Raw genomic sequence first — 72,089 nt, 5'->3', positions numbered from 1 at the left:
TCCTAAGGGCAACTATTATATGTTATTCAGTGTTCTGTCTCAGTTCTAATCCGGTGTTTGTCACATAGTAAGTACTCATTAATTTTTTCTCCCATGGATAAATGCATCTGAAACTCGATTTCTTCATCAGTAAAAGGGAAACTTTCAGGATTGGAAGGCTTAGGTAATTTTTGCATACTGTTTAGCACATGCTGGCAAATTACAGACTTCATTAAAAAGTAATTTAGATGGTATTGTTATTATTAGCCACCTAATCAACCTTACCGCAGTCCCACCATACCCTAGCCAGAGGACTGAAACGTCCCGTCCCAGAGACCATTGTGACTTCTGTTTCCCTCTCTAGGCTGCCTCTGACATTTGATGGCAGTTGGGTTAGCCGACACTTATTTGCTGAGATGAGAGGGAAAACATGCAAAGCTATGAGTCCCACAACTCCCTTAGGGTCATCAGTTCCTAGAAAATAAAGCAAACAAACCAAGTGGATGGGGGGAAGCCCTCGGTTTGGGAAGGTCCTGTAACATTGTTGGCTGCAGGAAGTGGCAATGGCAGTCAGGAGGGGCAGAGCAAATATGAAAAATGGGAAGAAAATTCCAAGAGCAACTTTCATCTGCTCTACAGTACTGCCCAGGACTAAAATGACAGCTACATTCCCTATTTAATCCTAGAAAGTGCTATGAGGAAGGGTATTATCACCCCATTTCCAGACAAGCACACTGAGATTGGGGGATGGTCAGATAACTTACCTAGGATTCAACAGTTGTTGAGAAGCAGAGCTGGTTTCACTCTACGTCTGCCTGGAGCCAAAGCTTATACATACTCTTCCTACTGTGCTGCTTCTCCATAGTGATCTTGGGACCAAGAAGGAAAGAAAGATCTGGGATGCAGTGACCTGATTTCTATTTACTACTAGGTCTGGCTCATGGTAGGCTCCTAGCAAACATCCAACTGAGTCAACTAAGTTCAGGTAGATTCTGGCCAGACCAGGCCCAAGGGTAGACAAGTACCCATACTGGAGGCATTAATTTATATCACCTGCTGACATTCCTTTTTTTTTCCTTCTATATGTCTTTTTTATTTCTTTATATATTTTTTATTTCTCTCCCCTTCCCCCACCCCAATTGTCTGTTCTCTGTGTCCATTTGCCACGTGTTCTTTTGTCTACTTCTGTTGTTGTCAGCGGCACCGGGAATCTGCATTTCTTTTTGCTGTGTCATCTTGCTGTGTCAGCTCTCCGTGTGTGTGGTGCCATTCCTGGGCAGACCGCACTTTCTTTTGCACTGGGCGGCTCTCCTTATAGGGCACACTCTTTGCATGTGGGGCTCCCCTACACAGGGGGTACCCCTGCGTGCATCAGCACTGTGCATGGGCCAGCTCCTCATGGGTCAAGGAGGCCCGGGGTTCAAACCACGGACCTCCCATGTGGTAGATGGACGCCCTATCCACTGGGCCAAGTCTGCTTCCCTGCAGATACTCTTTATTTTGCTTCTTCCATAGGATCTTGAATCAGGAACCCAGAGAGCAATGCAATTTATATGTTTTACTTGAGAACATTTACTTTTTTGGGGTACACTCCTTACATGTGGGGCTCCCCTACGTGGGGGACACCCCTGCATGGCACAGCACTCCTTGTGCGTGCATTGGCAAGCTCACCACACAGGCCAGGAGGCCTTGTTTGAACCCCGGACCTCCCATATGGTAGGTGGATACTCTATCAGTTGAGCCACGTCCGCTTCCCGAGAACATTTACTAATTTTATTTATCTATTTTAAATAGGAGGAAAAAAATAAGAGTGACCATTAGATGCATATAAAATTAGAGTTGGCCTGAATGAAGTACATATAATTTATAGTTTATGCTTAATGACTTACCTTTCATTCTAAGAAGCTTTAAAATTAGAACTTATACTTACAGGATTTATATTTAAAGTTAGAATTTATATTTATTATACTTAGGTATAATATTTTGAAGTTAGAAAGGATCTTGACATCCACCTGATCAAACACGCCTTTTTGCAGATGAGAAAGTTGAGACACAATAATATGACATGGCTTGCTGAAGGATGGACACTAGGGAGTGGCAATTAGAAGCTCAGTGTGCTCCCTTTAGGCTTGCAAGTGTTCAAACTGTGGCGAGTAAACCATTTATGGGTAGTAAAATTAATTTTAGTAGGTTATAGCCAACTTTCAAAAATACTATAAAGTAGAATTAAAATATTTGAGTGTATTTCTTATAATAAAGGTAGTATTTCATGAATTTTTGTTTCAACTGTACATACAAATATTTGCATTTAGGATAAAATGTAAAATATTTTTACTGGGGTTGGAGTCAAGAAAAAAAAAAGAAAAAAATTTGAGAAACACTCCTCTAAATTGTCAGAATTCTAGGGAATAAATCCAGATCATGAATACATAGATGTAACAAGTTATATATGAAACCAAAATGAGAAAAACTTAACCAAGAGATGTTGAGAAAATAGGCAAGCATACAAAAATTCTCTGAAGAGTGAGGATGAAGGGGTCAGAAAGTTAACTGTTTTTCCCCAAATCAACTTTGATTTTGGCTTCTTAGTTGGGACTACAAATCATTCAGAATAGAAGACTTCAAAGTTCTCAGAGTACAAGATATGGAAAGTTGGATAAGTGGAGGAACTATGATTTCACCCTTGCAATCTGTTAGAACGTCCCCAAAATTTTAGCTCTCATCAACAAAGAAAAATTTCTTTCCAGGATTTTTTGAGGTTGGTTTGGTTCTACAGCTTAGCATACTGTGGCTTAACATTTCTTATGTTCTCATCAGAAACATCAAGGAACTAACAGGGAAGCTGTTATAGTTTATCTCATGAGATATCAAGTACCTGATTTCTAAAAGATTAGAATTTATGCATAGGTTAGATTCCTCTTATATTATTATTATATTTTAATCTTCCTTCCATGTATGGCAATGCTGCATCTGTCCAAGACAGATGTGGAATCCAGGGTGACCAGAGTTCTCAAAAACATTCTGCTTTCACACATCGAATTGTGTGGCCCAATCATATGATAATTTCCACTTTCGTGCAGCAAAAAGATAATGGGTAGGCAAGGATTTGATCCCAGGTTCTACTACTGAGCACAGTGTAACCTTGGAAAGGGATTTTTCATATTCTTTTTCAAATTATATGTGAAAATTCCATGTTAGATGATACTAAGATTATATTAGGGGCTTCTTGTATGACCAATGCACCGCGCCAAGCCTTTGCATCTGTTTCTGATCCTATCAACAGCCCTCCAGCAGGTGGAGAAGATGCTGGATGTATATAGAATGTTTAATAAGGTCCAATGTAAATACGTAATGGTTGGACTTGATGGTAACACTTACAATGAATGTAATCAACACTGTTGATTTTTGGATGTGATGGAGGCTGAAATAGTAGTCTAGGAAGATAATGTTAATTGGAGGACAACTGGAGGATAATATTGGTAATGTATAACATTAATTTTGGAAGAAAAGGATGGTTGTGCTTAATATAAATACAGGAATGTTTTTCTGCTACAGAGTGTTAAAAATGAAATGATAGGTGGGAAAATGTAACTAATTTATGGACTGTAGTTAACAACAACATTGTAACATTTTGTAGCAAAAGCAAAATTGGTACTATACTAATTCTAAAGGTAAATAAAAGAATATGGGGTTTGGTTTTGTGAGATATGAACATAGTTAAGCATTTTTTTCCTCTTCTTTTTTTTTTTCACTAATAAGGAAAACTTGACTATATAACTTAACTAATCTGTGTTCTTCTGTGTATCTTTCTGAAGACTAGAGGAACAATTGAGTTAGAAGTTGGAATTAGGTGAGATGAAAGTGCCTGAAAAAGAACTTTTTAGGAGTAATGTTTCCATAACTTGTTTTTTTTAAATAAACTTTTTAAAAAAGATTTATTTATTTATTTCTCTCCCCTTCTCCCCCCTGCCCCAGTTGTCTGTTCTCTGTGTCTATTTGCTGCATGTTCTTTGTCTGCTTCTGTTGTTGTCAGTGGCATGGGAATCTGTGTTTCTTTTTGTTGTGTCATCTTGTTGTGTCAGCTTTCCGTGTGGGCGGCACCATTCCTGGGCAGGCTGCATTTTCTTTCGCACTGGGCGGCTCTCCTTACGGGGCGCAGTCCTTGCGCGTGGGGCTCCCCTGCGCAGGGACACCCTTGCATGGCAGGGCACTCCTTGCGCGCATCAGCACTGCATATCGGCCAGCTCTGCACGGGTCAAGGAGGCCCGGGGTTTGAACTGCGGACCTCCCGTGTGGGAGATGGACGCCCTAACCGCTGGGCCAAGTTCGCTTCCCTCCATAACTTGTTGAGCTGTCTTTTCTGTTCTTTTATTTTTGTGAATTTGAAATAACATTGTTAATAAAAAAAATAATATGTATATATTTTAAAAACAACCCTATGGCATAGAAATTATTGTCCTCAGTTAACAGTTAAATAAACTTAGGCTCTGAAAGCTTAGGAAGCACCCCCAAGTTCACCCAGCAAGATGGTGGCTGAGCTAGGACGGGAGCCCAGGTCAGAACAAACACAGGCCTATTCCTCTGTGTGCCCAGGGCCCAAAATGGTGCTCAGCAGGTGCTCAATAAATGTTTCCTGAAGGAATGACTGATGAAGAGCAAAGGCTTAGCAAAGACTCTGTGGTGGTTATAAGGACAAATAAGGTAATAATAAAAATACTTGCCATTTATCAAGCACTTCCTTTGTGCCCAGTTGGACGTTCAAGGTTTTATATGCATCATTTTACATATACAATGAATATAAAGGATTTAGAACAAGGTACGGCATATAACAGACTTCAGTGTCACTAGTATGATCAACATATATCACTATAATGGCAGCTATCATCATTATACTAAAAGAGCTTAGCATTATGACCTCTTCCAACCCACACACTCTGAGACTTATTGAACAGAACTGAGGGTCAGCCCTTTCAGCAGCGAACCAGCCCGAAATCCGGTTTCTTCTTCTATCACATAGGCACCAGTCCAGCATGCAGTGTTGCTTAATCCTAAATCACACATATAAGGAGGGCCCCCACCGGATGAGGGAGGAAGGGGATTGGGTTCTTGTGTTCTTACCTAGTTTGCATAAGGGAATTTCTCTTTGAGGGTGAATTGGGAAAGAAGCCCTGTGGCCTGGCAGAAGTGACCCCTGGAGAAAGACAGTGACTCAGCAGAACTCTGCATGGAACAGCGCAGGGCAGTGCTGGGGAACAGCAAGACCTTCCCGTCCCACCCCCTCGCCTTCCCCCACGCCCGGGGCCATGAGGGAGCTGCATGCTCTGAGCAGAATCAGTCCTGGCCAGGAAGAAGGAAAGCAGGAAAGCTGCCTGCCGTGGGACCTGGTCAGGCCACGTGTGGTGCTGGAGACACTGGGAAGAAGTTCTGGAACGCTGCACCGTGTGGTCCCAGCCCAGCTCCGAAAGTTCTTTGTGGTCTGAGCTAACAAACCTTAAAATGGTAAAGTACCAGATATTGCCTGTGAGTTTAGGTACAGTCTCGAGCCAAAAGCCATGAAATTAAACTTCCAGATGGTAAGTGGAATCTTTCATGATTCCGCTTAGGCAGGAGTGTGATGCATATTTTTAGAAGAAATACAGCACTTTATCACAACCACAGATCTTCAGCCCAATAGTCATACTATCAAACTCAAAATATTTTTTAAAGAGGACTCATAAAAATACCACATGAAAAACACTGTTACCTCTGATGTCTTGAGAGTTTTTGATCAAAAATTCTCAGGGAAGGAATCTTAGAGTTTATTTACATGTTTGTTTATCCATTCATTTAGTTAATCAACATGCAAATATTTCTTTTTTTTTTTTTATCATTTATACTCTTAGAGGTAGAATTGAGACCACCTGACTAGAGAGAAGTCAGAACACCAGTTTCACCAGTACTTGGTTATGAGTCTTGGGAAAGATTTTTGTTTGTAAAAAGTGGATAAGAATTCTTAGCCTGTATCCCAAGAAAAACAATTTAAAAAAAAAATTCATAGGAGAAAATGTATGAAAAGTGTTTGGTAAATGGTAAAGCACCATATGAAATTATGGTGTTTAACCTTCACAGAGTGGATGGAAGATTTGCCCAAAGTCCTAATTAGCTAGTATAAGTAAGGGTCAAAGATGAAATATAATTTCAGGTGACTGGAAATGTTCCAGGCTGGAGTTGATTCAGCAAAACAATTTGCTAGCCAGGCTGTATTGATTGCAAGACCCATTAGTCTGCTGAGGTAAAAAGGGGTGGTTATTGGAAGTATACAGAGAGCTCACAGAATCCAAGGACAGAAAACAAAGTGGACCACAGCATGGGGGGGGGGGAGGGGAGCCCCCAGGAACAGCCTGGCCCTTAAGTCTCTCCTGTCTCTGCTCCTAAGACCCCTTGTCCTCTCCCTCCTTTTGCCCACCATCTTCTGTTGCTTATCCTACATCTATACTATGACCACGAAGCTCCAGCACCTAGCACCCAGCACCCACCACCCATCAAATGGCAACACATATTGAAATTCTTGAGGGAAACATTGCCTGGCCCGGCACCCCTGGGAGGACCTGGGAGGACCTGGGCTGGGAGTCATTTCTGAGCAAATGATCGCTTCTGCCTGGGCCAAGTGTGCATTAGCTCTTGGTCCAATCAGCTATGAGCTTCCCTGCCATCACTGCTACCCCTGCTTAAAGTCACATTATCTCACGTGATGCTGACGGTAATGTGGGAGTTTAAATAGAATATGCTTTCTCTCTCCTTCATTCATTTAACTTAAAATATATATCGAAAACTTACTTTGGGCCAAGACTGTATCAGGCACTGCGAAAAGTATGCTGTAAATGCCAGAGATAGCCCCTTATCTCATGAGTTTACAGCCTGTGTACATGTATGTTCATATAATAGATGGCTTATATTTGCCTCTCTTACATATAACAGAAAATATATACATATACACAAACATGTACACACATATGCATATATAAACACAAACATAGTTTATTCTGTTCGTTCACAAATAGAGTATGACAACATTTTTGTTTTAAAAAATCTAAATGCATAGAAAATATAAGGAAATGTAACATTAAAAGTGATTCGTTAGCCAATGGGCACATGAAAAGATGCTCAAAATCATTAGTCATCAGGGAAATGCAAATTAAAACCACGTAAGAATAGCTAAAATTTAAAAGACTGACAAGAGTCAGTCACAAGGGTGTGGAGCACCTGGAACTCTTTCCTACACTGCAGGTGGTCCAACCAAGAGAAGTGACATGAGTTCACGTTTAGATGTGTGCACAAATGTTCAGAGCAACTTTATTCTAAAAGCCAAAAACTAGAAACAACTCAAACGTCTATTAACAGGTGAATGGATAAACAAATTGTGGCATGCCCATAAAAGAAATATTGTAATATTGCATAATGCAGCAATAAATAAAGGAATGAAATACTGATACTGACAACACCACAAATGAACCTCAAACACATTATGCTGAGTGAAAGAAGCCAGACACAATATAGCCTGTACTGTATGATTGCACTTTTATGAAATTCTAGAAAATGCAAATTTCCCTATATAGTGAAGCTAACAGATCCGTAGTTACCTGGGAGCTCTAGGTAGAGGAGGGATTGATGACAAAGGAGCATGATGGTGGCAGGGATTCCAGGAGTGATGGTGGTGGTGGATTCAAGAGCATCTACACTAAATCTAAACTCATCAAACTGTGTACTTTAAATGGGTGGAATGTAAGTTATACCTCATGAAAATTTATTTTTTAAAAGGGTTAAAAATATATATATAAATGATTCTATTTGGATGGTAAGATTATGGGTGATTTTTATTTTATTTTCCTGACATTTACTTTCCAAAATGAATATGTGTTACATATGCAATAAAAACCAGACAAAAAGAAAAAGTCAACTTTTTCCTTTTTTTGAAGTAATACAGGTAGTATAGTACTGTGTAAGATTCAGAAGAAATCAGTATTAGAGGTATTTAATACAAATTGTCCCATTGCCTGTATAGCTACTGTGATCATGTTTATGACGATCACTTGATTATTCTTTGTGGAAGAAGGTATAGTAAGCATTCCAACTCTGCTATTGCAGTTTTGCAGTTGCATGTTTGGATCACTGAGCTGAGATTTTGGCTCTCCAGTTAAAGAAAGTAATAATTTTTTTTTCTTTAAGTTGGGATGATACAATGAAAAAAGTTCAAATGATTAAGATGATTTAATTGAAGAAGAAACTTAAAAATAAACCAAACATTTAAAACTGGACAGGAGTACATGGCCAGGCTCCTCTCATTGAGACTAACAAGACAGTCTTGTCTCCAGGTAGCTATTTCCTAAACTGTGTACCACAGACTCAGGTAGAGGTTTCCACCTTGGCACTATTGGCATTTTGGTATGTATAATTCTTTGTTGGGGGGAGGGGAGGGTTGCTGACCTGTGCATAGTTAGATATTTAGCTGCATCCCTGGTGCTACCCATTAGATGCCAGTAGCCTCCCCTCACTTGTAAAAAACAAAATATGTCTCCATACATTGCCAAATGTCCTCTGGGCAGGGGGGAGCAAAATCGCCTCTGGATGAGAACCACTGGACTAGTGGGTGCTCCATGAATAAAGGTTCCTTGATCAAATAAATTTCAGAAATGCTGCATTCAGCACATTTAATTAGGTTTCTTTACTGCAGGACTTCTCAGAGCCTTAAATGTGCTATTATGTAATATGAATCACCAAGAGAGGGTTTTTAGTATGAAGTTCCCAAACATTTATTAGACCATGGCAGCAAGCCTATTAAAAACTTAAAAATTAACATTCCATAGAACATAGCTTGGGAAACACTGCTCTAGGCTATGGAAACCAATCTAGAATATTCTTTCCAAGTTCTGGAACTGGTGCAAAACCACTATGTCAACCACTCTCTTATGCATACACGCATGCACACACACACACACACACACACACACAGTGAGACAGAGAAACAGAGAACAAATCTGAAAGCCCAAGTTGCTGGGGCCTGGTTATAAACTCATGCTCTGGAAAGAGTTGTCAGTTTCTTTTAGGAGATTCTATATATATCCTGGAATTTTCTTAGACAGTAAAAACAGAGAGCCGAAACTTTGTCCTACTCTTGATTAAACAACTGTAACCGCAGCAACTAAAATCTGAGGAAAGTAGGTCTTTCTCTTCTCCTTCCTCTTAGGGAAATAACTAGATTAACAGGCTTCAGCAAACTGGCACCTTCTTGATGGCTATCTGCCAGATGCCCAGGATACTCTGCCCAAGACATGAGGTAACCGTCTTTTCAGTGCAACATTGAAAGAATAAGAGCCAGCATTTGTTGGAAACTTACAACGTGCCAAGGCATTGTTCTCAGTGCTTTACAGGCATGAACTCATTTGCTCTTCACAACGACTGCAAATGAAGTTGATGTTATTAGTCTCCAATCCCCTTTTAGAGACAAGGAACACGAGAGGCTGAATAACTCATCCGAGGCCGCAGAGCCAGTGAGCAGGAGTGCCAGGAGGTAACCCCGGGCAAGCTGGCTCCAGGGCACACATTCTCATCACTAGGTATACTGAAAACACAAGGTTAGCAGTGGAGCGATATGATTTATTGTTACATTACTTCATATTACAATTTTATGCTCTGGTCAACAGCTAAACTGTGCATTGGTTCTTTTTGGTTTGGTTTGGTTTGGTTTGGTTTGGAGGTACTGGGGCCAGGAATTGAAAACAGAACCTCATATGTAGGAAGTCAGTGCTCAACCCCTGAGCCACATCAGCTCCTCCATGGGTTTTTTCATTGATTTGCTTGTTTTTCTTTTAAGGAGGCACCGGGAACCAAACCTGGGACCTCCAGTGTGGGAGGCAGGAGCTCAACCACTTGAGCCACATTTGCTCCCCAGAACTGTGCACTGTAAGACTGGGAGAACATAGTAATTAAAAAATTGGGTGATCATAATGCAGGAGCAGGTATGGGGGAGCAAGAGAAGGCTTGAGGGGAAAGGAGATTGTGATCAGAGGGAAGAATGTTGGTATTTTAGGTGGCTAATATAAAATAGTCCTGGGAGATGACAGGATCCCAGACATAATCCTGGGCGTGGATATGTGACATTCAAGGAAGGTGAAGGTCTCTGGCATTGAACAGGGAAGAAAGCTGGGAAGCTAGGATGCTCAAAAGATAATCCACAAACACACTGAATGCACAGAGACTCCAGCCTGTGGTTTAGGAGGAATACAAGCCAGTGCTGGGGGTCACCAGAAAGAGCAGGCAGGGATAGGTTATAGGGAATTTTATTATCTATAGTACAGGTATCCATAATGTTTAACATATACTAGTGTAGCGTAGTACTTTTTAAGGAGAAAGAATCAAGGAGAACATGTTTTATTGCTTTTAAAGCTGAAATTTAGGGACTGTAATTAGGAGAGAAAGACTATGAACAGGCACTTTTTTTCCTTAATTATTCTGGGAGTGACAGGAAGGTACTAGATGATATGGGCCTGGACAGATAGGGGGTGGACAAGTCAACTGGCTTCATCTCTCTTATATTTATTCTCAGTGTAATGGACTGGCAGTAGCCAGTAGAGCTGGCAGAAGGCCAACCTTGCCTCTAAAGCCTGCAGGCTTCAAGAATTGGTAGAATAACCCCCCTCAATTCAAGGTGGTGACAAGGATAGCTGTCTTCGTGTAAGACAGCCAAGTTTCAGTTAAGGCAAGGAGTGGGAGTGAGGCTGGGGAGGTAGGATGATTCACTTACCGTGAAATGGAAGTTCCAGAGGGTTCATCAGAAGGGGGAGAGAAGGAAAGGGGTAGTGGGAGAATGAGTGGGAGAATGAACAGGATAAGATGGAGATGCTTATATCGTAGGCACTTATACTCGGTGGGAATGGGGGGCTTAGTGGGGTACGGTGGCCTTAAGGACCCAGAGAACCTTATGATGTCAAGTTCAGGATCAGCAGAACAGGCCAAGTGGGATCTAAGCAAGATATTGGACTTGGGCTGGGACACACTGGATGGTGGGTTTGGATAGACCAATGACAGAGTCCCAGGGACCAGCACAAGCATTGTCACCTCAGACCCATGAGCAAGCGAGACAGACTAAAGCTGAAAGTTTGTGTTTGGGGAGTAGAAAGAAGGCTGGCTCTTGAGGATGGGGCTGGGTTCTGGAGAGCCTTATAAAGCAGATGAGGAGTCAAGACGTGATTTGTAGGAAACAGGGGCTCCTTGCAGGTTTTTAGCAGTGGAGGGACTGCTAACAGCATTTAAGGAAGAGTAGTGTGAAAAATACCCAAGCAAAGTAGATCAAGGCAGGAAAACGTGGGCTCCCCTGCAGATTTTACAATGATCCAAACATGATGTGGTCCAGGCTTGAACTAGGTAAGAGAAGAAAAATATCATTGAAAAAAAAAAACAAGCCAAACTTGTTTTAAATATGGGGCAAGAAGTGAAAAAGAGGGGGTTAAAAAATTTTTTTTAAATTTGAAACTATGTTATAAGAAATTTATAATTATCAAAGACATGGTCAGGGAACCTGAAAAAGAGGATCCATTAAGGGGGAAAGGGTGGACAATTACGAATCTAGTTTGGCACCTAGATTTCTGGAATCTTAGAGTTAATTGACAATTGACAATGAGATTGTCTGGCCACATCAGGACAGCTATCACATTTTACAGAAGAAGTTTTGACTTTGAGATGACACAGGACATCCTAGTAGAGATGTCCTAGAGGCAGTTGACTGTTCACAGCTGCATTTAATGACAGAAAACAAAACAAAACAAAAATAACTAGTGATACCAATTTTGGAGTCACAGGGATAGTCATGTCAAATGAATCTAAAAGAATGGATGAGGGAAGTGGATTTGGCTCAACTGATAGAGCGTCTGCCTACCATATGGGAGATCCAGGGTTCAAACTCAGGGCCTCCTGACCCATGTGGTGAGCTGGCCCATGCACAGTGCTGATGTGTGTAAGGAGTGCTGTGCCATGCAGGGGTGTCCCCCACATAGGGGAGTGCCATGCACAAGAAGTGCGCCCCACAAGGAGAGCCGCCCCGCATAAAAAAAGCGCAACCCACACAGGAGTGGTGCCACACACACGGAAAGCTGATGCAGCAAGATGACGCAACAAAAAAGAGACACAGATTCCTGGTGCCACTGACAAGAATGCAAGTGGACACAGAAAGGAGACAATGGGGGACAGAAGGGAAATGGGAAAGAAATAAATTTTTTTAAAATCTTAAAAAAAAAGAATGGATGAATTATCTGGGGGAGAGAGACTATAGAGCAAGGGTTCTTAACCAGGGGTCCCTTGGGGTTGGGGGTTCATGGAAAGATTTCAGGGGGTCTGAGCTTGAATTTTAAAAAATCAACTTACCTTTATTTTCTCTGACCTCTAACTGAAATCTAGTATTTCCTTCACTTATGAATGTATGCAATAAATAAATTATAGTAGTATTCATTTTACCTGACTGGCAAAGGAGACTGTAGAACAAAAAAGGTTAAGAACCCCTGCTATAGAGTGAGAAGAGAAGACCAAAGACGTGGGAGCAACTGTAGCTCAAGTGGTTGAGCACTGGCTTCCCATGCAAGTGAGGCCCTGGGCTCAATCCCCAGTACCTCCGAAAAAAAAAAAAAAAAAAAAAAAAAAGACTAAAGACGAAGTGAACCGAAAAGCAGAAGGAAGACAGGAATTCTGCTATTTGGTAGCTACATGAACTTGACAATTCATTGACAATCAGGCTGCAGGCGGATCAAGGCTCCACTGAGGGATGATTCACTTCTAAACTCATTCACGTCACATGGCCTCTAGTCTCTGCTACTTTTTGGCTAGAGACATCAGTTGCTTGCCATGTAGGACCCTACAGGTTATTAACTTGGCAGCTGGTTTTTCTAAGAGCGAGTGATGAATCCCCAGGCTTTATGTAACTATCTCAAAGTGACATCCCATTGCATATGCCAAATATTATTTGTAATGAAAAAAACCTAGCCCACATTCAAGGAGAAGGAATTACACAAAGCTGCGATACTAGGAGGTAGGGTCATTTTAGAGGCTGCCTATCACAGTATCTAATGACTACATTCTTAGACGTGCATTCCTTTATTTTTGTACCTAGTTTACTGAAATAGGGCAGTTCAATAAATATTGAATATACTATGTTGGGCACAGGAACAGTTGGGGCACAAAGAAGGCAAAAAACAATTCTACTTAGAGGGAAGACAGAAATTTCTGGAGAGGGAAATTATGCTTTTACTGATTTTTTTTTTTTTCACTGAAAGGAAAAAACAGAAGTTTATCAAGGGACAAGAGGGGAAGTTAAAAGTTTATCCAATGATTATAATTTGCATGATGGAGTTCTTATGCACTGATTTTAAGGCTGAACGGAAATATATCAGGCATAAAGAAAATATTTCATAATCTGCAAAATCTCCAGTTTTAGTAACATGTGACATATTGAACAACTCATAGGATTTTATCATTTGATTTCAAATCTACCTTTAGAAATCCTAGTAGTTCAATAGAATAACAAATCTTGAGTCATTTTACTAAAGTAGCACTCAAGTTTCATCTGTTTTCTAGAAATATTTTTATAAGCAAGCTGATCAACTAAAGACTTGCATGAAATAGTTTTGAAATTTTAAGATTACAATTTAGAATGTACTTAGGAAAAACAAAGTATATTCTCCCATTTCCAAGGCTATTACTATGAAGTTTAAGGTCGTTTTATTTTTTGTTGATTTTACTAATTCTGTGAGCTTTGTAGCCCCAATATTTGTTCCTCATTCTTGTACTTCCCTGCCTTCTTCACCAATAGATTTGGTACTCTGGTACTTAGGATAAAGAGTTTGACTGAGCTTCAAATATTAGGCCTGGAAGTTTACCAAAGTGACAAAAGTGATAGAACATTAGGTAGATTTCCCAAGGGCTTCTTCTCCTTTCATGCCTAGTGCCATTGCTGTAGAATAAATATGCTGTCTTGTACTCTTCTCTGCAAATCTGGCCTACTCTGAGAGGTTGGTAGATCACCAAGGCTTTGTCTCAATCTAACAGACTCTCCAAGATCTACAACCAGCAGGCAGGAACAAGCAGCCATGGGGAGGCCCTCAGCACTGCCAGCTCATAATATTTGGAAGAATATAGATTTGGCTACCCTGATCATTGTTCTCCAGCAACTGAAAGGCTTGGTTCATCATGTTACTTTGTGTTAGCAACCATATGTTGGATTCTAGTGCTCTGCAGTTACATAAATGTGTCTGCCCGTGGACTAAGGTGCCTGGAAAGCAGGTGGCAAGCTGCATAACAGCCCATCTCTTGTCAAATCATCTCCCACTCAAGGGCTGCTACTGTCAGCTGGAAATTTGATTCAGGGGCCAATATAATGTAAAGCACCAGTGTCTTTGTGTATAAATAACAATAACTGACACTTTTTTAAATTTTAGCATTCTTGATGGTACACTTTTATAATGTCCCTCATTTTCTATCCATTCACTTTCTTTGAATGGCAAACACTCCTTTTCTAAATAATTAGTGATAAAAATAAACTTGAAACACCTCAGGTTTTGTTTGGCAGTTCATTCCCACTTTCAAAAAATTTAAAATTTATGAAAAATAATACTATTCACTCCTGTCAAATTAGATAGAGGCTTAAAAAAAAAATGTACTGCAAGCTATTTATTTCCCTATGAGGAAAATTAATAAATGGCCAATCACAGATAAGATCTTGATTTTAGGATGAATGAAAAAAGTAATATAAAGAGATATAACTTCTTCATACTAAATATGCAGTCATCATATTTAGAGTTAAAATGAATGCTAAATTCTGATTTTTAAATATGTGATGAAGAGTAATGAATATTCTTTACCTCTACATTGTTAAGGAAAGAAAGTACCTAATGGGTCCTTCTGATCGAACCTCACTCCATGTGGAAATTCACTCTGTATCTCTAATAAATCCAGTGACCAGATGGTTTTCTGCTCCCTAAGATATTCCATGGCATTGTCAGTTACTCCACTGTTAGGAAGCAATTTAGAGGTCTGTGTGCAGGACACTGTACTGAATGTTCTTATGAGATTAAAAAAAAAGAAAAAAAGAATCTAAGTCCTTGCCCTAAAGAAGCTAAATACCTTGTTTGTAAAGTTCAGGCAATAATTATAACTTAAAAGATTAAAAGTGCCATAAAAAGACATAAAGCAAACCTGTGGAAGCTAAGAGGGAGTTCTGATGAGATAGTACACATGGCCAAGGGAAACCACTGGTCCTAGTTCTGTCATCTGGACTAACACCATAATTTCTCTTGTCTTCCTGTCAGAGCTTTACATACTCAGTAGATGAACATTGTCCAAATAACTGAGTGGCCTGAAGTTTGGCCTTTAAATTTGAGTATGGACCCTCTCTTTTTAGCTGGGTGGCTTTGAGAAAGTTACTTTAAGTCATTGCACTTGTTTTCTCATTTGTAAAATGGATTAAATAATAATACAAAGTGCTTTAAGCACAATGCCTGGCAGTTGGGTGTTTAAAAATTGGTAGCTTTTATTTTCATTCATTTTCCCTCTCCTAAGCTTTTTCCTCCAATCTAATATTGCTAGCATTTAAAAAAAATTATTCCTAATACTACATTGTTTTCTAGGCCTCCATACCTTTATGACTATCCTCCAAACTATCCAGTTTTCATCCTCCTTTACAATGTGCTTTACAACCTACAACTGAAAAATGACCAAACCAGGTAACCAAACTGATATCTCTCTTCTGGCCTGCATCTTTTATTGATACAGCCCAAAATTGCTTTCAAGTGTTTATTTTAGCAGTTTTAAGCAGCTCATGGCAAGCTGGTGGTCAATTAACCTCTCTAATCCCTATTGAGACAGACTGTGAACATCAGGCCTTCCCTATCTTGTACTGTGCAGCTTTTTTTTTTTAGGAGGCACTGGAGCTTGAACCTGGGACCTTGTACATGGGAAGCAGGTTCTCAATCACTGAGCTACAACTGCTGCCCCAACTGACCTTTTTTTTTTAAGATATATTTTATTTATTTATTTCTCTCCACAACCCCTTGGTCTTGTTTTTCACTTGCTGAGTCTGTCTTCCTTGTTTCTTTAGGAGGCACCAGGAGCTGAACCCAGGACCTCCAATATGGGAAGGAGGTGTCTGATTGAGCCACCTTCACTCCCTGCTTTGTTGTGTCTCTCATTCTGTTTTACCTCCCCACATGTGTTGTTGTGTCAGCTTATCACACCTGCTCATCGTATCAGCTCACTGTTTTCTTTGGGAGGCACAGGGATCCGAACCAGTGATCTCCCATGTGGTAGGCAGGAGCCCAGTTTCCTGAGCCACATCCACTTCCCCCAACTGACTTTCTAAAACTAAATGAATGGGGTGATAGGAAAGTTTTGATAATGGATGGTGGTGATGGTAGCACAACATTGTAATTGTGAATGTAAATTAACACCACTGAAATAGATATCTGAATGTGGCTAAAGAGGGAAAGTTTATATTACTAAAATAAAATTTTTAAAAAATATATCTTCCAACCCAGGGAGGAAAAAGTCATTACTGGGACAAATGAAACAATTGGAATATAGACTGTATGCTTTATATCAATGTTAAATTTCTTAAGAAAACAAAAAAACAAATGGAGATCTTTTCATTTATCTCTCTTGTGTGGGCCTGGACTCTTGGTTGCAAGTGACAGAAAGCTAGCCAGAACTAAAACAAGAGGAATTCCTTGGTTGAGATAACTGAACACCAAGAATAATGGGACATCTGGAATACGCCCCCTCTACCACCCCATGTCCTTCATGACAAGCATTGGCTTCATTTTCTCACACAGGCTCCTTCTGGAACCATGGTTGTTGGCAGCTTCTGGCTAATACCATCCTGACTTGAGCCACAGAAGAAATGCCTCCTACTTCAAGTTCTCCCATTTATGAACAAGGGAAGAATGGCCTGAATCAAGGATGTGCCAGTCATTATGGCACTGTTCCTGACCCTGGCAGCACTGTAAAGCTGTTCACCCTTAGACCAACTCCTGTGGCTAGGGAGGCAGAACTAAGAAGAACAACAAATCTCAGTGTATGGGGATGCGGGGGAGAAGTTTCATCAAAGGAATGGGAAATACATTTCCTAAAAGAAATGGGGAGGCTCAAAATTTAGTGGCATAGCCATATAGAGCCAGGACTAGAAAGAAGGTCTTATAGCCATTATTCTCTTATAGATGGTTGAATGGGCTTTTTTGAGTCAGATATATAAAAGATAAATTATTTCTGTGTATGTGTGTGAAAGCAAGTAATTTATATTTCTTCTCCCTATTTTGGTAAACAAAGAACCAATGTTTTAGGAAGTGGATTTGGCCCAATGGATAGGGCAGCTGCTTACCACATGGGAGGTCCAAGGTTCAAATCCAGGGCCTCCTGACCCGTGTGATGAGCTGGCCCACGCACAATGCTGATGCACGCAAGGAGTGCCAAGCCACGCAGGGGGGTCCCCCATGTAGGGGAGCCCCATGCGCAAGGAGTACGCCCTGTAAGGAGAGCCACTCAGTGAGAAAACCTGCCCAGGAATGGTGCTGCACACATGGAGAGCTGATGCAGCAAGATGATGCAACAAAAAGAGACATGGATTCTAGGTGCTGCTGACAAGAACACAGGCAGACACAGAAGAACACGCAGCAAATGGACACAGAGAGCTGAAAACTGGGAGGGGAGGGGAAGGGAAGAGAAATTTAAAAATAAATAAATCTTAAAAAAAAAACCTATGTTTTGTTATATTCCTAGAATGAACTTTTCTCCTTCAAATTACAATTAGATGAGGCAAATTTAGATTGATATAAATATTTACAAGAGAACTTGAAAAACTTCACATTAAATGACAAAGTAATTTTAAAAATTCTCATTAAAATGTAACCTGCAGTTACTGTTATTAACAATCATTTCAGATGCAGAATTAGCTCATGAGAGTAACCTAGCCTGGGATATTTAATACAGAATAAGAGCAAACCATCATTCAAACTTGACAAAATTAGATTTCAGAACTACTAAGCTCTTAACCAAAAATTTTAGGATATCGGCTAGGTTGCTATTTTGATAGATTCAGTCCTGCCTTGTTATATATTACCCAACAAAAAATACCCTTATCAGATGATTCCTGGTCCAGCTAAGTGAAATTGAAACTAGTTTCCCAAAGAGGGTGTAAAGACATAAAGCAGTAAACTGATGAGTAGGCCCCTGTTCTATTGTGTGAGTTACACTGAATTTGTAAAAATGGTTTATTACTTTGGCCTCATATGTAGATTGTTTATGTAGGCCTCTTAAATTACCAGTGAACGATTTGTTCTTTCTTGAAATAATAAAAGATGTCAGTATATTGCTTATAACCTTATCACAGAAACCATGCTGACCCATATCCAATGACATACACGACCACTGAAATGAAAATAGAAAAAAAACTTTTTCTTTTCCTTTACACTTGGGTTTGAATGCAGGCTCTATTGGCCTTTGCTTGCCCAGCATATCACTCTTTAGTTTCAATTATCCTATAAACTCGGAATTCTTAACAAGGGGTCAATTAGCTTGAATTTAAATAAAAAAATTTTTTTTTTGTGGGGACATGTTGGTGCAGGTGTGATGTATTTATTAAATAATACACAATATAGTGTGGACTTAGTAAGGGGTCTGTGGTTTTCACCTGTCTATGGAACAAAAAAGGTTAAGAACTCCTGCTGTAGACAGAGATATGGGGAATGGATATGAGGGACTTCCAGCTAGTGCAGGGCACCCAGGGCCTCAGCCTGGAGTGCCATATAAACCTATTGACCTGGTCCCTAAATTTTGTGAGGAAAAATTAAACATGGCAATAAAAGTCTCTAAATGATTTCTGATATGAACTGAAAACCAACCCAGGGGAAATAATTCCAGATTTAAAGTTTTTAACAATAGATACTTAATAAACTGTATCTATTAAGTTGAATTTAATAGATAAACTGTGTCTATTAAGTTGAACTTAATAGATAAACTGTGTCTATTAAGTTGAAAGAATGGTGTATAATCTAAACTCAGTGCTCTGAAATGCATTTACCCATTATACTAGTTTGGAAAAATCATAGCACCAGATTCTTGATAACAAGTCAGTGTTTTAGGAAGGTTATCAATGCACAAAAAGATATGGTGGACAACTAAAAGATAACGTTTTAAAATGTGAATGTTTCAACTATTCAGAACCTATATAGCTTGTTTTTCTGAAGAATAAAGAGTAATCTAGGAATTTTACTTATTAAAAAAAATACTTATTATGCTCTCTTTAGTTAAACATTCCCATTAAACTGAGATTTTTACTCCCAATTACTATGGGGTTTATATTTGTCACATTTACAACTACCTATTTCTTGTATATGCTGGGGTAAGCTTACATATTGTTTTTGAATGTCTTATCTTTATTAATAATATAATTCACTCAATCATTTGGATCTATTGGCACAAAAGAAAATGAGTTTGAATCAGCTGACCAAGATGATCAAAGTATGAACGATATGTCATTTTACCTCAGGGATCTCTATTTAATGGTAATATTCTCTTTGGTACTACTTGTATATTTGTGTATGAGTAACTTGAATTGGCAAAAAAATCAAAACCCCAAACCTCTAACACAATTAAATATGCTGTTCTCATTAGGCATCTATCATTTGTTGAAGTAACATACTATGTTGTCTATTCCAACACAGTACAGTTTTCAAACTTTTATTGTATCCATTGAAACCTAGCATTATTCTTTAAATTTGAATATAAAACTTTTAATTATGTGGGCACATAATTTTAATAATAAAAGTTGTTGAATTGTTTCATGATACAAATGATATTGAATTAGACTTTAGCCCAGTGCCATCCAGTTGAAAGAATGGTCAACAATCACCAACTTCACTTCAGTTGCTTCTCTCTCAAACCTCTGCAACCTTGTCTGTTCCTACTGCTTTACTGAAATTGTTGTTAAAGGGTGCCCTTATCATTCTCTGTGGATCACTGCAATGGCTTCTGTGTCAGCTTGAAATTCTTTTATGAATCCCCAAAAAAGAGGAAAATTGTTTTTGAACTAATCCATTCCTGTAGTTGTGAGGCCCTTTTGATTGGAGCACGTCGGTGAGGCGTGACTCAAGTTGAGTATCTGCCCTCTTGCTGGGTCTGATAAAAATGGAAACACACAGGAACAGGGATCTCTACCATACTGAATCCTGCCATGTGAGAGAAAGGACTCCAGTTTTGCCCACAGCTGAGCTCAAGGAGAGAAGCCTAAAGAGGCTCAAAGAGCTGAGGCCCAGGGAGAGATGAGTCACATGCCTGACAGCTTACAGCTGAACTCAGAGGAAAGCAGAGCAACCGACACTGAGAGAGGAGGCCTGGTAGGAGACAAGCCCTATGCCTGGTTACCCTCAGCTGAGCTCCAGGAGATGGTTGATTCTGGAGGGGAAGGCAGAGACCTCGGCAGATTGGTGGTCATCTTGCTTCACAATGTGGCAGCAGACTTTGGTGAGAAAGCATCTCTGCTGATGCTTTGATTTGGATATTCAAGGCTTTGGATCGGTAAGCTTTTACCCTGAAATAAATCCCCATGACAAAAGCCAGCACACTTCTGGTACTTTGCCTCAGTAGCTCTTTGGCAAACTAAAACAGCTTCCCAAGTATTCTCCCTGCTATACACATCAGGTCCTTTCCCTCTCCATTCTCACATTCTCTCCTTTTCTAAAATGCAAACCACTACAGTGATGAAAGCTTTTTGAGGATTTTCCCCATGTATTTGAGATAAAACTCAAACCTTTTAACATAAGATTGGAGTCTACTAATCATTTGCCATTGCCAAAATCAGAACCCCTTTACATCCTGTTGAGTGATGTCTCCTGCATGACACTACACTATTGCAGTTCTCCTACTTCTTTGACTGGTCCTCCTTTCTACTCTGCTGGCATCTCTTCTCTCTGGTCCTGTGCTCATATCCATTTTAATGCAGACCTTAACAGTGCCTTATTTTCTATAGGAAAGGGCCCCAAACATACATCCAAAAAGTTTCAGATCTCTACGCACACATTTACAGGGGCCTTTGGACCATCTTTACACAGATATTTCACAACTTCTCTATGTTCAAAGCAGACTCAGCTTCCTTCCAAACTGGTTCCTTCTGTTTTTATCTGTTCTCTGTCAATAAGCTTGATTTTCCACCCCCACCCCCACCCCCATTATTTGGCATCTTCTCATTCCCCTCCATAGTCAATATTGCCTCTACTCTTTCTATGCCTTTTCCCTCCCATCCATTGCAAATCCCTTAGTACTATTCCTAAGTGCTCTAAGAGCTCCCTCACTGTCTCCCTCTTCCAAATTTTGTTTTCAGTCCCAGCTAATGCCAAAACCATCTTTTAATATGGTATCTTTTTATCATGTCCCTACTTATGTGGTTCTAGAATAACTTCTCCATCTCACTTGTAATCATGCCCCCTACATTAGAGGCAGAAAGCCCCCTCGGTTTTCTGAACAGACCCATTTCTTTCCATTTCTGTGCCTTTTCTCACCTCTTCCCCTTGCCTGGAATGTCTGCTCTAAAAATTGCTCTCTACCTTTTCTCAGCAGACTTTCTCTGGCTTTGCTGCGTTATCTCCTTCCATCAGATTTCTTCAGCATTTTATGTTTTTCTGTGAACAATTTAGTAAATTTGTGCAGTTGTCTTACTCCCTGATTGTAAGCAAGATTTCAAGTGTTAAAGTCATTCCTAGTTTTCCTCCCTCCAGCATGGGTCTAGTATATTAAACAGAATTAGAAATGGATCAAAGAAAAGGCCACAATAAACAGAGAGAAATATGGAAAAAGGAAACCAGGAATAGAGTACACAATGCCTGTTTTCTACCCAATACTCTCTCCTTCAAGAGTTAATTTTGCAGCGTTTCAACATTTTCTGCCCTTCTGCTCAGGAAGGCACTCTTCGATGATTTAGTAAGCAACCACACTGCTGCTCACAAACTAAACAGGGCGGAGAAGAACGAAAGGAAAAGAAAGAAAGAAAGAAAAAAAAAAAAGCCAGGGACTTGGTCTCAAAGATCTTAACTTGGGGGTGAGCGGAAGTAAATTTCACTTGTGCTGTTGAGACAGTTGCAAGGTGTAGCATGCGAGGGTCTGGGTATCTGGTCACTAGTGTATGTATAGTAACCGTCTAAAAAAGATGAGGATAAATTACAATTACGTAGGCCACAGTAGACGCACTGGTAAAAAAAAGTCTGTTATGGAGTAGCAAAATTAAAATGATCGCGAAAACGAGATGTGAGAGATTTCGAGTTATGAGCGCTAGTAAAATCAATAATCCCCATTCTAACGCTGGTCCTCCATTAATAAGGACTGAGTCTGGCTGCATCAACCTTTTTTTAATATGAAGACATTTTTTAAAAATCCTCCTACTGCACCGTATTGCAACATACGGGCACTGGGGGCAATTTCACAGGGTCACGACCCTCTGTAACCACTCAGACAGTGGGCCGATCCCTTCCTGGCCATTGAAAACTCGGCTTCTATAATGCAGCGCTAGTATCGCGCGGGGGGCCTGGAGCCTCACAATCCCAGCGCAGTCTCCAGGCGAAGCCTAGAGTTCTCACAAAAGGAGGTGCTCTCAAGGAGAAAGCTCCCACGATGGCCCCCACAGCTCTCCCCTCCACCCAGCCGGCGGGGAGCCGAGCTCAGCACACAAAGAGCCGGGGCCCTCCGAGGGCGTGAGCGCAGGCGCCAAAAGGGCTGGCAGGGGGGCGGCCACCGTGCTCCGCCGGAGCCACCTCCCCTCTCCCCTGACCGCCCAAGTCCCGCAGGGCAGGCCCTCCGCTAGCCGGAGCAGACCGGGAAGGGAGGGCAGGAAGAGGCCAGGTGGCCCACCCCAGCACCGCTGGCTATAGCACTACCCGCTCTCAACTCGCTCCCTCCGCGCCGAACCCCTTCCTCTTCCGCCTCTTCCCTTCTCCCCCCAGCCGCAGGCCGACTCCGCCCCGCTCGCGCGGCTGCCCAACCGGCTGTGACGCCACTAGGCTCCGCCCCTTGCTATAAATAAGGGCGGCCTGAGCGCCGCCTTCCCACACTCGCTGGCTCTTCGCTTGGCCTCTGGGTACCCCTCGGTTTTTTCCCCCCCCCGTGTCGTCGTCCTTGCTGCCTCTCTTTTCCCTTCTCGCTCTGCTGCCCTGCGGTGTGAGGAGGCCGAATCTTCTCCCCACTCAGCCCTCGCCTTTCTTCTAGTCGCGCTGTTCTATTTCTCTCCGGCCGCCGCCGCCACTGCTGCACAGCTGGTGTCGGTGCCGCGCTTTTCTCCCCACGTCGTCCCTGCAGCCTATGGCCCAGGCCGCCTTGGGTATTTCTGCTCAAGGTAACCACATCCCTCTTTAAAAATTCCGCCGAAAAAGAGAAGACGCTTTACCCGACTCTTTGGGCCGTTATCTCACGTGAGTGCTGATCCCAGGGGCGTGGGGCGGCACGGGAGGGATCGGGGCACGGGGCCGGCTTTGGGGAGCGGCCGGGTCTCCCCTGGCCGGGCCCCGCCGCCGCAGCACCCCGCGGCCGGCCGCCTCTAACATGGCGGACAGTGGTGTGTGTGGCGGGTGTCAGTCTCCGGTGGTGGCGGCGACGCGGCGGGGCTGGGACGACGCGCCGCGCTTCGGGCCCCTCGGGTGGCCCCTCGCGCCGGGAGCTCGAGCGCCGCGGTTGGGGCCAGGGGGCGTGTGTGTGTGGGGGGCGGTGCGTGCAGAGGTCTCGCCGCCGGGGGTCGCCGTGGCCCCTCGGCGGCGTGCGGCCCCCCGCCTCTCTCCCGTGGTGCATTGCTGTTTCCGGGGAGGGGGCCCGGCCTGCAGCGGTGCGGGGTCGAATTCCCGCAGCCCGGCTTGAGCGGCGCCGCCGCTGTGGCCTCGCGGAGCGGGCGGGCGGTGCGCTGGGCTGAAAGCTGGCTGGGCCTTGGGTGATGAATGAAGTGGGGCGGGCCCCATGCCGGCCTCTGGTGACAGTCGCCGGGGGCGGGGGTCGGATTCTTTTGGGGAGGGGGTGTGCTAGGTGCGAGGATCGCCTTTGGTGAAAGAAAGTCTATGCCTCGGTGCCCTGCGGCGGGGAACGCCGGGTGTCAGGTACCGAGCCAGAGGCCTTTGGCCCTTTCTGGAAGCCTGCAGGCTGCAGCTCCGCCTCCTGCGGCGCTCCTGATTGGGCCGAGTCGCCTTCACTCACCCCAGTCACCTCCTGGAGCGTGAGGATTAGTCACCATGGCTTGGTTTTCCCGTCCGCGCCTCGATTCCTGGGCAGTAAGAGGGAGAACGGTAGGCTTTAGTGGTTAATCGAGTACTGGCCTGACTACCAAGTTAGTGGTGGTGAAGTGTTTATGTACGTTTTAGACTAAGCTGCTGGTTTAGAAACCTGAAACCACCAGGCATACAGGTTCATAACCATATGATGTTTCAGTATATTTAACTGAATTTTGTGGCAGCGTGTTGGATACATGTAGATGTTCTGGGTCTGGTTGTCTTTGCACCTTGTGAAATCCCCAGCTTGTGTGGGAATCTGAGTATTCTAAAGGAGAGAGAAATGCTGTGCAATCAGAAAAGGTTGATGTGGAAGAAATATGGTCTGGCAAGGCCCTTAAATGTAAAATCCTTGAATTTCTTTTTCTTTTTCTTTCTTTTTTTTTTTTTAAATGTGACAGAGTGCAGATGCTGGTCACGAAGACAAATAAGCCTGGAGGAGTTACCCTTTAGTAGGAAAGAGCCCTTTCCTATAGTGACCATCGGAGATGTGATAAATGCAATAATTATCTTTGCCTTCCACCCAATGTTGTATTATATAAATTTTTTCACATACAGAAACGTTGAAAGAATTCTCCCTCCCCCATTAAACAATTAACATTTTGCCATGTTTGCCTTATCCCACTACTCACTCATCAGTCTTACCTTTCAAAGTAAGTTGCGACGTTAGAACATTTCACCCATCAAACTTCAACCTGCACATATCATGAAGTAGAGTTCAAAGTATGTTTACTGTTTTAACAATTTTTGTGGTTAAAATTCCCATTCTTGCAAAGTACCAATTCAATGAGTTGACAAAAATACAGCGGTGTAATCCAAACCTCTGTTAAGATGTAGAACTTTTACCCATCTCCCTTGCCTCTTCAGTCAGCCTGTTTCTCCCACTCTCCATAGAGGCAGTTACTATTCTGGTTTTTTAGCTATAGATTTTTGCCTGTTTTAGAATTTCCATTTAAATGAAATCACACAGTAAGTATTGTTTTGTGTTAGGCTGCTTTTCACTCACCGTGATAAATTCGTATTGTTGTATTTATCATCAGTACGCCCTTTTTATTGTTGAAGAGAGTTTTCGCATACCCCTCACCCACTTTATTCTGTCAGCATCTTATATTACCATGATACATTTGTCAAAACTAAGAAATTGACTTTGGTCCATTAATATTAACTAAATTCCAGACTTTCTTTGGATTTTACCACTTTTTTTTGGTTAAAGGATCCAGGATACATTCCAAGCTAACACATTGCATTTAATTGTCATGTCTCCTCCAGTCTCATCTGTGGCAGTTTCTGTCCTCCTTGTTTTTCATGTCCTTGACAATCATGAATACTGACCAGATATCCTGTATGTTGTCCACCAGTTTTTCTGATGTTTTTCTAATTAGACAGGGGTTTTGAGAAAGAAAATAACAAAGGTGAAGTGTTATTATACCATGTGTGCAAGTTTGTGTGCTTTTTTCTATTAGAGAAGATGTGGATTTACAGAAAAATATTGCATAAAATAAAGGGTTCCCATTTACCACCCTGTTATTAATACCTTGTGGATTATTTCTTACAATTATGCGAGCACATTTTTATCATTGTACATTTTTTAAATTGTACGTTTATTAACTAGTCCCTGGTTTACCTTAGGGTTCACTGTTTTTGTTGTAACACCATGTGTGCAAGTTTAAAAATCATTGGTAAAGGAAATGTGAATTAAGAGAAATACTGATAATTTGGGAACCTGTACATTTCTTGAGATTTTTCCTCCTCCTGGTCTACTGCTGATTGAGGGAAGGCTGGCTCTCCGAGTGCTCTTCCCTGAGGTGTTGTAGCCAGAGATAATCTCTTCACAAGATCCTTAAGGCACTTAATTACAATTGCAGTGTTGTACTTGATACAACTGATTTACACACATCATTCCAAATAATGATTTATATTTTTCCAGATCTCCTCTTTTCCACATTTTCATTTAACCTTCTCTTTTCTTGTGGTTTATCTTAATTGCACAAATACATATTCCATTGATCCAATATATAAATGATCTTCTTATGCTACATAATACCCTTTTTATTTTTTTCTACTAAAACGTGACTTTCAAATTTGGGGCCTTCTTTTTCCTCCTTGTATCTTTTTGTCAAATGGAAGAGTTCTAGAGAACTTACTAAAGAAAATTCTTAAATGTAGATCTCTTAAATTCTTGATCTTAATTTCTAGTTTCATCATTTTTTCTGGTTTTCTTATCACCCATTCAGGCAAATACAGTCAAGTTATGTTGCTTTAAAACAGTAACCTCATAATTACAAACAAATATAGGTATAGCATTTTAGCTTAGAGGTGATAAGTCTCTCCATCCAGTCAAGCCATAATAGGTGATGACCAGTTCTACAACTTAGTAAGCATTTTGTAGTTCATCAACTACTTTTACACTCATCTGTTCCTACTGATATTATTAGATATAGTTTAGGTATGAGGAGATTAACTTTCTTGCCCAATATAAGGCAGTTCTCAAAAGTTACTTCAGACGCATAATGTGTCAAGTCATAAAGTATTGAATAGGATTTTATAATTTAAGCAAAGAAGAACTTTGAATTTGAGGAGTAAGGGGTGTTCTGGATAGTTCAGACTAGTAAGTTATGATAGAACGTTATGCATACAAATTAAGTTGGGGAGGGTACTTGGAAATTTTTAATTTATAAATCTGGGTTTCAGAGGATAATTAAAAGTAAAGAATGGGATTAGATGAATCATGAGGAGGTGGGTAGCAATGACCATGATGTTAAGTTCTGTGAATTTTGTTGTAAAGCAACTTGGACATGTTTAATACGTAAAAAGTATTTATATCTGATAGAAACAAAATCTTTTTTTTTTTTTTTTTTTAACATCGATCTTTCTACTACTTTCATTTCCTTCTTTAGGGCGAACTTTCTGACCAAGTATACAACTACCCAGAGGGCCTAGGAGAAGTGCTGTATCGAGAGCAGTTCGACTTCAACGCTGAGCCTCCTTGGGAACCTAGCTGATGATAGGGGGGTTCCATCTCCTAACTTGTCCATGTAAGTATTTTCACTTATAAAGTTGAAGTAAAGAAGGTGCTATGTTGCTTAGTATTTTTCAAAACTTAAAGTGCAGCAACCCTTATAGCTCTTTTTAAAGTTTAAAAAATTTCAGAGATTTGACAGCTACTGACATGCTAATAGTATTCATTGTTTACAATGAGTGGACCACTTAAAACTTGAATGCATAACATATTACTGTAATAAATACATATTGCAGGATAAGTTTTAGGAAATCTTAGTCCATGTTTTAAGTTGAAAAGAGCTTTTTGTTTTGTTTTGTTTTGTTTTTGTTCTTAATTTAAAATGTGGGCAAGTAGTTAATCATACAACTTCTTTTATTTTGTTTTATTTTATTTTATTTTAAAGGTACAGAGGCCAGGGATTAAACCCAGGACCTTGTATGTGGGAAGCCGGTGTTCATCCACTGAGCCAGATTGGCTCTTCTGAATTGGTTTTTTCATTTGTTTGCTTGCTTGTTTTGTTTTGTTTTGTTTTTAGGAGGCAACGGGAATGGAACCCCAGACCTCCCATGTGGGAAGAAGGTGCTCGACTACTTGAGCCACATCTGCTTCCCTAAATTTTTTTAACTTAGTATGGATTCAAGTATTTGGACTTGATCAAAAAGACACTTTTAAATAAGAGTAAGGAATCGTGCCTCTCATTTTATTTAGTGAACCTGTAGCCTCAGTGAGCCCTAGAATATGAGGTGAATCCTAGTTCTTGTTTTTTTAGTTATGGGCATCTTGCCAGGCTTAATGTAGTTTTCTAGAGTTTATATTCTTATAAAGTGACTGTATAATACTCAGCTAGTGGGAAAAACTTGTTTTTAGGGGATTTATGTTTCCTAACAGATTTTCAAGGAATTATTTTAACAATAGTTTATTTGCTGCTTAAGTATTTGAATTTAGAATTGAACCCCTATGCAAAGTGTAGTTCCATAGTAAATTGTTCTTTGAATTTGAGCTGCTAGATTTGTATTGTTCAGGTTTTTTTGGTTGTTGTTTTGACATTTGTTTTTAAATTTAGTTATAGTTTATAGACTTCTTGTTATTGAAATTTGGCTTTTGCTTTGAGGTTTGGATGTTTTTATTTTTAAGTTGACCAGAGACTCGGAGGGAATAGCATTAGAAATTTTAGAGGAAAGCTGAGAATATCAGTATATATATATATATATATATATAAATTTATTTTTATTTTTTTAGTTTGATTTTCTTAGATTCTGTCAGGTGACAATGTTTGCTCTACTTGGATATAGTTCTTGAACCAAACCTTTTAAACACTTTTGATATTACCTCAAGTTCGAATTTCAAAAGGCAGATTTTTAAGGCTGAAGAGGGAATGTAAGTTTAAATAGTAGGATTTCTTGAAAGGTCTGCTGGCTTGGAACCCTGAACTAGAGGGTTTTGCTGTGTCCTTGAGTCAGGAGCATTAGTATCACCTATATAGGAAAATAGACTTCTAGCCTCATCAAACTCTCCATTTTAAATAGTTCTTCAGGTATGCATATTAAAGAGAAGTATTCTTGCTACCATGTCAGTACCAAGTCATCCATCTTTTATTTTGTAGACTATTGGTGTATCTGTTTCCCTTCCATCATATCTAATGTTTTTCCCCCAAGTAAGCTTGGAAATTTAAAACTGTGGGGAATGAATTCTAGTTGGCATAATAATCATGAATCGATTGTAAGGTGGGAATTTAAGAACAAATTTCATGTTTTAAAGAGACTGTATTACAGAATAAACCTGTTTGTTGTTGATATTCCTAATCATGCTTTCTCTTAGATTGGAGAAATTTTGTCATTTTTTTTTTTTTTTAATCTTCATTGATTTTTTTATATCGTGGAACTCAAAAGTCCATAGTTTCTCTCCTCTTCTTTTTTTGGGGGGGTACATGTGTATGTATGAGGGAATGGTAGTAGATAAAATGTGCTTAAAATATTTATTATTCTGTAGGTTCTGGCAGCCAGGGCGGTTAACTCTTATTTATTGTGCCCAGGTACAATGTGTGTCATGTTAAAAGAATTTCTAGTGTTTGATACTTTGCAACAGGTCCACAATCCTTTATTCATGTAATTCCAAAATCCAGAAAGTTCTAAAGAAGAAAAATTTTATAGTTTTCTTTTTGGTATAATATATGATGTGACCTAAACTTGTTTTGGGAACAAAATCTTGATCAGAATCTGAGCTGATTTGAGGCTATTTATATCTTACTCCATTTAGTATTAATACTCCAAAATTTCGCTGCAGAAATATTGTGATTACAAGATTACCGACTTATATCCTCCTGTAGAGTGTTATATAATATGAAATGTTTGTACTATATTGCCATTCTAAAATTTGAGAAATTTTGAATCTCAAAAGTTTTCTTGACTGGTATTAGTAAAAATAGAGAAAATTTTAAATTTCAGAGATGTATTATCCTTAGATATTAATAACAGTTTTTTCCACTAGACATTAAAACCCTAAGATTAATTTTCAATGAAGCAAGAATATTATTTGGGGAACTAGAAGTCACTAAATGATATCAACATTGGCCTTCATGGAAATTATTTGGCATATAGCATTGCAAAGAATAGTGCTATCTGAACTCTTATTTGAACGGTCTTACTCTAATTTCCCAGTATGAATTCTGTGCACATGGTCTGTGTAAAAATATTTGGATTTAGGGTTTTTAATTGAATACCGTTTGAGTTTTGAGTTCATTAAGTATCTGGAAAGTTGAAAGTTTCTTACATAAAATTTTCTTTCAAAACTCTTTGAAATTATGTTTATAATAATATGAGCACCGTAGGAAAATACCTTGACAAATAATCATAATGCCAGTAATCGCACCTTAATGAGACAGGCTACTCTCTAAAGAAAAGCTGTTGCCTGCCTTTTAATTTCCTAGGACTTTATGCTGGAGTAAAGTTTCTCTGGTGGGCTAGATTTTCCAGTTTTAGCTATAGCTCCAATTATAATTTAAAATGAGCCCAATGGAAAGTATTTTAAGAGTCTAGACCGAAAAACTAAATTTAAAGTCTTTTCTAACTAATTGCTGTGCTAGTTGAATTCACTGGTGAAATTAACGTATTATGTCTTAAGCGTGGAATTAGGGTCCGGTTATAAAAGTATGTGTAACCCTTTGGCATGTATAGAACAATATTTTAATACTACCTCACTGTGAAGTAGTAAAAAGAAATACCCAGTGTGCACGGGTGAAAAAATAACATGTAATGGATAAACAGGATTTTGGGGACATGGTTCTCTTTCTTTGGGCAATTCAGAACCTTTTCTAGAAGGGCCAAAAAGATTACAAAGCAACCTGATTTTAAAGGGGGGTAAAATTATTCTCTGGAGAGGATAGTTGAGTCTCAAGAGGCTTAACAGCAACCATCAATCTGTGTCCCATCACACTCTTGGCCCCATCTCATTTTAGTTTTTCTAGATTGCTGCTTTAGGGCATTTGGGGAGTAAATTAGGTTATTGTAATATAGCAGAAAGGCTTGTAAACTATAAAAGGAGGCTGCTGTTTTAGGCTGGCCATCATTCAGGTTGCTCATCAAATGAACTGCTCTAAGTGAAGTGCTCACATACTGGTAAGGCCCAGCAAACCTATTTTTGTCCTTCACCTCCCATTTCAAGGTCACCAATGCTCATTTAACCAGAAGCAGTTTATCACAAGCTGACTGAAGAAAAGCCAATCTTTCTTCTCATCCAGTGTTCTTCATATTATGGCATGAGCAGAAAATATTAGTAGGGCATACTCAGTCACAAGGAGTATAAATCAGGTTTAACCTGCCCAGGCCATACCTCAATGAGGACTGCGGGTGTCACTACTCTAAACATCTGTAATTAACCTGACTTACAGCAGGAGCCAAGGCAAACCTTTTTGGGAAGCTCTGTTCTCATCTTTTTTACTTTTCTTCCTTAACTTATATGTAAGCACACATTTGAAGTCTATTTGGGACTCGTTTGCTGTGGAGTTTTGTTACCTCTGTTCCTTTACTGTCAAGGTTTGCAAGTTTGTGAACTGATCTCTTACCTGGAGTGAAGTCACTGGGGACCATGGTTCTTTATTCTATGATATGTGTGCTTGATCCCTAAACATTCCCTAGGAAAACATTCTCTAGAACTGCTCTGTACAGTACAGTAGATATTTAAATTTAATTAATTAAAAATAAATCCAATTTCCTCAGTTGCATGAGCCATACTTCAAGTGTTCAGGATCTTTTAGTGGCTTAGTGGCCATTTCTTTGGACAGTGCAGGTAAAGAACATTTCTGGGAAGCGGATGTGGCTCAACTGATAGAGCATCCGTCTACCATATGGAGGGTCCAGGGTTCAATCTTCAGGGCCTCCTGACCTGTGTGGTGAATTGGCCCATGTGCAGTGCTGCTGCCATGCACAAGGAGTGCCATACCCCACGCGCAAGGAGTGTGGCCCCTAAGGAGAGCAGCCCCTCATGAAAAAAGCACACCCTGCCCAGGAGTGGTACCACACACACAGAGAGCTGATGCAGCAAGATGATGCAACAAGAAAAGGACACAGTTTCCCAGTGCCACTGGATGATGCAAGTGGATGCAGAAGAACACACAACAAATGGACACAGAGAGCAGGCAGCAATGGGGGGTGGGGGAAGAAATAAAATAAATCTTAAAAAAAAAATGTTTCTTATTTCAGAAAGTTCTAATGGGTAACTCTGCTGTTGAATAATTATAATTGTGAATTTGAGTAGAATAAACCTTAATAATCATAAAACATCTGTTGGTAAGACTCATACAAATGAAATTACACATTCTCTTTATTCTTTATCTCTAGATTTGTCCGATAAAAAATTGTTCCATAACTGTATGTGCTTTAGTTTTATATTGTTGAATTCCTAAGTCACCTAGGATGACTATTTTGATTTTACATGCTTCTGCACACTGAAAGTAATATTAACTTGTTGAATATGTAACTTTAAAACCATGACCTCCTAGATAAATTTAATTCTGACCTACCTCTTGCTTTTTGTTGCAGTGATCCTATGTGAGGCCCAGTTTGCAAAGAGCTTCCAACCTAAATAACTTAAATAAGTATATTTTCTTATGTCATCATGTAGATTCAAAATGATAATTATATTTGATATGACCAGAAGTAGGCTGGGTTTATTGCCTAGTATGTTCAGTATGGACGCTATAACAAAACAAGCTTCAAATCAATAAGCCTCAAAATGGAAGAGGTTTGCTGTTTAAAATTCATGAAAAAGCCCCTACAAATCAATAAGAAAAAGCACAATAGAAAAATTAGCAAAAGACTTGAAAACCATTAGGCATTAATGAATGGCCTAGCAGTTCACCTCCCAAGTATGTGCCTTAGACTAGTGCTATGCTGCCTACACAGCCAGTCAGCAGGATAGTGTATCCTGTGCAGAATAGTGATCAACACTTGTTTCACTGAGAAAGTCTTGAAAGACTTGCTGGTAAGTAAATGGCAGCTGGTCTAAACAGTGATTCCAGCATGCAAGCTGCTTAACTTTTGGACCAATGTAAAGCCAAGCAATGTATTATTTAGGAGCATATAGAAAAATGAAATTGCCGTGAAGTAATATAAATTTTATAACAAGGGCATGATGATTATAAAAGTCTGAACATGCTAGGGGAGATGGACACTACCACCACCACCACTTGCAAAAGATGTACAGGAGGTTTTGAGGTACTGAATTTCTTTCTTAACCTGGGTGGTAATTTCACTGGTGTTTGATGCGATAATTACATTGTATACATGCTTTACATATAAGAAAAGTACGTTTTATAATAAACCTTTGGGGGAGCAGGATTTGAGATCTGCTTTAAGGGAGAGTGGGAATAATCCAACCAAAATAGTAATTAAGTTTAAAGGGTTGGGGAAGTGGATGTGGCTAGAGTGATTGAGCTCTCCCCTACCACATGGGAGGTCCCTGGATTATTTCCTGGTGCTTCTTAAAGAAGACTGAGAGGGCGTGATGGGCAGGTGCAGCAAGCTGATGCAACAAGATGACAAGAGACACAGAAGAAAACCTTAACGAGAGACACAACAAAGCAGGGAACAGAGGCAGCTCAAGTGATTAGGCACCTCCCTCCCACATTGGAGGTCCTGGGTTCAGTTTCCCGTGTCTTCTAAAGAAACAAGGAAGATGAACAGACACAGCAGTTGCAAACGAAAGGGTGGGGAGAAATAGATCTTTGAAAAAGTTTAAAGGGTAATTCTCTGTTCTGCATTGAAACCAGGAAAGCTGGAAACCAGGAAATTAATCTGGTTATATACTTCCTATTGTGTTATGATAGTTATTTTTAATGTTTCCACATCTTAATTACCAAATGGCATTCAATCAAATATTTTACTTGGATGCAAATGAATACTTTCTTGGAGAAAAAATTGTCTTCCTTTAAAATGGTCAAAACCATACTCATATCAGTTTTTCTTGCTGTGAAAATCCTGTATTTCCTTTTCTTGTTAAGATATATTTTAGTATTTATCATGAAACATTTTATTGGACAGCCTTTAACCAGACACTTCAAACTTAGCCTGTTAGGCTGATTTCTTCTAGTGTTTTTTCCCTTAAATCTCATTTATTCTTGTTCTTGTCTTCATTTTAAAATAATTCTTCAGAGCCACAGTCAGTCTTCTCTAGTACTTAGAAATGAAGAGGTTACTCAGTTTTTTTCCATTCTCATCACCTGAAAAGTATATTTTGGGGGGCTTATTGCAATTACTGGCTTTCCGTTTACTGTCTAGTCCTGATTATTCTAAGTATTCTATGTAGGCTGTTCATACCATCCAGTATTTAGTTTTGGTTCCATATGGCAAAAATTTATGTATCTACTACTTTCAGTATGTAGCTTCCTGGAACTACCTTTAGTGGTCCCAAACTGCTTCAAACTGCTCACATCTATAATGCCCAAATCATCTTTCGGAAGCCTCTTCTAATGCTCTTCTGATTTTTCAGAGGACACTGTATGGTAAGTAACATTTTTGTAGGAATTAGATGTGGAGGTACATCATCAGCATTGTATTTTTTAAAGCTGTGAATTGAGTGCTAAGTCATCCAAATACATACGTAAAATAAATATCAGTCATGTAATTAAGGTAGAAATGCCCTTGTCTTGGGAGTAATAGTAGTGTAAATTTCAAAAAATATCATAAGTTCTAATTTTTAATGAGTAAAAGTCCACTTAGAAAAGTGATTGATGTATTAAGGTTGGGTTTCCTGCTTAGATGTCTCCGAAACCGTACTCTCAACCTTTCAGCTCTCCCTGTTCTACTTCCAGGGAGGTCTTCACTTCAGAAATCCAAGACTCATATTCATCCAGCTTGGTGTCAAGTGGGCTGTTGCTGCCAGAATTATCTTGTGATTATTTGAGAGATGTATCAGTTTCTTCTGAAGTACAATCAACTATAGAAGCCTTTGTAGCAGGTGTGTAACAAGGCAAGTTCTCAGCTGCTACAGCCACTGCTCTTGGAGCTACTTTCTCGATGAACATGAGGACTCAGCGGCCTCATGAAGGGCTCCAGGGAGCAGTGTGGGGTTCTTTGGAGCCTTTTACTTTGGCAGCTCTTCATGAAAAATGTATTATCAAAAAACACCAATATGAAGGTGTAAATAAGGAATGTTGTACCTATTTTCTATTCCCAACTGTGAGCTCCAAGAGGAAATTTGTGAAATGAATGTAATTACAGCAACTGTATTAGTGGAAAATAAGCTGCGCTTTCTCTATTTCCATTTATTGATAAGGTGTTTGGTTGTGAAAAGAGAATGAATAAAGGTGCTTGTGAGTAGAGGATATTTCCTAGTGTCTATTGATAAAAATAAACATTACCAGAGCTTTCATTAAAAATTTTTCTTTAGTAAGCACTTTGATCAAGAGAATCTAAATTGGTTTGCAAAGGGAAGAGTTTCTAAGTCAATGTCCCAGTACCAGCTTAAAGTATTTAATGGTCTTTAATGTACTGGAGCCAGTAAATCAGACCCATTTCTGATTTATGAGGCGTAAAAAATGATTGATTGTCTGTTGGGGACTTTACTGCCTCTTAGGATTGCGGTATTGTTGGGGAGGGTTTGAATCTGCAGTCTTAGTTGATGAAGTCCCTGGAAAGATTCCCTGTGGTATTTAAAATTGAGATGAATTAATTTGGCTTATGTGCTCTACATGTCTGGGATACAGTATCAACTCTGCTCACCTTCATCCCCAACACATACTTATATTCACCCTGGCTCCCTAGTATGTGTCATAGTTCTTTGGTTTAACATTGTTACTAGGTAACTTTTTTTAACAAATCAATTTTGTTGTTACACATTAATAAGGCATACAAGTCATCCAAAGTGTACAATCAGTGGTATTTGGTATAATCACTTAGTTGTGCATTCATCACCTTATTCATCATTGGAGCATTTTCATTATTTCAGTAATAATAAAATTCTTCACTTCTTGATCTCTGTATGCTTCCCCTGCTGTACTTAGATGCTATTTCTGGCTAATCTTGCAGTTACTTATTTATTAAGCAGTTTTGTTGAGATATATTTATGTGCCATACAATCTATCCAAAGTATATAATCAGTGGCTTTTAATATATTGTGCTTTTATCACTACAGACATTTTTTAGAACAATTTCATTACTCCGAAAGAAAAACTCCACACCCCTTAGCAGTCCTTCCCCAGCCACTCATCTAACTTCATCTTTATAAATTGATTTATACCTACATTTTATATAAATGGAATCATAAAATATGTAGTACTTGTGTCTGGTTTCTTTCACTTAGTATAACTTTTAATGCCTTTTAAAAACATTTTAGCAAAATATTTTTTGTGCTCTAGTTAAGACAAGTTTGAGAACAGAAACCTTCCTTTTAGCATCAGGGATATGTGAAGAATTTAACATGCTAAGAAAATTGCAGGCAAAGGCACCTTGAGATATTTTGCTTTTTAGGACTGTTTCAATAAGTTTGGGGTACAGTATTAGGAGTGGGAAGGACTCAGGATCACCATTGCCTGCCTACTTATGCCTTTTCATTTGTTGGAAATTCTGGGCTTTCGGGTGGTATTTCATTTGAATAAAGGGCTTCTTGGCTCAAAATGTATTAGAAAATCTCTCTCTTAGATTGGTGTTGTGGGTTCTTTTGAGGAACATTTTTCCTGAGCATATGAGTAACTGATAGTTGACTTTTATGTTTACATGTGGGTCACTTGCATACCAAGATTATGGATTCCTTTAAGAATGTGAAGATTGGGCCTTTTTCAAGAAAAACACTACGAGGGAGTTCATTAACTTCCCTCCCCCACCTCAATTTAAGCATTACCTGGTTGTGAAGTCCTTTCTTTGTCCATCTGTTTCTGAGTACCCACTCTGGACCAGGAATTGTGGGAACGTTAAGAAGAAAAACTGAAATTAGAATTGGTTTGCAAGAATATATTTAAGTTTTTTGAAGTTAACTCAACATTCACCATCTTCTGTGCTTAGGCTTTTAATGGTTTGTGTTAGTTCCTTAATCATTTTGTCAAATACTGCCAATGTAGCAAGTGAATTTTCTTCGGAGCCATTTTGTCAGAGATTGATTTAACAATGTGGTACTTCTGAAGTGAGTTCCATTACAAAGTTGAACAGCCATTCCAGAAGCATTGCATCTTTCCTTTAAAGCAGAGCATACTATCTAATACTTTTCATATTGGTCATATTTGTCGGCTGTTTTAGTTTAGCCTTCTGTTGATATTTAAAATTATTTCACTTCTACAAAAGTCTTAATCGATAGGGCAGAAAATAGGTCATTAAGTTTATGCGAGGTGGGGAGAAGATTTTCTGTGAAAGGTAGGTAAGAGGGAACTTTTGTGGTGATGGCAAAGTTCTATAGCTTTCAAGTAGTGGTGTATCTCTTGTCAAAATGGGTGTTCATTATTGCAGGTAAACTGTCAAGATTGAAAAAAATGCACATTTAGGGTTTGCATATCTGAGAATAAGGTAAAAGATGGAGGGAACAGCAAGATTAATTTAAAAAGAAATGAGTCAAAAGAAGAAAGGTAGGCTATAAATGGGCATAAATAGAATGTTTTTATACCATATGTACACAGACAATTATGGAAATTTGTGTGATGGTTAATTGATTATGGGGATATATAAAGCTTTATCAAAAAGACTGAGAGACAACCAATCCAATGTCCACAGAGAAAATGTGGAATGGGTGTGGGAAGGGTAGCCATGGTGGCTGCTGGGTTTGGGGAATGGGAGGAAGAGATGAGATGTGGAGGCGTATTCTGGACGAGGAGATGTCCTGGGTGGTGCTTCACGGACAATTGCGGGACATTGTAAATCCCCCCAGGGCCCACTGGGTGGAACGTGGGAGAGTGTGGGCTATGATGTGGACCATTGACTATGGGGTGCAGTGATGCTCAGAGATGTACTTACCAGGTGCAATGGAGGTATCACGATGATGGGAGAGAGTGTTGCTGTGGGGGGAGTGGGGGGTGGGGGCGGTGGGGTTGAATGGGACCTCATATTTTTTTAATGTAATTTTTAAAAATAAATAAATAATTTAAAAAAAAAAAGACTGAGAGACAAGAGGATTAATGTTGTGTAGATTAAGTACTTAAAACAGTCCCTGGCAATATACTCTTATAAAAATGTTTGCTATTAGATTCAAGCTAGTTTAATAAGCAGAGAGAGTTAAACCTATTAGATTGAATAACTAGAAAATGGTTGGAAAAATCTATCCATATGATCAGACTGCTCTAGAAAAGTTTTGAAGAATTTGGGCATTTAGCAGGAAAGACTGGATTGAACGAACCTGATATTTTTATAAGAATCTTGAGGATCCTGAATGTTAGAGGAAGATTACTCTTTGTGTAAGCTCTGTGATTTATAAGAAATTGAGGTTCATCTTGTCCTGTGGCAGCAATTGCCTGTGGAGGTCCCTTAAAATTGATAACTCAAAGCTCCCAAGTAAATAATGCATATAGTAGACTATACTTAAAAACTCCCGAATTGTAGTGTTAGGCTGAGGTCTTGATTAAATTTTTTTTCCCACCTTTGTCATTAAAGCTCTTTTAACAAAATGAGATTTGGAATGCTAAATTTAACAAGAACTTTTTACCTTACTCTTATATTTACTTTTCTCTTTTGTTTTTATTTTTAATCTTTCTTTTACATTTACGTTTATCTTTTCGAAGGGGTGGCCTTTGATCTTTTATTCGTAGTGCCTTTGAATAGCCTTCTGAAACTGATTTTCTAGCTAAAGTTAACGTTCAAGATAAAGATGGATCTTCCAGCCTAAAAAGTCTATTTTCTGGGCACATGTTTACAACAGGCCAGGTGTAACAATCTTTAGAGAATGTCCAAGCTGTGATTTACTTGCCTGCATAAGTATTAAGCCTCATACAAATATGCCTAAATCAGCTCCTTTGGTAAAATACAGAATACTCTATACTCTAATATCTACTGTGACATGAAAGTTTTGATGAGCTGAACTGAATGTAGTTGGCTTCTTGGAAATGAAGCTTTATTTATGTTTTTGATGTTTAAACTAAGTGGTGTTTGTATTTCATGAAATCTTAACTGCTACTATAGTTTATTGATGAGTTAGTTTTGGTGTAACCAAAAAGCTGACACTTTGGGAACAAGTGAAATGGAGTATACTTTTAGGATGTCATCACCCAAGGTGAACTCTAACGTGGAGCATTAGCGGAAGATGGAGGCTTATTAAGACAGGAAAGACTGAAGATTTTAAAATAGGTTGCTAAGATAGCTAGCTGTTCAGTGCCCATTATTAATGTGGCAGCCAGAGCTTTTGTTCTGAAATCATTATCAGACAGGGAGTAGTATCTTTGTGGAAGAATATAGGGATAAGACATTAGACAATAGCCAAATGGGAAACTAACTTCCTTGGCAGTCTTAAGATAGGGATATATTTAAAATGTGTTTTGTGATTTTTTTTTTAAAGCATGAATTGTATATTAAATACTAATGATGTTTGTTTAGCATTAGTTCTTTAGCTTGCTTTAGAGTAACCATGCCTTGTTTTAAAAAATAATTGCCTGTATTCACCAAATACAATAAATGTGCCACAATGATGAAAGAAGTTGTTGATGTGGGAGGAGTGGCGGGGGTGGGATATGGGATATGGAACTCTCTTATATTTTTTAATGTAACATTTTTTGTGATCTATCTTCAAAGAAAAACAATTTAAAAAGTAAAAAAAAAATCATTGTCTAAAGTCATTCTATGGACCTAAAATTCAGCAAAGTTAAGTCTTAGGCTAGTATTCGCTGCCCTGAAGAAAACAGGTGATTTGGGAGAGGGCAAGTTTATTAGATTGATTTGATTAGAGAGGGGTTAGATTTTATTATTTAGATGCCTTTTGTGTGTGTGTGAAGATTTTATTTGGAACTTAATCCCAGGGATTGTTTGCCATTTCAAAAGATTGACATCTAAAAATCATTTTCTTTAAAAAAAAGGTTGACTAAGTTGACCATGGTTTTTTTTTTTTTTTTTTTAAGATTTTTATTTATTTAATCCGCCCCCCCCTTCCCTGGTGTCTGTTCTCTTTGTCTATTTGCTGCGTCTTGTTTCTTTGTCTGCTTCTGTTGTCGTCAGCGGCACGGGAAGTGTGAGCCGCGCCATTCCTGGGCAGGCTGCACTTTCTTTCGCACTGGGCGGCTCTCCTTACAGGGTGCACTCCTTGCGTGTGGGGCTCCCCTATGCGGGGGACACCCCTGCGTGGGGTGGCACTCCTTGCTCACATCAGCACTGCGCATGGGGCAGCTCCACATGGGTCAAGGAGCCCCGGGGTTTGAACCGCGGACCTTCCATGTGGTAGACGGATGCCCTAACCACTGGGCCAAGTCTGTTTCCCGACCATGGTATTTGAAACACCAATACAGTATAAATTTATATTAAATTATTTTTTGGATAAGTCATGCTGATTTTTTAAACATGTATGAAGGTGTGGGGTTCATTAGCCTTATTATTTATTTTTAATTAGTGGAATTGTAGGTTTACAGAAAAATCGTGCAGAAAATTCAGAGTTTCCATACATCTTCCCCTTTCCCCTACCTTACTAACACCTTGAGTTATTGGGGTATCTTTATTACAGTTAATGAAAAACTATTATATTGTCCTTTTTAACTGTAGTCCTTAGTTTGTTTTTATTATATATTTTTGAAAAATTAGTTATTAGTAGCTGATTCAGGACATACAGGAGGTACCTAGTTTACCTCGTTTCCAGTTGAGGTGGCATTTTTGTTTCTGGCAGTTGTCAACTTAATTTTAGCTGTACTTAGCTGACACCCTTAAGCGGCTGTTTATAACGTAAACAAGTTTTCATTCATATGTTAAACCTTTTCTAAAAAACACTCTTTGAGGAAGTAGTTAATATAGTTAATTAACTGAGGTCTAGAGAAATCAACTTTCCTAGAACTTTTCTAGTAGCACAGCTACTAAAAGACTCAGCCAGGACGAGGGTAACATTTTCACCAATCGTCTCAGACCTATATTGCTAACTTGGTGTAGCTAGCTTCATTTCTGCTTGAGGTGAAACCTAGGTAGTCTGCATCAAAGCTATAGATTTTCTTCTTAGGCCTCCCTTCACCCCTACCCATTCCAGTTACTCAACTTTTACCTGTTCTGTGACAAAATAACAAAATTGTGTTTAGAAGACTTCTGCAGTACCTTGTGGCCTTATTTTGTAAAGTTCAGACTATATTTGTTTTTGTGTGTGTGTGAAAATACTGATCTACTAACTTTCCTTAAAATGAGTCTTAATTGTTATGGAAAAAACAAGATATGAATGACAACACTTGGGTCTACAACTCTGTAAATAAGGTAACCATATAGGGTTATAGTGTGTGGTACGCCTGTGCGGGTTACTGTCTCAAAAAATTACATTATATTGAACTTATTTGATAAAACTTCTCTTTCGACAGTTTGTTGCATATTCTAAGGACCCAGACATAGGCTTGGTGGCCCGTCTCTTGTTTTTCCTGGTTTATGACTTTCGGCTTTGTGGAATACGGCTGAGATGAAAGGATTTATTGATGATGCAAACTACTCCGTTGGCCTGTTGGATGAAGGAACAAACCTTGGAAATGTTATTGATAACTATGTTTATGAACATACCCTGGTAAGTGTACTATCTCACATTTCTCAAATAGGGTCTATAATTTTCCAAATTCTAAGGTATTGATTCTTTAACTTCTCCAGGTTCTGACAAACACCACCACACACTCCCCATTGCCAGTCCTCTTGAGTGGTGGTGTTTTCTAGCTCATTAATGCTTCCCCACAGCCCTTTATTATTATTTTACTTTCAGATAATCTTGATTGTCTATGTTGACTGAGCGTTTGTACTAACTGCTTAGTCTCAGTTGATGAAAACACCCCAGAAATGAACTTCCGTAGAAGAACTATAGTAACTGCTACTTAAGGTCATTTATTTTTGTTTCTGACTTATTGGTAGAATTATTTTCTTTATTTACTTACTGATAAATTTGTTTCTTTATTGGAACTTATTTCCTATATTCCTCAATTTTGTTGAAATTTTTTTCATGTTACTCATGTTTAGTAATAGGGTATCAAAACCTTTTTCTCTCTCTTGATCTTCCTTGTATTTCTCTCTTCCTCTGCCATCAGATTTCGTGAAAAAATAGTGACACTTAACTGTCCCTTTTCTCAACCTATTCCTGCCAGGCCATTCTGCAGTTATGTCACCAGGAAGCTCCTGGTCAAAGTATGGTGACCTTTCTCTTAGTCCTTTAACATTCCTCTTCTGACTTTTGCAACACTCTTGTCCTGGATAAAAAGATACAACTTTAAAATAGTCCATTCATCATCTTTCTTGTCCCTACATCCTAATGTCTTCTCTAATGTTGAATAACATTTGGTGAAAGTTAGTCCTAAACTAGATTCTTTGCTCTAGCAACCTTATCTAATTGTATGGCTCATAAATGGCTTACTTCTGTTTATTCTGAGTCACTGAGTCCACCTTTATTTGTCCTCCCTTATCCAACAGCATTCCATTGATCTTTTTTTCCTCGATCCTTGTATCCATCCCCTCTTTGATTACATTATCTTAGTCTACTTTTGTATATGACTTTACAGTGACCTCTCCTAACTGATCTCCCTTTTTCCATTTTGATTTTGTTTTTCCCCAAGCCTGTTAAAATCTTGTTGAATATTCGTTAAACACAAAGCTTCCTTGCTCTCCAAATTCATTGGTTTTTCATTGTCTACTGAGAATTTTCAGGTTTACATCTTGCCTAAGATAAGGGAAACTGAATACTTTTTTTTTTTTATTCTACTTCTCTTGCTGGTACCCATAATTGCTATAAATATTTTTTTTCCAATTAAAATAAGAAAATTCTCCAGACACCAGGCATGACATGGCTAACTTAATAAATACATCTGTCCCAAATCTGACACACATACTCACGATTTCCATTCATGTCCATCTACTGGGCAATGTGTACCTATAATGTACCATTTTCACATAGTGTGCATTAAAGACCAGAAAACAGTAAAATTGTTTTCCTAGCTTTTCAAATATTTGAATGTTGTACATGCTAATAAGATTAATCTGTCTGCTGTCTAACGTTAGAGTAATTTATGCTCTTATGCATACATAGTGTCTAGTCCTAAAATAGTCACAACCTAATTACTTTTGAAGGAAGAGTATTCTTATTCAGGTTTATTTGGTATTTGTTATACCTCTGTTATTTTTGTTTTCTAATTTTCCATCTCTATGCACATAAATAGCAATTTTGTCTTCTTAAAAATTGGTTCTCCTTAATGTAAACTGTGACTGTAGTTAATAGAGTATTTAAAACAGTGTTCATCAATTATAACAAAGGTACCAGAGTAAAGTGTTAATCACAGGGATAACTGTATATGTGAGGGGAGTATATGGGAACTCTGTTTTCTGCATGATTTTTCTGTAAACCCATAACTTTAAAAAAAAAAGAAAGGTTAATAAAAAATGGGTTCCCAGTGAAGTTTCTCTTGTTTTACCATCTTCTCTTTAGTTGCAGTTTATATTGGAGATCTGTAGTTTGTTTTATCATTCCTGTTTCTACTTACTGTATTAGGAAATTATATCCTGAACTGCCAAAGTAGGTTTATTTTAAAAGGATGGAATAGGCAGCATGGGAAGAAATAGGTCTCCACGCCTCAATTGTCAGAAAAGTGAAATTGAAGCAGTTGATTCTGAAATAGAAAGCCACAATAAATTTTATTTAAAACAAAACAACACAAAATTTAAAGGAGAGATTGTTTTGAATGCTAGAGCATAACACAGTGAAAAATCAAGTTTAAAAAGAAACAAATATCTTTAAATTCTTGTTTAGTTTACTTAGATCTTAAGTAATTATTTTTAAATAGTATATATAATGTATATCTTGGCTCGTTTGGGGAAGAAAAAGTAGCCCTTTGATCATACTCTTTTTTTTTTTTTTCCCCATCACCATAATAGACAGGAAAAAATGCATTTTTTGTGGGAGATCTTGGAAAAATTGTGAAGAAGCACAGTCAGTGGCAAAATGTAGTGTCTCAGATAAAGCCATTCTACACAGTAAAGTGCAACTCCACTCCAGCTGTAATTGAGATTTTGGCAGCTCTTGGAACTGGATTTGCTTGCTCCAGTAAAGTAAGTATTTTGCATTATCAGTTACCCACAGGAGTAGAACAGCTGTAAAGAAGTTTGACTTTTGGGTAGGGATTTTAAAGAATTGTTTACATTTGTGGTTTAATATTGGAAATTTGCAAACTTTTCAAGTGTACTGATTGACAAAATAATATTTTGAATTATGTCATTTCTCTGGTGGTACGCTCTTAAAATAATCTTTTTAAAAAACTCTTAATAAGGTTTTTACCACAGAATAGTAAACATTAGCAGAATCAGAACTGTGACGTTATGTATGATCTTAACTTCATGCAATTTAAATTTAATAAAAAATAACAAAATGTAACATAGTAATGAATGAAAAGTAATAGAAATTTGCCTGCTAGGTGAAACCTTTGATAATATATTTTCACAGAGTGAAATGGTTTTAGTGCAAGAATTGGGTGTTTCTCCAGAAAACATTATTTATATAAGTCCATGCAAGCAAGTATCTCAGATAAAATATGCAGCAAAAATTGGAGTGAATGTCATGACATGTGACAGTGAAATTGAATTGAAGAAAATTGCACGTAATCATCCAAATGCCAAGTAAGTATAAACCTAAGCACATAGAATATTCCCCCTTACTCTTTTTTTTTTTAAAGCTTGTATTTGTTAATTCCCCCTTCTCAGGAATTGGGTTGTCTTTAGCCTGGGAAGAAGGGGCATTTATAGTAGAACAGTGGTTATGTTTTTTGAAGTTCTATATGAAAAATGCTAGTATCATTTTATTGCCTTCTATTTTTAATCCTTTATATGGAGTTGGGATGAGGTAAAGGCAGTTGAGAATAATGATCTTGTAATCTTTAATTTAAATTGTGGTGGTATAAAATTAGAACCACAGTCATATTTTCATAATTAATTAGCCTTCTTATTTGACATGTTGGAAAGAAGTTGTTTTGGTTAGCTGAGGGTTTAATCCATCCTTGGTTGTAGTTCTTTGAATAGTCCTTTGTGACAATATCTTAGGAGCCTAATATATTGGAGAGATTTATTTAAGATCCATACATTACTCCTAGAGCAGGAAAATAGCAATTTGGTTTCCCCCCCCCCCCCCCACTCAAATGAAAATGAGTTTTTTACTCGTATTTGCATGGATCTAAGAGAAGTTTTTATTTAAAAATTTACTTTTTAAAAGCATAAAGTTTTAAGGCAAAATCAATGAATGATGTCATGAACTGGTACATCAAGAGGGGATTTGATATGTATATTGTTAGTACAAAATGATTTATGTCAGTGACTTACTGCGTATGTCACGGGTTCCCTAAAATCTGGTTCATATCTATATTTTCCATGTCTAATTTCATTATTGACTTTGCTGATATTTATAGAAAGGTATACTGGCTGATTTTGATTACCCAAAAGGCTTTTGTCTGGATAAGGGCCTTTGTAGGAAAATTGTAGGGAAAGCACTTACCTCTTCTAAAGAAATTTCCTACTTTGTACCTTTCTGAAGACAAGCTCTGGTTTTTAGGATGCTTACTGTGTTAGTTTGTAAACTGAATGATACATTGATAGAGCTGATTCTGTCTACCCTTAGGTTGAATAATTTTGCTTTTATCAGATGACTAGCTATCTGATTATTAGTCATTTATCAGGATTTCCTTGAGAAAAGTTTAAAAATCAACGTATGTATATTTGTACTTTTTAGTGGATTGAAATTACTAGGTCTCCTGATAATTGAGAAATTTAGTCAGTTTTGACCATTTGTCTTTTTTGTCATGGTTAGTAAGGAAATACCAAATGGATTTGAATCCATAGTCTAGAAAGCTGCTATTTAGACACATAAAATAACTCAAAGTTTCCCTTCTCTCTCCCCGCCCCATTAGAAACCTATTTGAAGGGAAGAGATTAATGGTAATGTTCAGAATAAGGGACAGAGAGAGAGATGGCCAGCTACAACAACTTGGGAAATTTGAAGACATTTAAAAACCCTGATAGACAGTGATGATGGCATTGCTATTCAATTTAGTCTTTCTAGGTGGATTTATGAACTGATGGACTTCATTTGAAAGTAATGTCTTTCATTACAGAGCCCAACTGACTCTTGCTGCTACAACAGAGTCTTAACTTGCTGCATTTTCCAAATTCCCATCCTTGTAAGCTTCATTCTTTAGGCCCTAATTGCTAGTTTTTTCTCTGTACAGGATTGTTTTTCATTAGGTTCACTTGATTCATCCGTCGCTGGATTGGGAGCACTGGCAACATAATCAACATACTTCCTACAATCTTCAGGCTTCACATGTGCTGATGATGATGTAAACCAACTCTGCCCCAATCATCTTCCCCTTCTCTTAGGGTCTTACTACATATTGCAACAGAAGATAATAGTGGAGGTGAAGAGGGTAACATGAAGTTTGGCACTACACTGAAGAACTGTAGGCATCTCTTGGAATGTGCAAAGGAACTTGATGTCCAAATAACTGGGGTTAAGTGAGTATTTGTTTTAAACTTCATCTTACGATTATAATCTTTGTTTTACTGGATATTGATTTAAGATTATTTATATGAAATTTAATAGATTTGGCTTCTCTTTCAGTTTTTAAATATTTCTTTGTTTCTTTAGGAAAAACATATCCACAGTACTGTTTTTCCCCTTTATATCCCCCACCCCTTAATAGAAGGACAAAACAGTGAATATATTTCTCCTAGATTAGAGCTGAAAAATTTAAATTATCTTTTAAATTGGAGTTAGACTGTGTATTATCTTCTTGATCTTAGGTGGGGAAATCAAGACCCAGAGAAAATTCTACCTTAAGTGCAGTGTTGACATTTGAGTTTTGTTTTTTTTTTAATCTTTTAACATACAGTAAGATTGATTTTTTTGGGGTGTACAGTTCTATCAATTTTAGTACATGTAAAGCTAAGTGGCATGTAACCACTGCCATTATCAGGATACAGACCCATGTTTTAGTTAGGGTTAGTCTATTCTGAATCTTTGGATAAGTACATGGGCTGTAAGTAAGAATATCACTAATACACAGCTGTATCAGTGTCTGAATCAATTTATTTCAAAATAGACAAGATTTTTTATTCTATAAGAACACATTGAATATTCAGATTACATATTTTGTGGTCCAATTTTATTGGCAATGCATGCTTGTTACTTTACCATGAAGTAAAGTACATGAGATGTTGAAGAATCATGTCTCATAGCCATGTAACATACCTGGGGACTCATTTAACTTTTTGTTCATAGAATTACAGTATTACCTAAATATTACCTTTTCTAAAAACTGGTTTTGTGACTTGAATAACTGGAGACTCATGCTTCTAACACTTCAAACATGATTAATGTGAATACTTCGGATGACAATTTGATGATAGGAATTATAAGGAGGGTATCTAAAACTTGCTGCTTTAAAATCGCTCTCTTTCTTTCAGATTTCATGTTTCAAGTGCTTGCAAAGTATCTCAAATATATGTACATGCTCTATCTGATGCTCGATGTGTGTTTGACATGGCTGTAAGTTTTTAAAATTATTTTTGGTATTTAAAATTCAGTGTTAAGATATAAGATTTTTACCCCTGTGAGTTACTTACATTATACCTAATAGACACATACCTTATTTCCTATACTACTACACATTCAAAGTTCCATGCAGTGGGTGAGGTGTGAAGTAATCATTAGTTTACATATGTCTAAAAGACAGTACAGACAAGATTAGGGAGACAATAAGCATAACTCAATTCAAAAGTAATGCAGAAAGTATATAACATTGATATAGGCTGTTTCTGTTCATAAAAACCCAAGAATTTCCTTATCTTTCAGTAAGATTAGTAAGATATTATTTTTATCCCCAGGAGAGGAGGGATTTGAAATGTCCCTATATCCATTAGTTTGGAAAAACAAAAGTATTTTTTATCTCTAGGGAGAATTTGGCTTCAAGATGAACATGTTAGACATTGGTGGAGGCTTCACAGGAACTGAATTTCAGTTGGAAGAGGTAAAACTTTGTTAATGGACAGACACACTGGGATCATCTATCTGCTGCTTTGTGATGGATGTGTAGACTAGGGTTTTCTTGACGAGAATAAACATGGGTGGGCAGAAACTAAATCTATAACTTCTGCTTAAAATTTCATTTTAAGAAAATAGACAATGAAGAGACCTAGAAAGCTTTGAAAAGTTTAATTTGAACCGTGTAATTTAACTATCATGAAAAAAATTCGATTTTAGTTGTATTTCTTATGTCTAGATGTATGTCACTCTTTACTTTCCTATTCTGTCCTCCTCTTACGCTGTAATAATTAGAAACTTTCATCCATTTGTAATTTTGTATATTATGGTTGTTTGGCGAGATTGAATATAGAAAAAATGACTTAAAAATTATCACCATTGGAGTTACTTTTTTTTTTTTTAATGTCATTCTGGTAGGAAATATACTGACTTACAAGCTTGAAGGTAACTGCTAAATAGCTAAACTTTGTAGTCTGTAATTGAGATATCTTAATTCTAGAAAAACTTATTTATAGCTATGAATATCTTTATCAATATTGTGGGACTTATCTAATCCAATATTGTGAATTATCTAATCCAGTATTCTGTCCAATAAATCCTTAGGTTAATCATGTTATCAGCCCTTTGTTGGATATCTACTTTCCTGAAGGATCTGGTATTAAGATAATTTCAGAACCTGGAAGCTACTATGTGTCTTCTGCATTTACACTTGCAGTTAATATCATTGCAAAGAAAGTTGTTGAAAATGTTAAATTTTCCTCTGGAGGTAAGTTACAAAGTTTATAGTTCCTTTTTGTTAGGAAATAATTACAATTAGTCTGCAGATACAACTTGGGTGAAGTATGCTATAAGCCATTTCATGGGTTGGTACTCTCGTGGGTGGTCTTCAGCCAGGTCCCACTCCATAATACTTCCTGAGTCCAGGGAAGCGGACTTGGCTCAACTGATAGAGTATCCGCCTACCATATGGAGGGTCCAGGATTCGATCCCCAGGGTCTCCTGACCCAGTGGAGGGCTGGCCCATGCGCAGAGCTGCTGCATGCAAGGAGTGCTGTGCCACGCAGGGGCGCCCCCTGTATGGGGGAGCCCTTGTTCAAGGAGTGCGCCCTGCAAGGAGAGCCACCCCTTGTGAAAAAAGCACAGCCTACCCAGGAGTGGCACCGCACACACGGAGAGCTGACACAGCAAGATGACGCAACGAAAAGACACATATTCCTGGTGTCACCGAGAATGCAAGCGGACACAGAACACTCAGCAAATGGACACAGAGAGCAGACAACAGGGGAGGAAAGGGGAGAGAAAGAAATAAAAAGTAAATAAATCTTAAAAAAAAAAAAAGATTTCCAGAATCGAGCTCTCTTGGGCTGATATTTTAGATAAACTTCCAGAGGTAATTGATTTTCTTCCCTCATTAAATGCTATTTTTTTTTTTTTTTGACGGACTTGAGCTGGGGACTGAACCCAGAACCTCATATGCAGGAAGCTGGCACTCAACCACTAAGCCATATCTGCTCCCCTGAGTTGGGTTTTTTGTTTGTTTGCTTATTTGTTTTCCTTTTTTTAAGGAGGCACTGGGGACTGTACCTGGGACCTTCAGTGTGATAAGCAGGTGCTCAATTTCTTGAGCTGCATCTGCTCCCACTACTGGTCTGGTTTTTTTTTTTGTTTTTTTAAAAATATTTTCTCCCCTTAACTAGGCCATCTTTATTATTTTTATTTTTTTTAAAGATGTATTTTATTTATTTCTCTCCCCTTCCCCCCCATTGTCTGCTCTCTGTGTCCATTCACTGTGTGTTCTTCTGCATTTGCTTGCATTATCTGGCAGCACTGGGAAACTGGGTCTCTTTTCTGTTGCATCATCTTGCTGCATCAGCTCTTTGTGTGTGCGGTGCCACTCCTGGGCGGGCTGTGCTTTTTTCATGTGGGGCGGCTCTCCTTACAGGGCGTGCTCCTTGTGTGGGGGGCATCCCTGCAGGGCACCGCACGTGTGCCAGCTCAGGAGGCCCTGGGGATAGAACCCTGAACACTCCATACGGTAGACGGATGCTCTGTCAGTTGAGCCACTTCTGCTTTCCACTACTGGTCTGTTTTGATATCATGTTCCTCTTACTCATATGGGTCACAAAATCTGCCCTGTACTTCGTTACAAAAGAAGGGCCAAAACTAGTTCCCCACTTTTCATCCTTTATCTATCTCTAGTTAAGCCAACAAAAAGTCACTTGACAGTTTTTCTTGTTGATCAGTTTCTCTTTAAAACACAAAAGTGTAGGATATATTGTTAATGCTCCATTAAGACTGTTATTTCCTTTAGTTTTTCTGCTTAAATATGTGAGAATAATAGATTTTTTTCTTTTGAACTTCATAATTTCTTACATAAGGAACTTCCATATACCTCTTACCTAGATTCTCTTAACTGTTTTCATTTTGCCCCATTTGCTTTATTCTCTATACAATTTCAAATTTTTCCTGAACCATTTGAGAGTAGGTTGGACATACTGTAATGTTTTAGTTGTATTTCCCTAGAACAAGGATGTAAAGTATTATAGTTATAAAAATCAGGCAATTTAATATGGGTAGAATACTTTTATCTGATCCATAGTCAGTTGGGAAGTTGTCCATTTTCCCAATATTGACCTTTATAGCTTTTTCATTTTTCCTTATTTAGAATCTAATTCAGGACCACACATTGCTGCTTTTTTTTTTTAAATAAAGATTTATTTTTTATTTATTTCTCTCCCCTCCTCCTCCCCCCCCCCAGTTGTCTGTTCTCTGTGTCCATTCGCTGTGTGTTCTTCTGTGACCGCTTCTTTCCTTATCAGTGGCACCGGGAATCTGTGTTTCTTTTTGTTACGTTGTCTTGTTGTGTCAGCTCTCCGTGTGGGTTGCACCATTCCTGGGCAGGCTGCACTTTCTTTCACGCTGGGCGGCTCTCCTTACGGGGTGCATTCCTTGCACACGGGGCTCCCCTATGTGGGGGACACCCCTGCGTGGCACAGCAGTCCTTGCGCGCATCAGCACTGCGCGTGGGCCAGCTCCACGCGGGTCAAGGAGACCCGGGGTTTGAACTGCGGACCTCCCATATAGTAGGCGGACACCCTATCCATTGGGCCAAGTCTGCTTCCCACACATTGCATTTAATTGTCATGTCTCCTTTAATTTGGAAAATGTTATTCAGCTTGGATTTGTATTTCTTTATTTCAGTATTTTTGAACAGTGGACATTTTATAGAATGTCCCTCAGTTTGGGTTTGTTTGGTATTTCCTCATGATTAGATTCAGGTTTTGCATTTTTGGCAGGCATACTGGTGTGGCATTCTACTCTTCTTGATACATCGTATCAGGAAGTATATGACACCTGTTTATTCCAGTGTTAGTGGTGCTAGTTATTCTTTTATTTTTAACAAATCAATTTTATTGATACATATTAGTAAATATACAATTCATCCAAAGTGTACAAATTCATCCAAAGTGTACAATCAGTGGATTTCTTATAATCACATAGTTGTGCATTCATGACTTCGGTCATTATTAGAGTATTTTCATTTTCATTATTTCAATAATAATTTTTTTAAAAAAATTCATCACCTCTCAGTTTCTCTATGTTTCCCCCACTGTACATAGCTGTCTCTGGCTGTTCTATCCAAAGTATATACTTAGTGGCTTTTAGTATAATCACATTGTTGTACATTCATCATCTCAAGAATTTTAGAAAAATTTCATTACTGCAAAAAGATAAACTCCACAAGTGGTGCTAGTTTGATCACTTTAAGTAAGGCTTTCATTTTGAAGTGGGAGGATACATTGAGGTTATGTAAATTAACCTTTCTTACCAGATTTGTATCCTATCCATTTTCAGTAGTAGATATTCAATAGGATTATAATCTATTACTCTCATTGTTTGTATTTTAATGCTTATACGGTCCCAGAGTTGGCTAAATGGGTCTTCTTGACATGTCACTATTTTTTTTTTCTAAGATTTATTTTATTTCTGTCCCCTTCTCCGTTGTCTGCTCTGTATGTCCATTTGCTGTGTGTTCTTCTGCATCCGCTTGCATTATCAGGCGACGCCAGGTAACTGCGTCTCTTTTTGTTGCATCATCTTACTGCATCAGTTCTCCGTGTATGCAGTGCCATTCCTGGGCAGGCTGCACTTTTTTCACACAAGGTGGCTCTCCTTGCGGTGTGCACTCCTTGTGCCTGGGGCACCCCTACACGGGGGCACCCCTGGGTAGCATAGCACTCTCCTTGAGAGTGGCAATACTGCGCATGGGCCAGCTCACCACACAGGTCAGGAGGCCCTGGGGATCGAACGCTGGACCCTCCATATGGTAGGCGGATGCTCCATCAGTTGAGCCACGTTTGCTTCCCATGTCCCTGTTATTCTTTGAGCACTTATTTATTTTCTGGCACAGAAGGTTATTCCAGGCTCATCTTAAACTTTGCCTGCTTCAGTCCTGAAATAAAGAATTTCTCCAGGGAACCCAGATTCATTTTGATATTTTGAAAAACTAAGAACTGAGTATGGGATATATTCATGGCTACAGGACTGCCTTTGCTTCTACATTTTCTCACTGGACAGTTAGGAAGTAGATATGGGTGTCTATATATGTATAAATATACACATACATTTGTCTATATGTTAAAAACCATGAGTTTATACTGATACTTCCAAATCCAGTGTATAATTCAACGAGTTGATAATGGTGTGCATTCTCATTATTTCATAATCTTAGAAATTTCTGATTAAATTTTGTACCCCTTTTCCATCCCCCTATCAGATCTCGCTATTCTAATTTTTTTTTCCACCGTAGACTAGTGGTGCCTGTCCTTGCATCATAAATGGAATCTTATGGTACATACATTTTTGTGTGTGATAAGGCAGCTCATCATAATGTGACATTGATCCACGTTTCATGTTTATTTTTAAGTAGTATTCCACTGTGTGAATATGCAATCTATCAATTCTCTTGTTGATGAACATCTAGGTTGCCTCCATTTGCTGGCTATTACAAATGAAGCTGCTACAAACATTCTTGTACATGTCACTGTCTTGTGAACTATTTTTTTTCCCTCCTTTTCTCTTGGGTAAATAAGAATTGCTGAGTCATAGAGTTAGGTGTTTGTTTAACATATTATTTAATTGTTAATATAATACCAAACTTTTTCATAATGGTTGTTACCATTTTACCCTCCCAGTGGTAATGTATAAAATGCCTTTAGATCTTTAGGCTGAGAGTTTTGTTCAGAAGTATGTCAGTATATATATCAGTCTTTTAGTTAACTTAAATGTTTTAAGATATTTGAAAACTTGTTTATGCTGCATTAACTGAATCTGTTTGATAGGCCTGGTACATTTTCTAATTACATATTAAACATATTACTATAAATTTATCTTACCCTTTCCTGTTTTATTTCAGTAGGAAAAAGTGGAAGTGATGAACCAGCCTTTATGTATTACATGAATGATGGTGTTTATGGTTCTTTTGCAAGTAAATTGTCAGAGGATTTAAATACCATTCCAGAGGTTCACAAGGCAAGTTGTGTACTACAAATAATATCATATACATTTAGCAGTTTATAAACTGAGTTATTTTGAGGAGAGAGATAGTTTAGGATGGGGAGAAATTCCTTTTTTTTATGAGGATTTACATTCCTCTGGCTGAGTCCCTTTTGCCTGCTGCCTTCAGGTGGAGTTTATGTTACCACTGAGGCTTAAGGAGGCCTGGGAACACCACTGCTCCTGGCTCTTGGTCTTTCTTCCACCCATAATATGGGCACATTAGATCTGAGACAGTGAAAAATGCTTTTTACCCACCTGCAAATTTATTTTATACATGTGTATGAGTAAAAATTTAATTTTTAAAAAGGTTTTTCCTTTCCTACAGAAATACAAGAAAGATGAGCCTCTGTTTACAAGCAGCCTTTGGGGTCCATCCTGTGATGAGCTTGATCAAATTGTGGAAAGCTGTCTTCTTCCTGAGCTGAATGTGGGAGATTGGCTTATCTTTGATAATATGGGAGCAGATTCTCTCCATGAACCGTCTGCTTTTAATGATTTTCGGAGACCAGCTGTTTATTACATGATGTCATTTAGTGATTGGTAAGGTAGTGTTGATTTTGTTTTAAAGCAGATGGGATATTTTCAATTTGCTAATAACTTTAATTCTGTAATGAATGCATAATTTATGACTAATAAAAATGATAATCTAAGGGTTATTGGAAGACTGGGTATGTTGTAGTCCTATTTTGTTATCCATTTGTTATTTGGTCTTTGTGCTAAAATATAGAATTTTGTTTATTTCCTTTTACATAGGTATGAGATGCAAGATGCTGGAATTACTTCAGACACAATGATGAAGAACTTCTTCTTTGTGCCTTCTTGCATTCAACTTAGCCAAGAAGACAGCTTTCCCACTGAAGCTTAAACAGGCATTAACGCTTCTTTAGATCTGAAATTGCAGGTTAACTTGTCTGGTCAACATTCCAGTGTGGAAAAATTTGAACACCCTTTCTCTGTTAATTTTCTTGAAGCAAAAACTATTAGTAATAGCTATTTGGGACCAGACAAAATCAGCTTTCAACTACAATTCATTGGGGGTAATGGAGATTTAGATAATGTATCCAGATTTAAACTTGCCAGTTTGCCCTACCCCTAAGCGTTTAAAATAAAATATGCAACAAAATGGATGACTTAGTGGAGATGGAAGCCCATTAATTGGGTTCCCCTTTAAATCGTTTACATACAAGTACACAGTTTTTATACTAAGGATTCGTGTTAAAAAGTCTTGTAAAGTTAATGTCTTTCACCCAGATATATCATATGTCAGTGGAAGACCAGTGTGACTTCATTAGATACGTTTAGTGTGTTTAGAATATGTAAATTTGTGCTTTGAACTGTAGTTTAATAAATGTACAATTGCATCATAGTATTCGTTGTATTTGACCTAATGTAACCCTTGTATGATTGCAATAAAAATTTTGTGTAGATTTTACTGTTTTTTCAGGCTAAAACTTGGGAAAGGGGCTAGCTAGCAAAGGTAGTTTTGAAATAGATGTGTATATGGACTGTTATGAAGGTTATTTTTCTTTATAGCCCATTTCAATTTAGGTTTGGCGCAGTATATTTTTCAGTTATTTAATTAGTAATTTAAGTAAAATGTTTGGTAAATCATTGTGAAGTTTAGATTCATTATGGAGAGTTGATGTGCAGTAAGCATGATATTTTAACAATTTTAACACCAAAAATGTTAATCCTGCATAAACCAATTGTAATAATAGGTGTTTCTGTATAGATAGAATGCTGCATAGACTACCTTAGTAAATCTTTGAATTACAAATCTTTTGGCTGAAATGGAAGATTCTGTTAAATAAAGTAAATTTGGGGGAGGGAAATAAAATTGCGGAAAACTCTACAGAGTACAAAACTTAAAGAAGGGCTACACCTATATTCAGAGTTGGTGGGGTGGGAGGTAAAACATTTTTCTTCAGTTTCTCAGTTGCAATGATTTTTTTTTTTTTTTGGAGTCATACTTACCTTTAGTTAATGATCTCCAACTTGTTCAGCTTAGTGATTACTTTTAATTCTTTTAATACTAAAATTTTTTAGTGGTTGTAGAAGGGGAAGTACCATCATTAACCTGACAAGGAATTTGCATTGTTCACTGCTAGTTTATTAGTAATCCTAGATCTCAGAATCACAATAGTAATAAACAGTCACTTTTTCCTAACTTGTTCTATGTTCAGATGTGGAATTTCTGTCTGCCAAGAAGAAATGTGACTTCACTTTGGTGCCAATGGGCAGAAAATTCTACCTGTGCTACATAGGAGAAGTTTGGGATGCACTTAATAGCTGGTTTTTACTCCTTGATTTCAGGGTGGGAAGAAATTGATCATGAATCTCTAATAAATTTCAATCTTTTAAACCAGTAGGTGCTTAAGACTTTTTTTATTTGATTAATGCCCATTTGAATATCATGGGTTCTATTAATTTAAAAAATGTAGGACCCAATCCATTGTCATCTATCTAATTCCCCTTGGGCTTTTCCAAGGTATTGTGGGGTTTTATGCAAAGTTCCAAGCTACCATGCAATTTCTTTTAACTGTAATTAGGAGGAATTGTTCTCTACCTTCTTAATGTGTGCTTTGTTGTGGTCCAGAAATGCTAAACCTTTTTAAAAATGGTGCAACTTTTGAGTCCTCAGCTTGACTTTTTCAACCTTGAGCTTCATGGCATGTCAGTTTTGCTGCATCTGTAGGAGAGCTGTTCTTGTGTGAACAGCTCAGAGTTGCACATTGTCATATGTGAATGATAATGATAACTTTTAAGAGATGTCTGTTGTATTTAAAGATTGTTTGCCATAAATCTGAAGTTTGAACCTATGTATTTCAATTTGGTATGCTGAAAAAGTACTGAATTAATGTAACAATCTTTTTTTTTTTTACAATATTGTAATCTCAGTTCAAAATTTAACTGCAAATATAAAACCCAAATGATTTCTATATAGTAAATTGAACTGTAAATGTAACTTGTGTGTGATTCTGAATACACAGATAAAATGTTTTTAATGCATCACATTTTACTCCGATCACTTCTATCATGAAATAGAGTTGAAATTTTACATATCAGCCTTGTATAGCTAACTTGCAAGCATTCTTATTTATTACAGAGTGAAAAATTGAATCTGGTAAAAGTAATGCTGGGAATTATATATGAAACTGATGGTTTTGATGAAGTTCAATATGTGAGAACTAATATTTCTAGGACCACCTTTCCTAGACACATTTATTCACCAGCCTCCTAACAATTTTTAACTTCCACTTGATAAAAGACTATAATAATTGTTTTTCCAAGTAAACCTCACACTGATAGTTTTCAATGCAAATATTGAATGTTTCTCCCTTGTGGAGGAATTACTTGCTACTTCCTCACAGTTCTTAGCCATTTGACTGGCACAAATGACCAATATTGTAATAAAGTATGCGTGCTTGCTTTACTTTTCTTCTAGTGTACTCTCAGTAAGTGGATTACCATGCTAGTTATAAAGCCTGTGATGACAGTATGATGCTATCTAAGTAGGGTTTTTTTTTTTTAATATATGGACACATTTGGGTGGTATTCCTTTGGCTTGGGAATTTTCCTGGTTTCTTTTTAGGAAATTTTGAAAAACAGATGTGTCCTTGTGCTTAACAACATCTTTTTCTTTGCACGCTTTACCTCTGGATAACTTGCTATAAAAGTCTTATTCAGAGTTATTTTCCCAGAAGGAAATTTTAACCTCTGAGTTTTAAATTCTTTAGGCAAGGTATCAAGTAATAGTTACAGGGTTTTTGTGTTGTTTTTTTTTTTTTTACTCAAGTCTGCTTGGATTCTCCCATGAACCTAGTCATAGAACATTTCTGTGCTTCAGTTTTCCCAGAGATTAAATGGAAGTAATGAAAGTACTGTAAACTTAAGAGGATATAACAGTTGTAATGTGCTTAGATCAGTGCCTGTCATGTGAATTAATCCGTATCAAGTCTGTATCATCAGACTATATCCGTTCAGGGAGGTTGCACTGGATCTTGGTTTCCTTATTTGTGAAATAGAAATGATAGAACATAATCTTGCCAGGTCATTGTGAGGATTAGAGAGGTATTATTACTAAGGAAATGGTAGTTGTGGTTGATGCTTGATCTTTTAAGGATGACTGACATAGACATGTCTTCATTCTGCTTTGGGCCTTGCAAATTGGACTCAGGTTTGGAAATGTGTGTTACTATCAGTTGATTTGCTTTTAGTAAAACCTTGCACTATAGTCTAAAAGCATAAACCAATTTTTTTAAAAGACAAATTGGTAGGAAACAACATGAAAGCAAAAAAAAAGGAAAAGTTGCCAGTAAATCCTCCAAACATTTTAATTCCTCTTTTGTCTATCCTGAAGGCAAAATATAAGTATGACATGAAGTATTAAATCTTATTTCTGGTTTGAGTGGCATTTGCTAGAGGCTGATAAGGTTTTAAGAGTGGTTGCATTTTGATAGCAAAAGTAAATTACATCTGATTTCTGGAGCCTTGTACTGGAATCAAATTTGAGTCAAGGATTAATTGGACACTTATTTCTAGCACTTCTGTTGTGTGGGGGAAGTATAGAAATGGTAGGGAAATACTTTTAAGTTTGAAGGCATTGTGGCAATGTATGATGTTAAAGTTAATCTGAAAAGGTTTCTGACTGAAGTTACAGTTCCTACTTTTCTTTTTCTCCTTAACACAAATTGTGATTGCTACACATCTTCTAAATCATAGGCATATCTTCTCCCCGAAAGGATTATAGCTACATAATTCTCAAACTACTCGAGGCTCCAAAGGCACTCTGACATCAGCCTTGCACAGTTGAGGGATTTGTGTTTTGTCTATTGGAAACAGAATGGTCAAACTGAGTTTGTTTTTGTTTTGTTTTAACAGCAGTGGTTTAGAGGTCTTAAATCTACTCAACATGCTCCTTTGTGTTGTCTCTGCATATGAAACGGGCAGGTAAGAGTCATCTTTCTTACCCTTGAATTTCTTGATCTGTGTTGACTTAGGCCTAAAAGATGATTCTGTGGCTTAATTGATCTTTAAAACCCTGTATGCTACAATAATACTGTTTATGCTCGTCAGTGTAGTGAGTAAATATTACAATCAATATAGCTTGAAAAAAAACCCATGTTTGTGAAAGTAGAAGAGTTGCAACTTGGGAGTTACTGTGAAGGGGAGTGAAAGATACATCTGAAATCTGGGAAATTGTAACACCAGTTATGGACAGGTGTGGCCCTTAACACACAGTGAACTCAGCTGGTGAGTGAGGATTGTGTATTTTGTGTATTAAGCGGTGATTCAACTGGGTGTGAAGAGTTTTTTGTGTATTCTTAAGCAGCGTGATTGAACTGAGTGTGATTTTCTGATTTCACTAGTGTTTCTAGAAGACTAAGATTACAATTAGGAAGTATGACATTCATGTTGTACTCAAATTGATCCCTAATATACCATTGCATAGGGGAAAACTCAGTTTCATTGTTAGGAGTAAGTTTGAGGAGCGTACCAACAGTAAAGGTTTTTATGCAAACCTTTTTTCCCTGCGGGGAGGAGGTGTAGCTCAGTGGTTTATGTGCCTGCTTCCCATGTACAAGGTCCCAGGTTCAAGCCCTGGTACCACCTTAAAAAACAAAACAAACCCCCTCCCCCCCAAAAAAAAAAAAAAAACCTTCTTACCTGCAACCCTGGTCCCTTGGTGAAATTTACAGAATTATAATAAAGGACTGTAACCATTTTATCAGTCGGGAGGGGAGAGGATTCCTATCCTAATGTGATGTCCCTAGGCCTTTATTCCTCTGAGAGAAACTAATTGGCCCTTTGTGCACATAACCTCAAGCTAAGATATGACTGGGCCATGAGAAAGATCCTCTGGATATTTTTTGTCTGGGTTGTTCACGAGCCTTTAGGAAGCAGCACAGGAGCCTTCGTCACCTACAAGACGGGATTACAGGGGTGAGAAAGTAGGTTGGGTAATGTCAAACCTTCCAGGGAGTCAAATAATATGCATTTCTTGGCAGGCCTTATCTATACAACCAGATCCCTAGATTAGCTATTTCTAGAGTCAATCTAAATCTTCCTTTATAACATTTATGGCCATGGGCCCAGGGTAGGTGATAAGAAAAGTTGATGGTGACCTCTTTAAAAGATTAAGACCTTCTGATTCTCGAACTGTTCTGGAAGCCTTGTGCTGTGCTTTAACACTAATTTTAAGACTTACTATCACTATATGGGGGGGGGGGTGTGGCCTGCCATGCCACTATAGTTGAGTCATGCAGCTTTGCTCTCAAAGCAGAAGGGGTTTTAGTTCTCCAGATGAATTCTCAGTCTTCAGAATCATCCTGTGAGATAAGAGACTTTTAGCCCTATTTTGCCATCGGGGCTACTGAAGCACAGAGCATCAGTAGTAGATGGCAAAGCTAGGATTGGAACCCAGGCAGTATAATTTAGGGTCTAGTCTTTTCCCCATGACCCTGTAGCATTCCACTCAGGTCTCAAAATGCTAGAACCACCAACCAAATTTAGAATTTCCTGTGGAAAGTTCTGTTTAGCTGTTAAAAATGTTAGGCATTTAAAATTTTTTCTTTCACTATTAGTTTCAAATTTGAAAAGCACCTCCCCAAAAATAAAAATAAAAAACCAAACATGAAAAGAATCATTGATCAATTACATGGTATTGTAGTTTAACTGCTGAAGTTAGGTCATTTTCACCATTTCTACAACTACAATTGTCACCAGTTAAGGTTTGTATTTATTGTCAGAATTTGAATGATCTTTGTGTCTTAAAGGATTTGTTGTCTCATAAATATATCACACTGAAAAAGAGGGAATTGCCATCTGACACTTCACGTCAGCCAAGATTGAACCACTTACTGCTTCTTTCCCTTCTCTCACTTGTAATGTTCTGTAGAGGTGATAATCTATAAGACCTCTAGGACTTCATTTAAAAAAAAAAGCCCTGGATGAATCCAAAGCCTTTGTAGTAATGCTACTTACCCAGCAATGACAATGGTCAGCAACACAGCAGAGGCAGCAAAAAATCAGAAAGATCTCTGGCTTGCAGAAACACATCCTGAAGTTCTATCATAAAGTTCATCTTTTTCTGAGGAAAAAGAGTCATTGAGACCTTCACTGAAATTAAACATAGTTCTAACTAGTTGGACCATATATTTTCTCAAGTTCAGCCTATTATAAGCAGAAAATAAAGGGAAAGGGAAGCAAACGACAAGTTTGGCATTGAGTAAAGAAAAGCAAAAACCCCTATAAGCAGCAGAAACAAACCTAAAGTTCAGCCTTAAGCCATTTTAGTCAGAGGCCAACACATCTTAACAACCTTGTTACACTGCTGTATTATAACATGCTGACAGGCAAATAGAATTAAAGAACTATGTCTTAGAGATTTTCTAATCTAACTTCCTTGTTTTACATTGTGGAAATGGAGACTCAGCTAGGTTAAGGATCTTGTCCCAGATTTCACAGCTAGTAAACGTCAGAACCTAAGACTTAATAATAAACCTGTATCATTGTCTCCTCAGCATAGACCTGAGGCAGAGAGTTGCCATCACAAAAGTGCTCTCAGCTAATGGAAGGCAGGATTGTGAGGATTAAAGGATGATATCTTTAAGTTTTGAGCAAATAGTTATTTAATATAAGTGACCTTTTGCTACATAACAGTATAATAGAGTGAGGTATATAGTACAGCATGGACTATAGAGGCAGACTTACTGGGTCCAAATCGTAGTACCTTGAGCTACTTACTCAATCTGCCTGAGCCTCATTTCTTCACCTATAAAATTTAGGGTGTTGTAAGAATTAAGTGAGTTTTTATTTACAGTGCCTAGAAAAGTACCTGGCATCTACTAAAGGTTGAATAAGTATTAGCCATCATCCTGCTACATTGAGCTCCCTGGGACTCTGAACCCTTCAGCTCCTGGTAACTCCTGAGTAAGGTGTATTTGGAGGTTAACAGAGACTCTGTGGAATTACTGACGACTCGACCTTCTTTCAAAAAATTCTTTTATATGAAAAGTATATTTTCAATGAAAGATTGAAAACCAGATAGGAAAAGTGGTAGTAAAATGGAAATAAGCTTTAAAGATGAGACATAGGATTAGTACACAAAGTGATTATCAAAATGTCCTGCTAAAAGTTGGTGCTCTGAGGTTCCCAAGGGCCAGGATTAAAACTGAACATGTCCGGAGTACCTAGTGAGGCTTGCTTTCTATAGTGCAGTGCATGGTGCCTGGGCTTTCTCTGATCCAGATGTGAGGTGGTAACTCTAGCCTCTGCACGTCACATAGACAATCCCATACAGCAGGCTTCCGCTCAGAAAGAGCTCAGGCAGGGGGAGAAAAGAGGCAAGGTTGGCCTGTTTTGAGGAGTCTCATGAGACCACTCAGATCTGATGTGACAGTAGCAGATTTTCCCACTAGATGGCGCTCATGGATTACCTTTGCTTATAGTGCCGCAATAGTTGCCACAGAATTAATGTCACAGGTACATAGCTAATTTTACAGTTTTAAATTCATACGTTCTTTCATTTTTCACAAGTATCCCACCTTCCATCCTTTGCATTACAACAGGGTTTTGAGATGGGGAGGAGCCAGGAGGAAGAGGGGATTCCTGCTTCTCTTCTCCCTTCCTCCTCCCACACCTAAGAGCAATAGCCTTCATTGTACATAATCCAACTATAGGTTTCCAGTTACCATGATAACTGCCCAAGCTCACAGGCAGTGGGGATTTAGGAGGATGTTCCTGGGTGCAAAACAAACTTTTGGTGCCATACCTGGCTTTTCCTAATGTGGGTTGTGAACACCTTCAATTTGGAGATGTCAGGGCCCACCAAGATCAAACCTTTGGCTTTTGCCACCCAAAGCCAAGTTTATTTGATGCATCCAACATTTCCAAGTAAAAGGCAAGTCTCAGGGCCTCTCAATCTGAGAGGATTAGGATAGGCTTTTTATGGGATCAGGTAATGGGTAGCAGGGAATGGTTAGAATCCCTTGAGTAGGAGAAGGGGTGCCTTTGCTGATTGGTTCAAGCTCAAAGCAGAAACTTTTTTATCTTGAGAGAAGTTCCCTGTGCAGTTGTGGGAAACAAATAATTTCTTTGTGGCTAGGATATGGGTCCATTACTGTGGATGAGAAATTGATCTTGAAGATGGTCAAGCAGCTGCTTTCTCAGAGAAAGTGTCCACCAGTGTGACCAACCTGGTGTTTTATAAGCATGTTTTGGGTGTTTTGTTTTTTTCCAGACAGCTTTCTGGTTTACACTTGAGAATACCAGTTTACCAAGTTGACACACAGCCTCTTCGACTTCCACCTCTCCAGGAGGTTGTGCTGTTTTGCTCTTTTGGTGATTCTGTTTGGGCCCTAGTACATTTGCCCCTGTTTTCAGGCAAATTTTCCCTATGGGTATTACCTCTTGTCATATACAGTCCTTCATTTTAAGAGGCTGGGTGAGGTAGCACTTCTTTTTCTTTCTCCTAAACTTATGTGATCTGAGCACTTATATTAGAATATTTTGCAATTTGGTGTCACCTTATTTTGTGAATTCTGTCCTCCACCCCCCAAGTGCTTCTGAGTCTTCTCTGCCAGCCCCGACCCCGTCCAAGCCAAGTCTGTAGTCACCGTGTATTTGATTAAGAGGACATCCCTTCCTATTTTTCCAGGCCAGTGCATCCTCACTTCTTTGTGCTGGATAGCTTCCAGCTGCTTCTCTAACCCACTCTCTACTTTTCCCCATCTTAATCTTCATCCAGGAGGTTGACTTTTGTAGACCCCTCAAAAGGGGGTCTGCCCTCAGACTTCTAGTTCAAGCAAATTGGATGGGAAAATTTGTGAGGAGAGTAGGGTTGGGGCAGTCATTTTGGGTTTGGTGTCTACTCATTTGCCCTTGGTTGCCTAAGTCTCTCCTGACAGCCTGAGCTCCTGGGGGGGCTTCTCCACGCAGCCCTCTCTCTCTCTCTGGGTCTGGTTAATCACTCTCGTCTTGCCTTGCCCCACTACTCTGAGAGAGCACTGGAACATTCCTTGCAGTTGCCTGACACTGCACTTTTAGTCCCTTTATGAAAATCTCCTGAAATTACCCACATTGAATGGGCCACCTCTTTCCTGCTTGGACCCTGACCTGACTGGTAGATCGTTTTACCAGTCTTTCTGTAGTTCTTGAGAACAGAGGTTGCATCTGTTTCATATTCCCAGACTATTACAGAGCCTGGTGCCTAACAGTCACTTTATTTGTTGGATGGCTGATCCCCCTTCAGTGATTCTGGTTCTCTTTCTGACTCCACATTACTCCAGGGGCAAGCAAATAGGGTAGAGGATTCATCATTTATTCATTTACCCACTTCTCCAACATATTGGTGGAGCACCTACTCCATGCCAGGCACAGGACCAAGAGCTGGGGACATCATGATTAGCAAACCAGACACGGTCCCTGCCTGCTGGAGCTGGCATTCTCCTGAGGGAGAAAGGCATGGATCGAAACAACGAATACATGTGAAACAACCAATAAATGTAAGATAACAAGAGAGTCACAGCTTTTGTGTATGGTACATATAGTTTCTTATACCTGTTGGAGGCTTAACCTCCCCACTTCCTGCATCTCAGCTAGCTCTTCCTGTAACACCCGGGAAGCATGCTGAGCTTTGGGCTATACCCCTTGAGCATAGCCTACTCCGGAGCACAGCCAAGTAAGGCCCCTGCCCTCAGGGTTCTCAATATTGTGGTTTTAGTCTACAAAAGACTGCAGGCACACATAGATATGCACTGTAAGGGGAGACACCAACATTTTTAGAGAGTGGTTCTTTCTAGATACAGGCATTATGAGTGATTTTTTTCCCCTTCACATTTTCTAAAATTGCCTACAATGTGCATGCCTTGCCCGAGAAAAGGGATTTTTTCATTAACCTGTAATTTCTACCATCCAGATCCAGTCGGTTGGTTGCTGCTGTAGGTCTGGGTGGATCCCTGTGCAGTAGCGAGGCGGCACCAGCAAAGGGCGACGCCCCTTTGGAGTCCAGGGCGGGGCCCGGCAGCGCTTTTCTCCCCTGCAACACCCTCCGCCTCGGCCTCGAGGTTTCCCCTCCAGGCCCCGCCCTCACCGGAGGCCTGGCGAGAGCCGCAGTCCCCCTGCCGTCGCCACGCTGGGGCCTCACCCCGCCTTTCCCTGCGGGCAGAGCCCTTCGCACAGACCCGCCCACGCCACCCGTGCGGGGAGGGAGGGAGAAGGGGGTTGAGCGCAGGGCGCCACCCATCCGGTGCACTGCCGCCTCCCCCGCCCGCCCCCGGGGTCGCTGGGGCCCGGGCTGACTCGTCCTGTGAGCCTGTGAGCCGGATGGGAGACGTGACCGCAGAGACTCAGGCTGCGCCCGCGGAACAGGCGCGGGGGTGGGGAAGGGAGGCGGGCTCTCTGGCACCTGGCGGCTGGGGCGGATAGGGTGGCGGCGGCCTAGTCTCCCTCTGGCCTAGGTTTCCCAGAGTCGGGGGAGCCCGAGGTTAGGGATATGGGCTTCTAGAGACACTCCAGGAACCCTTCTGCTCCCTTGCCCCACAGCGCCCGGGGCCACCCAGCAACAGGATGAGCCAGGGGGGGAAGTGGGGCAGTCGGTTGTAAAGAAAAGACTTTATGTGGTCAGAGCCACGCAAAATTGAATACGCAAGGAATTGCATCCACCAGTTGCCTAATCTGTAAAGTAGGAAAACCCACCTCCCAGTAGACCCGCACCCTCTTAAACCAAGACACTGGCGATGTTGGTGAGGTTCCAGGGAGATTTTAAGGGTGTAATTGCCAGGACGAATGGACAGAATTGCCTGTTCCTAAACCAAGAAGGCTGGCTTGTCTCACTTCCCAAGACCCTGACAATCTCGTTTGCCCTCATTTCCACCAGCAAAGACCCCCCAATAACACTAGTTACCTTTCATAATTTTCGGTGATGGGGTTTCAAAGGCAGAAGAGTACACGGGCGTTTCACTTAACATGCTTTGCCCTTGGAGCTAAAGCCAGCTCTCGAATCAGGTGTGGTTTTTCTAAGGCTGTGATTATAAGGCTTGAGCTGAGAAGCAAGCCTTTGGATTCTAGAGGGCAAAGGCAGGGAGGCTTGCCCCATTACTTTAAACTGCTCTTCTTTTCAGACTCCAGTCCTGGCTTTGCCACTTGCTGGCTGTGGCCACGTCAACACGTTACTGAATGCCTTTCAGCCTCAGTTTCTCTCCTATGAAATGGGAACACTATGTGGTGGTCCTAGGGGCTGTTGAGCTGGAAATGGGTTTTCTCTCCTATTTCTTAAGAGTAAATACCACAGTCTGAGGCCTCTCCTACTTTGACAGGTCCCTCACAAGTTGGTTAGGCAACACTGTCATTGTCAGGAAACTCGTTTCATTCTCCTAGGGTCTCCTTAGTCTCAAGGCCATATTGCTGTTTTCCAGTCCTAGGAGAAGTCTGCTCACCCCCTTGGTAAATGATGTCATTTCCCTTGCAGCAGGGGGGCCTCAGGAAATTCCTCAGCCTGAATTTCCTTAGACAGGGCCCCAAATATGGCTCCTCCCCACGCCTGTAGACTTGAGGGTGGGCAAATGCTGAGAGGAGTAGTGAAGCTCAGAAGTACGAAAGGAAAAGCACAGAGTTACTAGCAAAACAGCAGGGAGGGAACACTTACTGAAAACCTCCCGCAGCTGAACATTGTGCTGGGTGATTGGTTATCTCAAGACCCTTGGAAGCAGGAATCATCACCTCCGTTTTGATTGTAAGAAAGTGGAGGACCTGTTTCCCAGGCCCCCAGTCTCTGTCATCAGCTGGCTCCTCCTCCACTTCGGCCCCTTCCAGGCCTGCGGAGCTGATGGGAAATGGCTGCAGCTCCTCTTGACTGCCAGTGAGGTTCCCCATGGTTATCGCTGGCTTGAAAGGTCAGTTGGCTCTTGGGAAACCAGAAGACTTACCCTCCCTTCCTGTTGGAACCTTTGACCTCAACCCACAGAGAGGAGGCCTGGGAAACACATTTCAACTCCCAGCCTCAGGGAATCCAACTGCTCCTGGACATGTGCCAAGGTGCTCTCAGAGAGCTTGGAGGTCTGAAGGCCAGGAGGCTTGGCTTTGAGTGTGGGCCTGACCTGGACATTCTTGATAGTGACCATCTACCTACATCAGTGGGTCTCACCCCTGGATGCCCAGGCCTCACCCACACCGATGAACTCACAATCTCTAAGAGGGGATTCCATGTATGGAATAACTCCAGATAATTCTAGTGTGCTACCAGGGTTGAGAAACACCCATATAGATATACAAACAATTGCTTTTTGGCTAAGATCAAGTGTAGACAATACAAATGGATAGCGATGAAGGGCAGACTAAAAAAAGTATTTGAAATCTGAAGAAAAGAAAATTTGAATTAGACATTAAATATTAAACTGCCCAAGGCAGAAGAGGAGGTTTCTGCAGCTCTGACTGAGCAGGGCTTTGATTCTTGGAAGGAATCCATTTGTCTGGGAACTGGTATGCCTCAGTGCCCAGGAACAGAGGGCGAGAGCCTGTGGCTCCAGGTCCTTATGGGCCACTGCTGGCTTCTGAGGTGGTCAGAATGTATTGCTGGTATAGTGAAAATGGACTCCTTGCCATTCCCAGAACTCAACTTGTTCTTTTCTGCCTCTGGGTTTTGGTTCCAGGGTGTTTGTCTGGAATGTCCTTTCCCCATCTGTTCAAATTATTCCTCTTCAAGGTCCCTGTCCAAATGCCAGCCCCCTCATGGAGCCTCCCAGCCCCACCACCACCCAGCATCTGTGTGCTCCTGTACCTCCATCACTGCTCTATTTCTCCCCAGGTTATCTCCCTGGCCAGGGGGTTGGGGGTGGGGTGAAGATCTACAGCTTGGAGAGTGGGGCTCTTGAGTGCTGTGGAATTTGTCCCTGTTCCAGAACTCACCACCCACACCCCTTCCTGATAGTTCTCTGGCCTCTCTGCTCCGTTTCCTGAGACAACGAGCCTTGCGGTTAGCCGGTTAGCCGTCAGTGACAGGAAAGAGCTAGGGCCGGGCCTTGACCCAGCATGTGGTGTTGAGCCCCATCTGGGTTGCCGCTTCCGTCGCTTCCCGCTTCCCCCGCGAGGAGGACAAGGTCGAACGAGTGAAACCGGGAATGGAAGCTCTGAGCCCCCGATGCTGGTGCAGTCTCTTCCCACAGTCAGACCCAAAGTCCTAAGGGATTAGGGGAAAACGCCCGCGGGCGCCCCGACCCCCAGAACTGGGCGTGCGTGACACTCGGGGAAGCCTGGCGCCCGGGCTGGAGGCGAATGGGAGCCGGCGCCGACGCAGCCAGCCGGCTGCGGGGAGCGGGGACTTGCACCCTCCTTTTCCTCGCCCGCCGGCGCCGCGAGGGACCCCGAGGGCCAGATGCCAGCGGTCTGGTCTCCACTTCCCCAGACCCTTCCCCGGGCCTCCCGCGCAGCCGCCTTATTGGGGATTTCCGGGGGCAAGCACCTCAGACGACCTCGGCACGGGCCCTCCCCCCGCCCGCCCCGGGCCGTCCCCGCCCCCCTCTGCCCGCGGCCGGGCTTTCTGATGAGTCAGCGGGAGCCCGGGAGCCTCCAGCCGAGATGCCCGGGGCCTCGGCCCGGGTGACGCACAGTGAGTCACGGCGCCCGGGCCGCCGCCGCCGCCGCCCGAGTGCGCAGAGCGCCGGGAACGTCGAGCGCAGCCCCAGCGCCCGTTCCGGGTGCCCAAGCCGCCCGGGGCCCTGCCCTGCGCCCCACCCGGGCTTCCTCCCGCCCACCGCGGCACCTTCCTCCCGCTCCAGCTCCCCCACCTCCCTGGCCCCGCTCCAGGCTGACATCAGACGCTGGCCGCCCTCTGAGTCAACAGTTTCCGAAGCGGAGCCCGCTGCCAGGGGCGGGGAGAAAGCGCTGCCTCCGGGGAAGGCGGGCAGCCAGCGGCTGGGCGGCTGGGGAGGGCGGCGGGGGTGGGACGAGCGGAGCCTTTTACAAGAAGTCACGGGGAGGTGGGGGCGGGAAGGGAAGGGGGGAGCTGAAAAGCACCCTACCGCCGCGGGGGCGGGAAGGAAGCCCGTCGCCCCCAGCCACGTGCGGAAGCTGGCCCAGGAGCCGCCTCCGAGCGGCTGGGGGAGAGGCTCCCAGGGTAGGAGGCCTCGGCTGGGGAAGGCCCCAGGCCAAGTTTCTGGGGGTGGAAAATATCTACGCGGGGGGCACCCTCGGCCCTGGGACACCAGGGGCATTTGTGTCTGGAGAACTGGACCCAGCTCCCTTCTGCGGGAGTACCTGTGGTCAAGCCATCCTGGGGGACAGACAGGCATGCTCGGATTGACGTGAAGAACCCACTGGCCTCATCTTTCCTTCCCTGGACCGCAGGTCATAGTGGGGTGGGGATAGCTCGGAAGCACCCAAGAGTTAAGTCCTTCAAGAACTCCCTACACAGGGTGGATGGCAGACCAATGAAATTGGAGTGGGGGATTTGGTATAAAGAATGAAGGGAACGTACAAAGAGGGCAGAAGGGTTTTTTTGTTTGTTTTATTTGAACATTAACTTTATTATTGCTATTATTTTAAAAGTTGTAGGTGTATAGAAAAATCATAGAGAAAATACTAAGTTCCCATATACCTCCCTATTAGAGAATAGAATTTGGACAGCATGCAAAGGACAAAACGAGTCCTAGAAAAGCTGAGGTTCCTGCTACTTGAGAATTTAGGCCAAAGTCTAAAGGAAAGATGAAACTAGGGAAAAGACCTGGTGAAGGAGGCTGGGTCATCTCTGTGTGTAGCATGGCCTGAGGGGCTGAGTGATTTGGTCTGTCATTGAGTCCCTGTTCAAGTAGTCGTTTTGAGAAGCTATCTCTGCAGCTAGGATGTTCAAGGAGGGCCAAGGATCGTTAAAAAAGGCATCTGCCTACAGTCGACCAAGTAGCTTCTGGAAGCTTCTTTAACTTGGATAGGAAAGGAGAGGAGGAGCCGAGAGGGCAGAGAAAAGCAGCAAGCACCACAAGCGTGTGGGTTTTCTCCGCTCCCGCCCCATCCCACCACACTCCACTCATTGCATGACCCCCCAGGATGAGCAAGACTCAACTGTCACTTGGTGGGCCTCCAACAGGGATTAGTTCTCAGTCTTTTTCCGGGATCTGACTTGCTCTTTCTAAAGCCAAAACCATCACTCAACAAGTGATACCAACCCGTGAAGGAGGGTGTCCATGTCTCGTCTTGCAGACAGAAGTAGCCAGACAGCTGGGAGAACAAAACCCACCCAGCTCTGTCCAGAGCCCTTTGTCAGCACAGCCTTGACAGGGACCATGTGAGTCTCTCCTGGTGCCCTGCGACCCGCATTCAAACCCAGGCAGAGAAAGAGCTCACGCCCACCTCTCACTGGGCAGCCTTCCCCCAGTGTGCCAGTAGGTGGTTTGTTTCTGCCATTCCAATCTAGCTCAAAATAACACTGAACCAGACTTCTGGGAAGCTTTGTGCTCCAGGCCTCTGTAGAGAAGAGTTAAAAATGACAACTCTTGGGAAACCAAGGGGTCTAATTTGCTGACATCAGAGGACAGAAACTGGCCAGGGATAGATATGGAAAGTGTTAGTGGCAGGAGGCCCCAGGCCATATGTGGTTGCCCTTAGGGGAAGTTTGTGGACTCCACCAGGGGGGGTTATCCTGAAAGCTAAACTCAGGTGGAGGAGGGGGCTGTGGCCAGATAGTTAAGCCACAAACACAGCCACCTCCACTTTCACACTTTTTTTCAGGCTAAGAACCCAAACTATAGGAGTTCCCCCCGCTTCACTGTTTCTAATTCTTATTCTTACATTCCTGACTTGGGCCAAAACTCCATTGCTACTTTCTCTGTGAAGCTGCTGTCTTCCGTTTTATCCTCCAAGTTCACTTGGCTTTTGGCACATCTTCCGTAACCCTCACCATGCTTTGCTTGGCCTAAGAGGTTTGGTGTATTCAGCTTCCCTTTCTACCCAGAGGCCCACTGGAAGGCCAAGAACTTGGTCCTGTCGCTCCTTCTTGCTGGGCTCTCCCAGGGCAGCTCTGCCTTCCTCTGCCTCTGAGTTTGGCCTTCCATGTTTGGTGAATCTGTGTACTGGAGCTGCCTGTTTGTGTGCTTGCTTCCACAAGAGCTGCTACTTGGGTTTTGACCCAGCCTGCCCGAGCGTTCAGCCCAGGTTTTTTGATCCTGGCTCATGATCCTGACCCCCAGTAACCATTCAGCACAAAGAGCTTTAGCGCCTTCCCTTAGCAATTAGAACTAGGCCAGAAAGTCCATGGACTAAAAGTGTACTTCACTAAAGCTAACTGTGGGGAAGCAGCTGTGGCTCAATCAGTTGGGCCCCCATCTACCATATGGGAGGCTCTGGGTCCCTGTCCCAGGGCCTCCTTGTGAAGGCAAAGCTGGCCCCGGGTGCCACGGAGAGGTGGCACAGCAAGAGGACACAACAAAAAGGGAGACAAGCAGATACAGAAAAAAACGCTCAGCAAATGGACACAGAGAAGAGACAGCAAAAGAAAAGGAACATGCTGCGGGGGGGTGGGGTGGGGATAAATAAAAAATAACATATTTATTCATTAAATGTGGTGTGTAAATCTGTATTCAAGAACACAGGTGAACCTCGCTAAAGCTCATCCCATTTTGTGTACATTACATCCAAACAAAAAATAAATTAGGGGCTGCTTCCTTCACAAAATCTTTTTCCCAGAGGATTCTGTTAAATTTGAGTCCTTGTATGCATTTAAGGGGCTCACTTTCCTCATAGCTTTTTGGGAACAGATGTGTTGAAAGTGAGGTATAAAATCAGGACATGACTTAACAGGGATTAGACCATTTTCAGGGGTCATATGACAAAATTTTGTATTACTGCTGATACCAGAAAAGTTGGAGAAGAAACTGAGCTGAACTAGGAGCAACTTCCACTAAAGGTTTGGCATAGACCCTTCAAACATCTGGCTTCCTTTGTTAGGATTCATCTCACTAGAAGCTGCTTGCACTGATTCTGCAAACCATTCTTGACCCCTTCTTGGGACAGAGAGCGTTGGACTTTGCGTTAGGAAGGCTTGGCCCCACTTCTGGCTCTGCTGCATACCAGGTCAGTCACCTTGAATGACCTGCTGACCTTTCTGGGCCTCACTTTTACCTGTATAACAGATCAGTATACCTACCTGTATGGATCAGAGCAAGTGGCATAGGTGGGCACTCAGTAAAGGGTAGCTTAAAACATTCTAGACATTGTAACTGTTGGGCTAACAACATCCTTAAGTGTATATAATCTTTTCTGCATGGACTTTCTTCAGATCAGGTTCTGTCCAGGGTCAAGAAGGCCAACTTGAGAGAGTGATGAAGAACCTTTTTATTTTCCCAACAACAGGGCTTCTCTTAGAAGCCACTGGAGAAATGACTGACATTTTAGGCAAAGTAAGTAATTTAATAGTAGCACAACCTGTCATCCATTCAAGGGCTTTGGCCAGAGAGAAGCCTGATAATGAATCAGTCTGAGACCTAATCAGTGAAAAAGGTGACTTTTGCCCTAACACCAGGCATGTTTGAACCACCAAATGAGGTTTTGCCTGGCTTTAATCCAGGAGGTGCTGAAAGAGACAATAAGCAGTTGTTCCAGAGCGTCAAGACTTCTGGAATGGG

At 40.3% G+C, this 72,089-nt stretch overlaps 1 protein-coding gene across 3 annotated transcripts; it reads left to right on the top strand.

Moving 5' to 3' along the window:
* The first annotated feature begins 23,059 nt into the window (after positions 1–23,059).
* On the top strand, positions 23,060–56,490 carry AZIN1 (antizyme inhibitor 1). 3 transcript variants are annotated; one of them, XM_071207781.1, is made up of 13 exons: positions 23,060–23,444; positions 27,182–27,319; positions 34,592–34,749; positions 41,231–41,427; positions 43,770–43,943; positions 44,335–44,507; positions 46,257–46,391; positions 47,343–47,424; positions 47,831–47,905; positions 48,523–48,685; positions 53,336–53,451; positions 53,804–54,018; positions 54,232–56,490. In XM_071207781.1, the coding sequence occupies exons 4-13, from the start codon at positions 41,326–41,328 to the stop codon at positions 54,341–54,343; spliced, it is 1,347 nt and encodes a 448-aa protein (XP_071063882.1). In that variant the 5' UTR covers positions 23,060–23,444; positions 27,182–27,319; positions 34,592–34,749; positions 41,231–41,325; the 3' UTR covers positions 54,344–56,490.
* Positions 56,491–72,089: the final 15,599 nt, after the last annotated feature.

This window comes from Dasypus novemcinctus, chromosome 14 (assembly GCF_030445035.2).
Source record: "Dasypus novemcinctus isolate mDasNov1 chromosome 14, mDasNov1.1.hap2, whole genome shotgun sequence".
NCBI classification, from domain to species: Eukaryota; Metazoa; Chordata; class Mammalia; order Cingulata; family Dasypodidae; genus Dasypus; species Dasypus novemcinctus.
Note: the sequence above shows the minus strand (reverse complement) of the source record. Positions and strands in the feature narration are given on the sequence as shown.

Coding starts and splice junctions, on each gene's coding strand:
- AZIN1 (XM_071207781.1), top strand. CDS start 41,326: ATGAAAGGATTTATTGATGATGCAAACTACTCCGTTGGCCTGTTGGAT. Junction 46,392..47,342: donor GTCCAAATAACTGGGGTTAA/GTGAGTATTTGT, acceptor TCTTTCTTTCAG/ATTTCATGTTTCAAGTGCTT. Junction 53,452..53,803: donor CCATTCCAGAGGTTCACAAG/GCAAGTTGTGTA, acceptor CCTTTCCTACAG/AAATACAAGAAAGATGAGCC.